The 72,089-nt window shown below is 35.6% G+C and overlaps 6 protein-coding genes across 7 annotated transcripts; 2 read left to right on the plus strand and 4 right to left on the minus strand.

Annotated features, from left to right (window-relative positions):
* Nucleotides 1-1,391: 1,391 nt before the first annotated feature.
* LOC140865813 (small ribosomal subunit protein uS9-like) lies at nt 1,392-2,118 on the plus strand. The gene has a single exon (XM_073270586.1). It carries the CDS (start codon nt 1,467-1,469, stop codon nt 1,902-1,904), a length of 438 nt encoding a protein of 145 aa, XP_073126687.1. The 5' UTR covers nt 1,392-1,466; the 3' UTR covers nt 1,905-2,118.
* Nucleotides 2,119-11,630: 9,512 nt separating this feature from the next.
* On the minus strand, nt 11,631-16,048 carry LOC140864841 (filament-like plant protein 7). The gene is made up of 5 exons (XM_073269223.1): nt 15,838-16,048; nt 15,592-15,718; nt 12,890-14,678; nt 12,754-12,811; nt 11,631-12,268 (listed from the first exon to the last, which is right to left on the minus strand). The coding sequence occupies exons 1-5, from the start codon at nt 15,904-15,906 to the stop codon at nt 11,825-11,827; spliced, it is 2,487 nt and encodes an 828-aa protein (XP_073125324.1). The 5' UTR covers nt 15,907-16,048; the 3' UTR covers nt 11,631-11,824.
* An 8,796-nt stretch (nt 16,049-24,844) lies between these two features.
* Nucleotides 24,845-30,786, plus strand: LOC140894417 (probable E3 ubiquitin ligase SUD1). 2 transcript variants are annotated; one of them, XM_073302924.1, is made up of 9 exons: nt 24,845-25,274; nt 25,800-26,489; nt 26,643-27,404; nt 27,500-27,711; nt 27,820-28,167; nt 29,280-29,440; nt 29,530-29,693; nt 29,776-29,922; nt 30,092-30,786. In XM_073302924.1, the coding sequence occupies exons 1-9, from the start codon at nt 24,948-24,950 to the stop codon at nt 30,605-30,607; spliced, it is 3,327 nt and encodes a 1,108-aa protein (XP_073159025.1). In that variant the 5' UTR covers nt 24,845-24,947; the 3' UTR covers nt 30,608-30,786. The 2 variants fall into 2 exon arrangements, with proteins under 2 accessions (XP_073159025.1, XP_073159026.1); XM_073302925.1 differs by having other exon boundaries at nt 29,283-29,440.
* Nucleotides 30,787-32,088: 1,302 nt separating this feature from the next.
* LOC140859780 (polyadenylate-binding protein 2-like) lies at nt 32,089-36,496 on the minus strand. The gene is made up of 9 exons (XM_073262333.1): nt 35,894-36,496; nt 35,313-35,431; nt 34,525-35,181; nt 34,341-34,418; nt 34,179-34,268; nt 33,760-33,897; nt 33,252-33,431; nt 32,978-33,181; nt 32,089-32,557 (listed from the first exon to the last, which is right to left on the minus strand). Exons 1-9 carry the CDS (start codon nt 36,129-36,131, stop codon nt 32,327-32,329), a joined length of 1,935 nt encoding a protein of 644 aa, XP_073118434.1. The 5' UTR covers nt 36,132-36,496; the 3' UTR covers nt 32,089-32,326.
* An 8,377-nt stretch (nt 36,497-44,873) lies between these two features.
* On the minus strand, nt 44,874-45,365 carry LOC140862664 (uncharacterized). Its single transcript, XM_073265695.1, has one exon. It carries the CDS (start codon nt 45,363-45,365, stop codon nt 44,874-44,876), a length of 492 nt encoding a protein of 163 aa, XP_073121796.1.
* A 1,484-nt stretch (nt 45,366-46,849) lies between these two features.
* On the minus strand, nt 46,850-51,148 carry LOC140863711 (methylthioribose kinase). Its single transcript, XM_073267325.1, has 6 exons — nt 50,738-51,148; nt 49,144-49,453; nt 48,623-48,797; nt 48,309-48,510; nt 47,412-47,626; nt 46,850-47,178 (listed from the first exon to the last, which is right to left on the minus strand). The coding sequence occupies exons 1-6, from the start codon at nt 50,921-50,923 to the stop codon at nt 47,004-47,006; spliced, it is 1,263 nt and encodes a 420-aa protein (XP_073123426.1). The 5' UTR covers nt 50,924-51,148; the 3' UTR covers nt 46,850-47,003.
* Nucleotides 51,149-72,089: the final 20,941 nt, after the last annotated feature.

A 72,089-nucleotide genomic window follows, 5' to 3' on the forward strand; every position in this document is an offset into this window, starting at 1 on the left:
CAATGCAAACTCGAATGAAGGACAAAGTGGACTACCTCAAGGTAATTGGGTCAGTATGCATGAGTTTCATGTACTTAAACGAGAAAAGGTTGATTGAATATCTTCTTGAAATTGACTTCAAATGAGGTAAGGTTGATAAAACCTTTTTTATTCAAAAGTCTAAAGGTGAAATACCTGTTTGCCAAGTTTTTGTGGATGACATCATTTTTTGTGCTTCTTCTCAAAAGCATGTTGATGATTTTGTTGAATGCATGTCTTTCATCTCTGAATTGAGCATGATAGTTGAGTTGAGTTGTTTTCTTGGTTTTCAAGTTATGAAAATTATATGATGATATTTTTTTGTCCCAAAGTAAATATGTTAAAATTTTGATGAAAAAGTTCTTTAATGAGAACACTAAAAGCATGAAAACACCAATGAGATCTAGTGAAAAGTTGGATAAGGATGATGTTGCGGCCGGTGTTGACAACACCTTGTACAGCAGCATGCTTGGAAGTAGAGATGTCAAAACGGGCTAGCGGGACGGGCCGGCCCACAACCCGTCGTAACCCACCATTAGGCGGGGCGGACCGGTCCACCTTTTAGGTGGGTTGAGAAAACACCAACCCAACCCACCTATTGTAGGTGACGGGGCGGGCCAACTCGGCGGGCTCATGTATAAATTTGCGGGTTTTTGCGGGCCAACCCGCAACCCATCAAAACCCACCATTAGGCGGGCCGGCCCATCTTTTAGGCAGGTTGAGAAATTGCTAACCCATCCCACTAATTTTGTATGGCGGGACGGGCCAACCCGACGGACCTAGCCCATTTTGACATCTCTACTTGGAAGTTTTTTGTGCTTAACTGCAATTCATGCTGATATCATGTTTAGTGTGTGTTTATATGCTAGATACCAATCTGATCCTAAAATCACACATTTAAAAGCAGTAAAACATATCTTAAGATAAATCTCCGACACCTTGGACTTAGGGTTGTAGTATACTAGGGAGACAAATATTAATCTTGTAAGACGCTATGTTTAGATCAACCTAAACATCTTGGTTCCATTTTCAACATGGCCCAATTATCTTACTCATAATATTTGATTGAAAAAATTAAAATAAACAAGAAAAAAAATATGTCAAAAATAGAAATATTTTTTAAATATATATATAATATTGTTATATAGTATATTTATATTCAAAACATCAGTTTCGAAAAATTCATGTAAGAATAAAAACAGAAAAATAAATTAACTTGGGGGTAAGTAAAGTAGTAAAACTTCATCAATAGGTTTCAATTTTAAGAGTTTAAAACAAACCCAACACTAATAGAAGAAATGGAAATTTTAGTAGGCCCATAAAGGCCCAACACCATTAGGGTTTTTTCATATATTCACTCCGCTCACCACAAATTATATTCTCACCCTTGCCGTCTCACTCCCTCCGCCGTAGGTTCAGAGATCAACGAAAGAAACACCACCTCAACCATGGCGGCGACGACGACAGAATCCGTTCAATGTTTCGGCCGTAAGAAAACGGCGGTAGCCGTGACCCACTGCAAGCGCGGCCGCGGTTTGATCAAGATCAACGGTGTCCCCATCGAGCTCGTGCAACCGGAAATCCTCCGCTACAAGGCGTTCGAGCCAATCCTCCTCCTTGGACGTAACCGTTTCGCCGGAGTTGACATGCGTATCCGCGTCAAAGGCGGAGGTCACACCTCTCAGATTTACGCCATCCGTCAATCCATCGCGAAAGCACTCGTCGCATTCTATCAGAAGTACGTCGACGAGCAGTCGAAGAAGGAGATAAAGGACATACTCGTGAGGTACGACAGGACTTTGCTCGTGGCTGATCCCAGGCGCTGCGAGCCGAAGAAGTTTGGTGGACGCGGCGCTCGCGCGAGGTTCCAGAAGTCATACCGTTAGAAATTTTGGCAGTGCTTTTTTCTATGCTTTTTTTGGGATTAAATCAAGATTAATGTCTGGTTATGTTTTTGGTATTCTGGTACTTGTTAAGTGGGATCTTATGAGAGGTTTTTTTTGACAGCTTTTATCTGATACCTTTTGCATTTCGCAGTATAATTAGCATGATAAATCGCATCATTTGTTGAATTTGTGGCATTTACTTTCTTTGTGTTTGTATCATCTTTGGTTACTGGTATTGGTTGAGTTTATTTGGGATTTGATGCCAGTATGATTTTTTTTGTCACATTACCAAAATTTGTTGGCAGATCAATAACAATTGCAAAGTGATGCATATCTATGAATTCATTTGTGCTTTTGGCGGCATTATACTATGGATTCGGAATTTGTATATTGTCTTAGTGCGCCCATTTCTATGTTTGGATCAATTTGGCTTCTGTGATTTTGTGGTTCTCTAGGTTTTCCATTGCTGTTGTTATTGTGCATTTATGGATTAATAAGTTTAGCTAAGCTTGTAAATTAGCATCATGGTGATGTATTATGCAATCAATTTATAGGCCGAGTCTGTGGTTGTCCGAAGTTTATTTGATGTTAGTGTGCATATAACGATAAATTAGTTAGGCGTCCATAATTGTGCCATGGGGCTGTATGTTTGAACAAACTTCGTGCCTGATTCAATGTGTTCTTGTCGTATTTAGTGATCATGTTCTCGTGCATCATGTGATCATTTAGCTGAGGTTTTGAGTTAGTAGCATAATGTTGGATGATTTCTTTTAGGACAGGTGAAGCCCAGTTCATACATGATATATATTGCAATGGGGCGGGAGGGTTTACCTTTTCATTTAGCGGGTACTTATGTGTTGACAAATTTGTTATCAAAGTCTTATGTCTAGATCTTGATACCAGTGGACATTTGGATGTTTTTTTGAGGAGAAATTATGTATGACAGTGCTGGTTTTAGGTTGCTGGCAATCACGGTTCAATCTGTGGTTTGTTTGAAATAATACAATTCTGGGGAACTAATGACATGTAGAACTCTTGAAAGCATGGTTCAAATGAGTCTCTATGTGAATTGCCAGGGAATTATCAAAACATACTGGATCAATATTCTTTCACCCAGTTACTTGAGCTGGCTTCCTCATCAAACGCAATTATTTCAGTATCTTTTTAAAAGAATCATACAAAAATTTGTGTTTTAATTATTAAGAGAATCGATCAGTTGCCCGGCACATGTTCCCCAGTTTTGGCTATCTGCCCGACCGACGAGCGAGCCACTTAGGGTAGGAGTGCCGGATACTGTCATTAAACCTCGAGGAAACTGCTTGATATAGCACGATATCTGCAAAAAAAAAAAAATTCGACTTGTACAGATGCATATTCAGGCGGATCAATAGGATACAAACTTTGCTGATTCCGCACAATTTCGAACTTGATTTTAATCTTCATAACACAAGCAATGCGACAGGTTGCAGGCACGCAAATCAGTCCAATCCGCAATATTTTGTGATACTTTGGGACTATAAGGTATGTTATTGCCGGATAACATACAACAGGTACCCGTAAAGTTTGATATGCGCTGAACGTGGTTTATGTGACATGTATTTGTCTATATGAATTATTTGTGACATTTCATAAACATCGATGCATTGAAATAAAATCTATTTTACACATATTTTTTGTATATATATAGCATCGATGTATGACACGACATTGCATTACATTTTGAGATTCTATCCTATTGATGACCGTATTGATATTGTGTGTATGATCGAGGTGAATGTCGGGATGGTACGGAGTTGCGACTAGCTAGCCCGAGACATGTTGTAGGCCGATAAGACGAAATATGTATGTAGTCTTCGGTGAGCTGACCAGCACTCGATAGTAGACTGGAAAAGGAGTGGTTGCTACGGCACTGTAGCCGAGCCTTGTCTGTTTCTCGAGCTGTTATGCGCTGCATTTACCGATTGTGCAGCTATCGTTATTCTGATTACCTGTGCATGTGGAATAACATGGCTTTGTCTTCCATTAATCACCAATTTCAGCAATAAACTACAATTTTCTTTATCAATCTGCCTAATTTTAGCTACAAATTCAAATTAAATTCATCTAAAGTTTTCTAACCAAAATCATGCAATTGTCTGCTATTAATCCCTCGAGCAGGCCATGTGTCATGTGATATAGATATACTTTGGGTTGTCTTTGGTTGCCTTAATAATCAAAGGATGAGACGATAATTCCAAGTATATCCCTTTTATCACAAAGGACAAATAATGTCAACAACAAAGTTAATTTAGTATAGAGGTATAAAATACAAGAATGCCATAAAAGGATAAATAATGTCAACAACCAAGATCTTTTTTTATCAGAAATAATCGGATTGGAAGAATTACACACAACTTTTGCATATATATCTATTATTACTATAAAAGTATGAATGATGGGCAAAGTTTTTATATTGTATATTTACTACATTGCCCAAAAACTATGAATTATATGTATTAATTGCATGGGAATTGTGTGAAAAAATCTATTACTACCATAAAAGTATGAATGATGGCAAAATTTTTACATTGTGCATTTACCACATTGCCCAAAAACTATGAATTATATGTATTAATTGCATAGGCATTGTGTGGAAAAATGGTCTAAAAATTAGGGTCAAATTTAGAATATTTAATTTGTGAAAAATCAATGTGTTGCTTATTCATTAAATTGGTGCATTAATTTTTTGAATCATTCAATACAACATTGTAATTAATTTTCATCATATTATTATAAAACGTTAGAAAAAAATTATAGATATAAAATATTTCTATCATCTATTTTTATATTATATTATATTATATTATATTACTACTATAAAAGTATGAATGGTGGACAAAGTTTTTACATTGCGTATTTACCACATTGCCCAAAAACTATGAATTATATGTATTAATTGCATAGGCATTGTGTGGAAAAATGGTGTACAAATTAGGGTCAAATTTGGGATATTTAATTTTTGAAGAATCAATGTGTTGCTTATTCATTAAATTGGTGCATTAATTTTTTGAATCATTCAATACAACATTGTAATTAATTTTCATCATATTATCATAAAACAATATTAGAAGAAAATTATAGATATAAAATATTTTTATCATCTATTTTTATTTTATATTATATTATATTATATTACTACTATAAAAGTATGAATGGTGGACAAAGTTTTTACATTGTGTATTTACCACATTGCCCAAAAACTATGAATTATATGTATTAATTGCATGGGCATTGTGTGGAAAAATGGTGTAAAAATTAGGGTCAAATTTGGAATATTTAATTTGTGAAGAATCAATGTGTTGCTTATTCATTAAATTGGTGCATTAATTTTTTGAATCATTCAATACAACATTGTAATTAATTTTCATCATATTATCATAAAAACATTAGAAGAAAATTATAGATATAAAATATTTCTATCATCTATTTTTATACATTGTGTATTTATTACATTGCTCAAAAACTATGAATTATATGTATTAATTGCATGAGCATTGTGTGGAAAAATGGTGTAAAAATTAGGGTCAAATTTGGGATATTTAATTTGTGAAGAATCAATGTGTTGCTTATTCATTAAATTGGTGCATTAATTTTTTGAATCATTCAATACAACATTGTAATTAATTTTCATCATATTATCATAAAACATTAGAAGAAAATTATAGATATAAAATATTTCTATCATCTATTTTTATATTATATTATATTATATTACTACTATAAAAGTATGAATGGTGTACAAAGTTTTTACATTATGTATTTACCACATTGCCCAAAAATTATGAATTATATGAATTAATTGCATGGACATTGTGTGGAAAAATGATGTAAAAATTAGGGTCAAATTTGGGATATTTAATTTGTGAAGAATCAATGTGTTGCTTATTCATTAAATTGGTGCATTAATTTTTTGAATCATTCAATACAACATTGTAATTAATTTTCATCATATTATCAGACTTCTACCTTTTTATCAGACTTCTACCTTTTTCATCCGTCCACCCATCTGTCATGATCGTGCACCCATACTTAGCATGATTTTCTTCGTGGGATTTGAGAAACAGGTTTGTATTTGTCAACTCACTCTTCAAATACTTAACCCTTACTTCATGATACGATGGAGGTTTCATTCCAACTCCAAAAGTGCCAATAGCATCAATACAAGGCTGCAAAGAATCATATTTAACATCATTGAAAGGAATTCCAGCATCATACATCCACGTAGCAAATTTTTGGACCGTATCTTCTCTTAAATTTTTTTTATTCTCATCATATTGGCCTTTATTTTTTCCACGCCTTTGTCTAACAATTTCTTCTACATCCTTTGCAAAATAAAGGTAAATAGGTCCTGTTTGTTTACTCTTTTTCCCCTGTGTCGTAGGCTGCCCACTTGAACCGGATATTGGTCGCTTCCCTTTCCTTTTAGTTTGAAGATCATCTTCATCATCCTCCAAATCAACAATATCATCCAAGTAAGGAATATCATCAATTTGATTCTTCAAAGTGCTCTTTTTTTTAATGAATTCTTTGATCTCTTCCTTAACATGCTCCGGCACTTTTGGACATTTTTTCACATTTTTATTGCCCCCAACTAAATGTAATTTGTGCCGATAAATTCCACCATTCGTTACTTTACCACAAAAAGAGCAACACACATTATTTGGATTTTTAGGATCCAGAAGAGTTGCATAATTCCAAGCAATATCTTTTCGACCCGACGTAATTGTTGTGTTTGATTGTGACATAGTTATAACAACTGAAAAATAAATAACCATAACAAATTTTTAATTAAAAAAAAACAAAACAAAACACAGTAACAAAATTTGTAAAAATTCACAAAATTAGGGTTCACGGTAACCTATTTGGACAGGAAAGAGAAGGGCAAGAAGCACGGCGAGGCGGCGAGGCGGCGACGGCAGAGGCGCAGAGTTGAAGGGCGAGACAGTGTGTCTTGATGTTTTGAGAGGGATTATTGGGTTTTCTGGGGTTTTTTATTTTTAAAATGATTGGGCTTTATAAATTAAAGGCCCGTCAGACTTAAAATTGCACTTTGAAGGTGCGATTTTAAGTCTGAAAAAGAAAAAAAAAATTAAAATATGACTGGGCTTCTATGAAGCGCAGAAGCGAGCGCCTCTCGCCTTGAAGCGATACGCACCAAGGCGCTCGCTTCTGCGACCTGCTGCGCTTCGGAGAACTCCGAAGCGCAGCTAGCGCGCCTCGCGTTGCTTTGCCCTTAAGCGACTGAGGCGCACGCTTTTGACAACTATGCTTCGGATACCCATATAACCATCGAAGGCTGTTGAAGTGATTCATTCCTAGAAATTAGGAGGCGTTGAAAACAAAGAAATTGTTGGAGTTCTCATTTCTATCTAGTCCCAACACGCTTAATGTTAAGAAAAGATCTCTTATAGGAAGGTTGGTTAGAGATTTCTTGTAAAAACACTAGCCCTACTCAGTCCATAATGAGAACATTTTCATCATGTATTATTCTCCTTATGCACATTAAGGGAGGAGCCGTATGAGATGAAAATCTCACGTACGGTTCTGGAACGGAGATTCTTTTAATTGAATGTCGACCGTAACGGATGTCAGCTCAATCTGAAGGAAAATGTTGCGATAATATTTTTTCAGGTGGATCGTGTAATAACATGTGATCTTGAACTTACATGAGGAGGGTTGCGATAACAGTTTCTGTCGTTACTATATAGAGAAGGTATAAATGCGAATTTATCATATCCTACATATGCTTACAGATCTATACTATATATAAAGCAAGTGCACCTTAATGGTCTCTTGGTATTACCTCCCTCATGATTTTACCTTTGGATGGTTATGTAATTACGAAAATGTTTTTTTATTATATTTTTTTTACCTTTTATGAATATTTATTTACAAAATTCTATTTTTTTATTTCACTATTTATTATTATTATTATTATTATTATTATTTAATATTTTATTTTTAGTTAAAAAAAATAGACAATGGAAAGCAAGCAACGCGTGCGTCCGAGTACTATTATCAACTATGTTAAAAAGTGAGGATAGCCCATTGTCACGGTTTGGAACTTAATATTGAGTGTAGCTCCATCTTAAACCGTTGTAGACCTTGATTTATAAACTTCATTTTTTCTGAGATACTAATCTGATTTCCATTGTTTTCAGACGTAGTACGTGGTCCAGAACCACGTCGAAGATTTGGGCATAAAAAAGGAGATGTGTTTAAATTTGAAAAATTTATGATTGTTATGGTAAAGGTTATACCACCTATTGTGCTAACAGGAAGAGGCGCTGAGATGATTGTCATTGAAAACTTTAGAGAAGAAGTGTTGAATTACCGGGAAACCAGAGATTGGGAAAATATCATGCATCCCAACTTATTAATCTCCGGTTGTTTAGAAGACACCGCGAAAATGATTTTGAGATTTGGCAATGGCTTGCATGAATTCAATAGTAGAAAGCAGACCAACTGGAAGATCTATCGTAGATCGGTTGATAGAAATTGAAGCGGCTGGCCAAGGGAGCGATCCGAGTTGCAAAAAAATTGAAGTTGTACAAGGTTCCAGAAGTCGTCTCCTTGAAATATTGGCGGTGCATAATGTTCTTCATATCATGATTATCAGTACTATACCTTTTTGGATAATCTGGGGTTGCTTCCTAATTTTGTGTTGAAGAATCTTATGATCGGAGTTTTTTGACAGCTTTTCTCTTATAGTTTTTGTGTAAATTTCGCAGTAGTGTTAGCACGATAATCGATTCATATGTCAAATCGATTCATATGTCAAATTTATCGATTAATTTCTTTGTGCTGATATCATTTGTTTCTATGGCTTGGATAATGTTATAATCTAGGATTTGATGTGATTTCTTTGGAACATCAATTACGATCACAAAGTGGTGCATATCTATGAACTCTTTTGTGCTCTTGGCAGATTTTTACTTTGGACTGGGAACACGTCCATTCTGTTAGTATTCCCGTTTGTATGTTTGAGTCAATTAGCACCATGGTACTGTATGTTTGAATCAATTTCTCAGCTGATTCTCCATGGTTTCCATTTCATTCATTAGTGTGCATTTATTGTTGGTCAAGCTTTCATATTAGTGCCCCATGGGGCTTTATGTTTGAATCAATTTATTGATTGATTCTATGTGATTCTTGTCGCTTTTAGTGATTAAGTTCTCGTGCATTATGTGATAATTTATATGAGGTTTTGAATTAGTACCACGATGTAGAGGAGTTTTTTTAGGACAGGCGAAGCCCAGTCGTTGCTTGATATGTAGATCAATGGGGTGGGAGAGTCTTGGAGTGAGTACATATGTGTCGACAAATTTGTTATCAAAGTTTTATTTCATGCGATCTTGAACTCAGTGGGATTGAATATGCTGAATATTTATCGCTCTGAATGAAAGAAGCACCGGATACTGACACTAGGCCTCGAGGAAAGTGTGTAATAGCATGATATTTACAAAATTCAACTTTTAAAGATGCATAATTGCATATTTAAGAGGGTCAACAGGATACAAATTATGCTGATTTCACACGTTTTTTTGAACTTAATTTTGTAAATAACAAGGTTTTATGTCTTTTAGACTTTTCACAGGGGTGTGGATGCAATTAGCCCGCGAAGCGATAGAAGAATAACGTAAAGATTTTGTTTTAAAAAAAAAAAACCATCCCTACAAAAAAAAAAATAGATGAATAATTATACTAATAGAAATCTTTACAAACTAATCATCTTATCACTAACACAAAAAAATTCTCATAAATCTACCGTTGCTATAAGGGTGGTTGCAATGGAAGCTTTTTTTCCAACTTTTAAGTTGGAAAGAAGCTGAACCTGCAGGCTGCAACGCAGCAGCCTGCAGGATCAATTCACGAAGTTGAAGCTGAAGCTGGCGTCCCAATTTGAACGCGAGCCTAAGCATCCATTTTTTATTAAAAAAAATATTTAAAATTTTATTTGTGGTCGGGACGCACCTTTTTAATCACAAAATCATGGGGCATGGCCCCCATACAATTGTTTATATATATATATATATATATATATAAAACATTTTATTAAAGAAAATGTTAGAAATAATTGATTTAGATATTCAAGACATAAAATACTAAAACATAATTAATCAAAGATTAATTAATTAGATAAAAAAATTAAAAATTTAATTTATTAATTTTTTTTACGTATTTAGCATTATTTAATTAAAATTAATTTTATTTTATTATAAAATTTAAATTTAAATGTAGCTAATAATAATAGTTATAGAATTGATTAGTGGAACCCTCAAAAAAGTTAGTTGTTGGGTTTAGGTTTGTGGAGAAAAGTTGTAAAAGTTTTGTTTTGAGATGAAAATGATGTGTCATAGTAGGTCTCACGATGAAGTTGTGTTTTTTGGTTTAGGACTGCAGGCATTGTTTGGTTTGATTTATTATTGATCTATGTATAACTTATCTCAATCAATTTCGCCTTATTTTCGTCATATTATTTATCTATTTATTAATTAATAATTTTACATCAATTAAATCAAATAAATTATAATCTATCCATCAAATCAATGTATTAACTATTTTTTCTTATTTATTTTTGATTTACATTATATTGCTTATCTATGGATTACTTATCCTATCACTCAAACTAAACGGTGCCTTAACCAAAAACTCAAATCAAACTATCCCAACATTTAAAGTTCATCAAAACTTGACTTATTGGGTCCAACATAGCCAGAATTAAATTTTTCAATCGAATTCAAATGAAATTCGATTCTTCGCATCACAAATTCCAAATGCTCAAATTCCAAATGCTCCAACACAAGAATTTCATACTCTTTATCTGGTGCCTCTGGGAAATGGGATTTTCGGATATTAATTAACACAGCAATCCATTCAATTCGTGTACGTAAACTAATAATTCGATCCTCTTTTTTTTTTGAAAGAAAATCCTTGACACCACTGACATCTCCAAACCAAAGCAACTTATTCTCCAAAGTTATCAAATTATTCATATTTCTTTTCACAATAGAGTAGGGAACATGGAGCATACTATGCAACCAAATATCATACTCAATTCTTAATTTCTTTTCTTTTTTCACTCACATCATCAAAACAAACACAAATATCACATTCCAATGGTGTCATTTTATGTTGGTTCATCTTGTACTCCAGTGCTTCTTTCCGATCTCTTTAACATCAACAACAATTGTCTCCCTCACAATACGCATATCAGCGCTTATGGCTCATTTATCGATATTGAACCAGTGAGAAAACGTAATTCCAAAGTTTCGATATAGCTTTCCTATCTGGTTGATAGGATGGACAATGTCATCTGAATCGTTGGTTTTTTTAAATTGGCCAATAATTTTTTTCAACCTAAGATAGATATATCAATAGAAATAAAAATTCATTTAGAATGAAGAAACACTTATAGTAGATTTAGAGCTCGTCATTTTTTAAAAAAAAAAAGTGTTTTTTTTAAGTTAGCTTTTAAAAGGGTTTTTTAAAGTAAAAGTTATGTTGATTTCAAGTTTGGATAAATTAATAAAAAAACACTTTTTTAATTAATGAAAAGCTAAAAAAAAGTTTTAAATTTGGGCTTCTCAAAAAGATCTATTTCTAGCTTAAAAAAGTATTTTTTTTAAGTACTAAAAGCCTACCCAAACACCTTGGTAATTACATATATACATGCACACACAATACACAGCAAGCCGTAGTTTATTGAAATCCCAATGCAACAAAGCATCCATCAATAGAAGAAAACAAAGCACCCCTCGAAACGAAAGGCAAAACAGAAACCTTACAAAAGTTGATATCCAAAATACACACATGCAGCAATCACAGATCTTTATTGTCAGAAAACACAGATCTTTGTTGTCACAACTGGGTGCCATCTATCATCCAAAGTAAAACGTTGCGTTCCTGTGGCTGGAATTATTCCTTCTAAGCATAAGCTTTCTAAGAAAACCAAGTCGCCCTCCCTTTCTTCTGCCTTGAAAAATCACCAAGGCCCCTTCATTTGAACTTCTATTTTCGTGCTTCGACCCCAGGTGTGCTTTATCCGGAAAGACAGATTGGACGTTTGATTTGGTCATTCTTATGATTTCTTTCGTCTTAGGGGACTCCAGGTGCTGCAATTTGGCACGATCTTCATGTAACATCTGATCACGCAAGGATGGACGTAGTTTAAACTTGTTATTGTTTATGTCTGTGATGGATAGAACCTTATCTACTACTGCCATTTCTTTGGCTGAACCTAGTGCTTTAAGCTGTTTTCCCAGCTTGAGTATGGTTTCTTCACACTCTGCCAACTTTGCTGATGCTCTGGTTATCTCCATTCCCTGCCAATTTCAACAGTCATTTGTCAGTAGTTTAAGGATGTCCGTATGATACACGAGAAGATAGAAAACTGAGTGGGAACGAAAAGAAAACAATCTAATGTTTTTAGGGGTGGATATTTATTTTCAGAGAAATGACACAAAATTTCTTTTTCATCTGATAGGAGCAGCGCCCCTGCAATGGGTATATCCCTGGAAGAGTATCGAATACTAAACGAGTCACGGGGATGACCTTTGCTACATTTGGACGAGATATACCTCGTGAGCTATTCACATCCGAATCATAATTAATGTGTAGCATGTATATTTTATGAGATCTTGGTAATCAGCAAACGTGTAGTTCACTCTTGATAACATAGAATCATGTATACAGAAACTACGTTGTTTCAATACATGAACGCCACCACAAAACTTCATTTTACCCATGAATGGTCAAATGATGAAAACGATCCATCAAAGTTATACGTGTATAAAGAATGAAAACTTACTGTTTGGAGGAGCTCTTCTGGATTCTCTTTGTCCGCTGATTGCTGATAGGTGGTATTGCTATTCATCAAAGGTTGGAGGAGTCAATTTTTTGAATGGTTTCTTCAAAATGTTGAAATAAAAAAAAACTAAAGGTACCTTTTAAGTTGTAGTTGAAGTTCAAGGCACATTCCTTCCAATTCTTCAAAACATTGAGTTCTATTATCCAATTCAACTTCAGCATTAGATAGTTTCTGCACAGCTTCATTTAGCTTAGCTTTGGTAACAGAAAGTTGGGTTTCAAGATCCTGAACTTGATCGTCTAAGATTTTCTTCGATTCTTTCAGAAGTTCCGTCTCATTTTGTAGCTCTCCAACTCTTTGCTGTGATTGTTGAAGTTCATGCAGCAGCGACTCGTTTTTCTGTTTGGTTGCCTCAAAATCTTTTTGTGAGGATTTTATGGAGTTTAACTCATTATTGAGTCTTGTGACTTCGATTTGAAAACTTGAGTGGATCTTCGCCATTTCGATCATGAGATTTTGTACAGATTCAAGATCAAATGCAGTTCCAGGCCCATCCCCACCTAAGTGCTTCTTGAATTCATCCCTAACTGTTGAATTTTTCATTTCAGACCGATAAATTTCGTTGCTCGATTCCTCAAGAGACGTGCCAGGGGAAGTTGGTGTTGAAGATTTCCATGTAAGGTAACCACTGATGGGACGTATCTGAGATGTCTCCGGATGCATCGCACTTTGCAAAACAAGCCTAATCTCTCCAAGAAGTTCATCGATGCTTCTTTTTGAAAACTCACTTTCCTTCAAAACCACATCAATTACATCTTGAAGCCAATCCCTTGGTTTTCTTGAAGACTGGTCTTCTATAAAGTTAGGTTGTTCTATTGGAACGAGTTCCATATTCGAGGAAATGAGAAGATTCTCAGATCTCTCCTTCAAGGAATCTGATAACGAGTGGCTCTTTTCAGAAGCAGAAAACGATTCGGTAAATGGGGTGTCAACAGAAACTATTGCTAGTTTCTCCATTTCGACAAAATCATCCATTAATCTCATATCCGAAGAAGCTCCAATCATTCTGCGTTCGAGTGCAGAAGAATCCCAAGAACTAGCGTCACTTGAATTCTTCGTTTTCAGCAGATATAAGATTTCCTCATCTTTCTTAGCCATACAATCTTTAAGAATATTGTTTTGTTTCTCCAAGTCCTTCACTTGATCAAGTAAAACGACCACCTTTTTACTTGCTGCTTCAGGGACTAAACCACAAGTGGTTGTACCTTTCTTCCTCCTAAAATCGATCTGATTTCTTCCATCTATTTCAACATCACTCTTTACATTCACCAAGAAATCTGGACCCGGGAGACGTTTACGTGTCAAAGCACGTAACCTCTGGCATTCGGCTTCCAACTTCTTAATTTTCCTAACAAGATCTAAGTTTTGCTTCTGTGAAGCCTCAACAGAGCGTCGCCCGAATTCCAAATCCTCATTTCGAATTTCAAGTTCCTTCTCAAGAACCCGAAACTCATACCTCAGAAACACATTTTCTTTCTCAACAGAATCCAATCTTGCCAGCAGAGCTTTGAACTCTGCTTCTGTTTGAAACTTGTAATTGCTCAGATCTTCATTCAACCTCTCTTTTACTGCCAAGGCCTTGTTTAGATAAGAACTCTCGACTGTCGAATCCGCAAGCCTTTTGCTTGTTTCCGCCAACTTCTCCCCAAGCCTTTTTTGCGATTTCTCGAATTCGAGGGCCGTTTTCATGACAGCATCACGAGTTCTTTTATCGTGCTGCTCTTGAATTCGTCTCAGTTGATCCATACTATCTTTCAATGCAGAGTTTGATTGGGATAATCTTTCATCTGCAAGCGCTTTTTCTTGCTTAGTTTCATCTAGCTCTTGTCTTAGACGCAGCAATTCTTCCTCTGCCTTCAGCTTGTCTGAAATTTGATTCAAACCAAAACAAACAAACAAGTCAAATCTGAATATTCCTTTTGAAAACATTTCAAATATCATATTATATATCAACCAATACATTATACTTTTCCAACTTTAAGTCATCACATGTTGCTAAAACATTGTTATAGTGTAAACAAATTTCTGCCCCGGAACACAGCCAAGTTATAACCAACCATGACATTGGACTTAAACGGTCAGATGCCGTAGTTCCCCTACAGGATCAGCTGCCTTGTCGACGGAGTGGCTGAACCAGCCGTTCCGAAAATGACTCGATAGTCTACCAAACAGAGTTTCGGGTAGTGAAGGGTGAAGTGCTGTCATAGCGTGTTTCCGAATGAATATTGCCAATTTAAGGCCATTATCGAACAGAACAGCTATCACGACCATAGCATGATGACCTCTTTTAAAAATTTCCAAATTTTCAGATTCTTTTGTAACATATATATTTTTCCTAAATTGTCCAAGTTTGTTTTCATCTTTTATGAAAAGAACAATTAGCTGCTAGAGTCAATTCGACCATTCCCTGAAATACAAATGCATCCTTGCGAAGTTCTTCACGGCCTTTTTAGCCAACCATGTACACTAGTACTTGTGGTACAATGTGTGTAAAATATCACATTTTTGCATAAAATTTTAGAAAACTTGTATTAAAAAAGAGAGAATAAAAATTTATGTTTTCTTCAGTTGTTTGATTTTGCAAGAAGTTGAAGTAAAAATTGATAAATATGAAAATTAAGAAAAAATGCAATATTTCAAAGAATGTGTATATCAGGCAAACCACATTTTATGATCAAAGAAGCTATTAAATGACATTCATTTACATGTAATAAAACGAAATAATAAAGAAATGTAAATGTGATGATCGATAATTAAGTACTACGTATATAATGTCACCTTGCACAGTATCTTCTGCAATTTCTTGATGCTTCTGCACAATACCATCTTTAGTAGAACACTCTTCAACCACAGAAGCCAATCTTTCACCCAAAGAATTCTCAACATCACTTGGATTTGATTGCACCTACTCCATTATACACAAAAATATATATATGTATCAAATTGATCTTGGTTAATTGGCATTTTAATTAAGCTTAAAAATTTCAAAAATATAAAATAAAAAAGAAAAGAAAATTTAATTACCTCCTCCCCATTTGCAAGTATGGTCTTCTCTGAAGATCTTTTCCTCCATAACCAAGTTTTCTGGTCCATTTTACCAGCTTTCTTAACTTCGATCAAGTATTAATTGAAAATGGTGGAAAATTATTTTATCATCTGTTTAATTTACAGAAATAACACACAGCCTGAGTACTGCAGACTTCAATTCTTGGATATATTTGGACTTAATTTAAAGTTTGTAGTTGGAGTTCATATTTATTTGTAAGGAATGAAGTATGAACAAGTGCTTTTATTCCAAGTTCCACCGACAAGAATTATAGTGGGTGGATTTTGGAAGTTAATTCAACAGTGAAAAATGTGAATCATTTGCATGGCGGAAGTAAAAGTAAAAGTAAAAATAAAAATAAAAATTATATCTGTAATGCAGGAATACGATTACACTTTACTTTCTTTTTTTCTTTTTACATCTTTTAGATAATCATGATTACATTTTTATTCGACTCTTATGATTTCTTAAAACAGTCATGTTATATTTCAAGAATGGGCTAGTTTCAACTGTGTTACAGCCGGAGCAATACTTTTCTTGGACGATTGATCATCTAAGACATTAGACATGCATGTTGTATTAAAATAATATATGAGAAGTATTATTTGAGGTGTAATAAGTTAAGTATTATTTGAGGTGTAAAATAAATTGATTCAGGATGCAATTTTTGATTTTGAAAATACCCCATAAATTATTTCAGCGTTTATAAGTAAATTTGCTTTAAATCCCAAATCCAAATTTACTTTTGATTCGATTTTTGTCAGAAAAAATATGTGCTTCTACTCTATGATGGCTACAAAAAAATATTTATGCACTCTCTAAACACACATATTTTAATTCATTATATGAAAGCTGATACAAAATATTGAAAATATGATATAAATTAAATATATGATATTTCGACATCAAATATTTCAAATCTGGTACTAATATATTATTTTTGAATATATAAGTATATATGTAAGTATTGCTATTAAAGACACATTTGTTTTTTTTTTATGTAAATCAATCCAAAAATTAAAAATATGATATTAATATCTAATTTTTTAGTCCCAATTTTTTAGATTTGGTAATGATATATTATTTTTGAGTACCCAAACATGTGTTTTAAGTGTTGATATTATCAAAGTTGTTCAAATTTTATATTAAAAAAATATTATCTTTTATATTAGATCTAAATCAATTAGTGCTAAAATATCATATATTAGTATTATATTTACGATGTTTTGTGTCGATTTTTACCCGTGAAAAGATATGTGTGTCCAAGGAGTACATAAACTTTTTTTTTTTTTGGATCAAAGAGTGCAAAGTGCAAACACATTTTTTTTCTAACAAAAACTAAATGTAAATTTAAGTTTGGATTTAAGGATTAAAAGTAAATTTGCCCTGTATATAATGGTGTTATCGAAATGTAACTTTCAAAAAAGTATATATATATATATATATATATATATATTATATATATATATATATGTATATATATATATATATATGTGTGTGTGTGTGTATATATATATATATGTATATATATATATGTATATATATATATATATATATAAACATGTGAATGTTGAATATGAAGTTTGTGATCTCACTTTTGAAAAATAAAAATACATTTGAAATTAATTAATCAAAAATTGCATATATAATTGTGTTATTGAAATGTAAATTTAAGTTTATATCCTTATGATATATTTTAAAAAAATTATTTTTTTATATATATTAATTCTGACAAAAATTTGAAAATCAAATAGTATTTTTAAATTAATCAATCAATGAGAATCTAAACAATTGCATATATAATTGTGTTACTGAAATGTAACTTTAAAAAAAGTATATATCCTTATGATATAGTTTCAAAAAAAAAATTTATATATATTTCTGAAAAAAATTTGAAAAGCAAATAGCATAGCCTGTATATGGTCTCTATTTCTGAAACAATTTTTATGTTTTAATTTTTTTTACTATACATGTTATGTTCCTAATGTTGGTCTGTAAGATCGTGGGAAAAATTCGAATGGGAGCAAAAAAAGTCAAGAAAGGGATGCAGTCATAATGAGTGGATGTAATTAAAATTAATGGGTAATGATATAATTATTTAATTTAAATGTTGATTGATGGGATTAGTGGATGAACACCAACCTGCATGATGGAACTAGTTGAGTGGATATGTGAAATGACATGCAAAATTACAATAACTTTATTAAGTACAATATTGTCCACAATTTGATGCTACTTATGTATTTGTAACTTAATTTATTTTATTTAATATTTAGTTGTATCGATCACACGTTCGAGGAACCAAGAGATCTAGAGCATTGATTATGCTTGTCGACTTGAAGAAAAAATGGAATTTAGGGCAGTTGGTGGAGGATATGATATGACCCATTTATTTTTATTTTTTTCCGATAAATTTATCTTTTTTTTTTGTCATACTAACAAAATAATCGAATTATAAAAAAATTTCACTAACGAAAATATAATTTTCAACAAAGGATATGTGAATTTTGAAAATCTATCTTGCAATTATTCTAGTTTCATGCTCTCAATTTTATCGATATAAAGTTTATATAAAAAAAATCAATGATAAAATTTATTTGTATTTAAGAGTTGATTGAAAATATAATATCGATATGCATGTATAAGCACATTAAATATTAATTTTTATATCAAAAATATTAATTTTTATGTCAATTATGAATCAAATCAACAGACCACTCGAATATTATTTCATAAGATCGTTTTATAAGAGATTTGTTTAATGTATAATATACAAAATTTGGTCCAAGAGTTGAAGCATGATGATTTTTCAATATTTCTTTTTTATTATATATATTCCAAAGCCAACACATTGTCCTACTTTGGTGCCTTAATTGTATTCGGGCTATAAGCTTTTACTCTGCAATGGTACCAAAAGGGTCCATTCTATTAATCTTTTCATTTTGTTTTTATTTACTTTTTCTCTTCAAAGAGATCTCTTTTGACTTTCTATCATAGTTTATTTGATCGAATATCACTTTGGTGTTATTGGATTCTAATTGAGTCCAGCTAGATAGAAAGTTGAAAAATTGTTGGTGACTCGTAATTTATCCGATAAATTGATCTCAAATTTGTGACTAGTTTTAATTTTTAAGTTCGAGATCTAATATATTTATAACGATATCTAATTCAAAAACTATATATTAAAAATTGCTACTTTATACAGGAAAATCTTCTTAAGGGCTTGTTTGGTATAAATATAAATAATACTTGTATAATTTATCATATCTAATCTTTCGTTCTTCTCGTCATACTATTTATCCATCTATTAATTATTTATTTTAAATCAATCAAATCATTAATCATTAATCATTTATCTTATATCAATCAAATCATTGAATTTAAATTACTATATTACCCTTATAAATAATATTATTTATATTTTATTTATTTTTAAAAAGAACAAAATAGTAAGTTATCATTTTTATATAAAATTCAATCAATCAAATCACATAAACTATAGTCTATCAATCAAATCAAATACTATATTAACTATCATTTTTTATTTATTTTATATTACATTATATTTTATTCAAGTACTATTTATCCTATCCTCGAACCAAACGGTATGAAGTCCAATTATTCCTACCTTTAAATATGGTGAGCTCACAAGTCACGTTTTGGGATTGGATCTATCGTTTTACGATTTACGAGCCACATCCATCTGAATAGGAAATAAATGCAATTAGTTCGTGTGTATATATAGCATCTATGTTTTCTTTTAACCGTATATATATAATATATTATTATATATATATAATAAAAAAATATTGATCCTGAAGAGTATCCAGACCCATTGACAAATGCAAAATTTAAATCGAGGAATGTGCACAAATAAACAAGACTCTGGGGAAAGGATTTTAACGATATATATAGCTTCTATTTTAGATGGAGAATGATATTTATACTTCATTATTTGATAAATGCACTTCAATTTTAATTTTTGTTGCATACGTACTTGCAATATTAACAACCTTTTGTCGTTTCTACTTTCTAGGTAATTTTGTTAATGACTCCCAATTCCGCCAAAAAAAAAAATTACTCAAAATGATTATTAAATTTGTTAATAAAATTTAAAACTAGTATAAATTAAATTGATTGCTACGTCTATTTCATCCCAATATACACACATTATTTCTAGTTTTTTTTCAAAAATGTTTCACACTTTTTTTAATAATAATCTATCATATGTTTTTTTTTTTATTTTTGGTAAGATAAAATATTTAATTTATTTCGATTGCTCATAATATCCACTAAAAACAAATATGGAGGTTAACAATCTTAGTATCTTGTTTATCAAATTTATCGTTACTATTTTTGTAAAATTATTCATTTAAAAAGGAGTTTACATTAATTAATTCCTTTTTACATCTAAGTGTATATCAAAATAAAATGTTCATATACTTACACCATTTTTCTATAATATATATATATATATATAATTTTCATGTTAATTAATTTTCATGTTATTTTCAAAGTTGTCACGATGAAACAAATTTAGAAATAATAGGCTATCTAATCTAAAATTTTAAAAAATATAAATAAAAATACGATTCAATTTTAAAATATAAACAAGATAGTACAAAGACAAAAAATAATAGGAAATAGAAAATTAAATTTTAAACACGCAATAAGAAATTACAGATAAGAATTAAATTTTTTAGGTAAAAAATAAAAAAATGTCTAAATCATTTTAGATTTCATCATTAATTTGAGTTTATATTTTTTTATTAAATAATAAGATTCTACATATATCTCAATATTTTCTCCCCACACACTAGGAAGTTGGCGCCAACTTGCAACATTTAAAAAAATAAAATAAAAATTTAGGTGTTTACATGAACATTTGAAAAACTTTTTTTTTTTTGGAGTAGCAAGTTGAGTGTCAACTGAATTGGCTTTCACCTTGCAGTTTATTTATATATATATATATATATATATATATATATATATATATATATATGTGTGTATATGTGTGTGTTTTTTTTTCAGATGTTGCAGCTTTTTATTTTTTTTTAAAAATTAAAATAAAAATCTACGGTGCGTTATGATTTTCTTGCACCCTAGAGTGCGTGAAAAATCTATATATACCTCAATAACCAAATCCGGTATCCAATATTCCTGAAAATCCGTAGAGACATTAGATTTTAAATATTGGTCCGTCGGTTAACTTCCCATGTTCAAAATAAATTATATTATAATTATAATTATAAATTATAAAATAATTAAACATGGTAAAAACTAGAGGATGTTGCCATGTTGGTAAAAAAAATATTGTTTAATGAGAAAACAAATACAAATTTCGCAGGTTCATAATACTCGAGTAATGTGTAAAAAAAAAATACTCGAGTACTTTAAAAATCATGTCGAATTTTGGTATCATAAAAATACTATATGAAAAATTAGACACTAAATAACCGAATGTGTTAATAAGAAAACAACCCACACCCGTCACCCACCCTCTTTATTGAAATTTTGCTTGTGGGTCAATATACTATTTATAATTTATATGTAGTTTCCTTATATATTAATTACTTTAATACGGCTGTCACATTTAATAGCGGGTGATGTTTTTTCAAAAATAAAAAATTAAAATTTGTTGTATATTGTTTATTACAGGGAATGTCCATCATTATTCTGTTTATTCATTAGTGCTATAAAGCCATTCAGCGAAATCAAAGGTTAAAAAACGAATACGGCTTCCTTGCCCTATATGTGTCAAAACGGATCAGCGGGTCGGTTGGTTCACAACCCATCGCAACTCATTATTATCCAGGGCGAGGTGGGCCGGCCTACCTTTTAGACGGGTTGGAAAAACATCAACCAACCCACCTATTTTAGGTGGCGGGGCGAGCCTACGTGTAATTTGGCGGATTTTGGCAGGTCAACCCGCAACCCACCACAATCCATCATTAGGTGGGTCGGGCCAGGTCGGCCCAATTTTAGGCGGGTTGAGAATCGTCAACACAACCCACCTATTTTGTATGGCGGGGCATGTCAACCCGACGAGTGTAAGCCCATTTTAACACATCTACCTGGCCACCAATCATATCTAGGATGGATAAATAATATGATGGACGGACGATGACCTATATATGTGAATCCAAAACTAACTAAGTATGTGACCTATATATGTGACCTATATATATATATATATATATCGTTCTCATCCTCACGAGAACTAACTAAGTACTCATCCCCATTTCCATCTCTAACCCAAATTTTTACTTTGGAAATTGTCATTATCGCACGGGATATATATTTCATCGACTCCGCCCAATACCAACTTCGAGGGATTTGAGTTTTTCCCGAATCTGAACTTGTGCCCGATAAATTACCTCAAACTTGTCCCCATTGGAGATAGCACATGCTTGTGAAATTGCTATCCCGAATCATATCTTAATATTTTAGTCATTAAAAACTGGGGAAAGAAATAGTATGGAATGGTTGTTGTTCACATAATTGAGCTCTGAGCTACAAATGAAGAGAAAGAGAGATAATTCGGGAATATTTCTCCAAGAAACCTTATTATTAGATTCCAATTTGTGTCTCTAAATTAAAAAAAAAAAATCCACATAATCTGGTACAACGAAAATGGAACAAGACCACAAGAGGAGAAGCACTGCAAATTCTTCTTCTCCTTTGGTTGAAAGATACTGGTCGTCAGTTAAAATCATTATTCGTTGGTTTACTTGGGTAAAATTATTTGATAATGGATTTTAAGTCTCAACTAACTCCTTTTTAGTCATTTTAGTAGATTTTAAATTCATCTCAAAATACAATAATTTCAAATATTTCATTCAAATCACTCAATATCGACAAGCAAACAGACTTTCAAAAAATATATATCGATAAGCAAGTAGCACAATAAAAGATTTTGAAAAAGATAATCCACAAAGGTGGGCAAATCCAATATTTGTCACTTTCTAGTTTGAAAAAGCCTGACCATTTTCACATAACATAGTCATTTTCATTCCAAAATTATAATATCGAAATCAATTGCCCGTCAAAAATGGCTAGGTGGACGTGTAATTGGTTTTTCTTTAAAAAAAATAAAATTTAAACACCCAATCGAAATGCCCAATGCTATCAGTTTTTTTAGCCCAATAAACATTAAAAACGAAGCCCAAATAGCAAATAAACCATACAAAACTCAGTCAGCCAAGATAGTTGGCAAAATCGATTTTTGGAGTTCTAGATTTTTAGCGAAACGACGTCTACGCTAAAATCATTTCAATTGACTCAGTATTATTTATTGAATTCTATTAAGTTGTAATAACTTTTTTTCTCTCCTCGGGTTGTGAAAAGTGAATCCAATCCATCGATTTGACACGAATCGATTGAAAAATATGAGGTTAGAATTGGGGGGTTTTGGGTTTGAATTGGACCCGAAAGTTAACCCAACAAAATTAATCGGGTTTGAATTGGATTCGGGTCAACCCAAGATGACCCCAAACTTTTTATTATTATTATTTTTGTAAAAAAATTAAGAAATATATTGAAACGGCTCGATCTAATAAAATACTAGAATTTTTTTAAATAATAATAATACATATATGCTCATACATATATGTATAAAAACTTAAAATTTAACATTAATTAAAAAAAATTGGTCGGTTTGGGTTGATCGAGTTAGTTGGGTTATATATGTTTGAATTCAAATTGGGTTCAGTTTGATGATTTTCGGATTGGTTGAGGTTCGGGTTGATGAATTTTTTATTAATATATTACGTCAACCCAACCTAAACACATACAAATTGAGACCCTACTTTTAGTTATGTCATTGTTATTATTGAACCAAAAGTCATTGTTCGAAGAAAGTTGGTCTTTGCTTAATCGCAAGCTCTGACTTAACTAACATCGAAATATATTTTTGTTGTGCCTTTTCATTTTAATTTTCATCATTATCTTTCATTTTAAAAATATTTAAAAACACATCTCGTTTGTTTTTTAAAAACTACATATGGAGAGAATTTTAAAAAAATATTTTCAAAAATTTTGTCAAACATTTTTAGATTTTTATAAGTGAAAAAACATAAAGTTTTTTCACTTATAAAAATCTAAAAATGTTTTAAAATGCATGTTGAAACAAAACCTCATTAATTAGTTAGTAACAAAAATGGGAGTTTTTAATTATGTAACAACAATATAATTGTATTACTACTCACTAGACGACAAATACATTATTTATATTGCATCAAGTGTTTCTACATTTTAAACATAATCAAATCGTGGTAGTTGATTATTCAAATATGAGTGGAGCTTCTCATGAAATATAAAAGAACAACATAATAGAATGAGCTGATTGATGAAAAACGAAGTTTTGAGCGTAATATAATCTTGTTCAATGATAGAAGCAAATGAAATATTACATACGACTTTTGATGAATTTAATTATTGATATCTCGCATGACAATGAAAATTAAATGACGATGTAGTTTGATGTATATTAACTGCAATAAAAAAAATGACCTTATTTTAATTTAACGAAAAAAATGTCTTTCAACAACATAACGAAAGAAAAGATGCACAATAATTTCTATTTAGCCTCCTCCAACTCCAGACTTATCTTCTCCTCAAAAAAATGATTTACATTATGGTCTCCGACAAACAAAAACAAAAAGTTTCGATTATGTCAAAGACCGAAGTTAGGTCAGGTCCGCTAAACCTTTCGGATATAAGTACAAAAAAAAAAAGTCATGATATACGCACATCCACGCTACATATTACATTTCACAATTCCTTCTCAAAAACGAAATTACGGAGGGCAATATCAACTAGAAGCTTCCATTGAAGCCCCACACTAGGAATTTGACCAGCAGCCACCGGCCAGGCCATCCCACGAATATAAATATTTATTTACATACGCGTTTCCCAAAACAACCTCCACGTCAGGGGCAAAACCGCCATCTCAGTTATTATCAACTAATAAATAGCCTCCTCCTCTATCTAAGATGAAATTATCCCAAATCTTAACCCCACCTCCATTCCCCAACACACGAATTTAACATTTACCCTAGGGGTTCACCTGTTTCCTCCCGCCGGCTGGATGGAGATCGGATCGGCAACGGAGGCGGCGTCGCTTGGATCGCCGTCCTCGTCTCACGCGGTGGCGGAGCCGTCGTCGGTTGATTCTTTTCCCGGCGCGAGTAGTTACGGCAGCAGTAACAACACGAAAAATATTGATATTAACGGGGCAAGCAAGTACGATTTGTTGGATGATGAGGAGGAGGAGGATGTTTGCCGGATCTGCCGGAATCCTGGGGACATTGATAATCCGCTGCAGTACCCCTGCGCGTGCAGCGGAAGCATCAAGTTTGTGCACCAGGAATGTCTTCTTCAGTGGCTTAATCACAGTAACGCTCGCCAATGCGAGGTTCGTAGTATTTGATTGTTGTGGTTTTGACTTGTGAGTGTTCAATTTTTTTTTAAAATTTCGAATTGTAGTTTGGTTGCTGTGATTTCTTTTGGCATGATTTTATTTCATTTCCAAATGGATTGATGAGAGTTTTGGTGAGTCAAGATTTCCCGGGTACTTTATTTGGTGATTAGGCGGCAGGTAATTAGTTGTTTTGGTTTAGTTTGTACCCAAATGAAAGTGAGAAGAGACAGGAAAATAAATCCCTGACTCTCTTTTGTTTTCCCTTGTGCGAGGTGGAATTGAATTCGATTGTCTGATTGTTCTCTTTATCTTAATTGTCGGTGTACTTTTGTCAACATTATGAACCTGAATTTGTGAGTCAACACATATTTAGTAAGACTTTCATTGTTCAGCATTCTGCTATGAAATATTAATCCCTGTTTTTGAAGAAACGTATAAAAAAGGATATTTATGTACTTGGTGCTTACCTCTTAATTCCGGGACATTCTAAGCCTCACTTGCTGATTTCATTGAGTGTAGGTTTGCAAACACCCATTTTCATTTTCTCCGGTTTATGCGGAAAATGCCCCGACTAGACTTCCATTTCTGGAATTCATTGCTGGGATTACCATGAAAGCTTACCATGTTCTACAATTCTTTCTACGCCTCAGCTTTGTGCTTTGCGTCTGGCTTCTCATAATTCCATTTATCACGTTTTGGATATGGCGGTTGGCCTTTGTTAGAAGTTTTGGTGAAGCTCAAAGACTATTTTTGAGTCATTTGGGTACGACAGTCATTCTTACAGATTGTTTACATGGATTTCTGCTCTCGGCAAGCATTGTGTTCATTTTCCTTGGAGCTACTTCACTGAGAGATTACTTCAGACATTTACGCGAACTTGGGGGACATGATGCTGATAGAGAAGATGAAGGAGATAGAAATGGAGTTCGAGGTGCAAGAAGGCAGGCTGCTCAAGCCAATAGAAATGTTGCAGCCGATGGGAATGCTGAGGATGGTGGAGCACAGGGAATTGGTGGGGCCGGTCAGATGATCCGAAGGAATGCAGAAAATGTTGCAGCTAGGTGGGAGATGCAGGCAGCTCGCCTTGAGGCCCATGTTGAGCAGATGTTTGATGGTCTGGATGATGCCGATGGCGCAGAGGATGTACCTTTTGATGAACTGGTTGGCATGCAGGGACCTGTATTTCATCTTGTGGAAAATGCATTCACTGTGAGTTGTCCTCGAATCTTAATTTCTTTGTGAAAATCGTGATTAGATTGTGTTTATTTTTAAATCATGTTTGAGATTAACTCTGTCTAATTTTTTCTTTTCCAAAATATGCTGCATGGTTGGTTCATTCTATTTCCTTCTCTTTTTCATCAGGTTCTTGCAAGCAACATGATATTCCTCGGCGTTGTGATCTTCATCCCCTTTTCATTAGGACGAATTATACTCTTCTATATGTCATGGTTTTTATCTTCTGCTGCTAGTCCTTTGCTATCCGCAGTTGTACCTCTTACTGAGTCAGCGCTTTCATTGGCCAATCTTACACTGAAGACTGCATTGACGGCTTCTGTAAATTTGACATCTGATAGCAATGAAAATAGTTTGCTTGGTCAGGTTGTCGATGCTCTGAAAGTAAATGCAACAGGACAAACTGAGGTCAACATTAGCTCTGCCATTGCAGCGGACCTTTTGAAAGTTCAGCCTACTGGGGCGTCACGCCTTTCTGATGTCACCACCCTCGCTGTTGGATACATGTTTATATTTGCATTTATTATCTTCTACGTTGGGATTATTACCTTAATTAGGTATTCCAGAGGAGAGCCTTTGACCATGGGGAGGTTCTATGGTTTTACGTCCATTGCAGAAACTATTCCATCCCTCTTCAGGCAGTTTGTGGCAGCCATGAGACACTTAATGACTATGATTAAGGTTGCCTTCCTCCTGGTTATTGAACTTGGGGTTTTTCCTCTCATGTGCGGTTGGTGGCTTGATCTTTGCACTATTAGGATGTTCGGGAAGACAATATCACAGAGGGTTGAGTTCTTCTCAATCTCACCTTTGGCGAGTGCCTTGGTTCATTGGGTTGTAGGAATTGTTTACATGCTGCAAATAAGCATCTTTGTCAGCCTTCTTCGAGGGGTACTTATTGTTCCAAATTAATAATTTCCTATTGTATGTGGATAAAGTAAGGCATTATTTTACATACCCTTGAATCATTTTATATGTCCATGTAGGTATTGCGTAATGGTGTGCTCTATTTTCTCCGGGATCCTGCTGATCCAAATTACAACCCTTTCCGTGATCTGATTGATGATCCTGTCCACAAACATGCTCGTAGGGTTCTGTTGTCTGTCGTTGTCTATGGTAGTTTGATAGTGATGCTTGTATTTTTGCCAGTTAAGCTTGCAATGAGGATGGCTCCTTCCATTTTCCCTCTTGATATTACGTAAGATTGCTTTCCCCGCTTGCAAATGTTAATGTTAATTCGACCTTGCTTAGTCCTGTTAACGGACCAGGTCCTTTCAATTCTTAAGATGACTCTTGTTATTTGCAGGGTATCCGACCCGTTTACTGAAATTCCTGCAGACATGCTTCTCTTTCAAATATGCATTCCTTTCGCTGTCCAACATTTTAAGCTAAGGCATACTCTCAAATCCATTCTCCGGTGTTGGTTTACTGCTGTTGGGTGGGCGCTTGGTTTAACAGATTTTCTACTACCAAAGCCAGAGGATAATGGTGGACAGGAAAATGGAAATGGGGATCTGGGTCGGCAGGATAGAGGACAAGCCCATGCTGCTTTGCAGGAACGTGCTGTGCCCCTTGGACTTGTAAACAGTCCCAGACGTGTAGCAAGAAATACTAATGTTGGAGAGAATGAAGTTGATGAAACAACCGACCCAGAGTAAGTTTGATGGTAACCTATCGTCTGACGTCATGTGTGAGAAAGGGTCAGGCTGCCTTAATTTTACTCATGATTTAAACAGTTAATTTAATATTCCTGTTCTTGCACCTGCCAAATTTTCACTTTGATATGCATCATTTGACCATGGTGTTGGCTGAGTGTCCAATAGAAATTGAGGTGAAATTATATCTATATTGATAACTTGAGTGACCGTATGGCAAAAGTAGTGGTAGAGTCTAATTTTGGAGAAAATAAAATATTTTTCAGCCTAGGGGTGACATCAAATTCATGCCTATTCATGGAAAATGGCCTAAAGAATTTACATGATACCCTAAGATTAAAACATCTTGTCACTTCTATTCATCAGCAAATATTGAAGGTTCAAAATTTTCTAAGTGTGAGGTTTTAGATGATGTGACTGTTAAGTATGGTGTTGAAAGCAAGACAAAAAGGAGATTTACTGGTTCAATTCTCTCACCTTTTCCATTTTGTGAACGAATTTTAAGTGCTAGGCTTCCTTAAAGGAAATTTAAATTCTCTATGGCTTGAGTTTTGGATGAGTTTTTTATTTAACGGCTTGTATGATTCAGCTGTTATTCTATGAAGCTGCCTGTGTTTTCATAAGCATTTTATGTTCTTGCTATGAAGGTGTAGCAAGAATGGGATTGCCGGCTAACTAACATCACACTCAGTTGTTTGATAGTTTTTGCTTGGTTGAGCTTTTCATCAAACTATCTGATTGTTGTTTGAGGGGGTGCTTCAATTATATGTTTGTGTCGCATCAATATATTGAGTTTGGGTGAGGTATTGCAGTACTCAGATGCTTCTGGTGAAACCCTTGGAATTGGTTTTCTCATTAATTTCTTCACCATCTGTTTTAATTTATAGGTTGCAATTAACTGTCAAGTTTACCAATTGATGAATTTGGTGAATCTTAATATGTTATTATCAATTTTATGATTTTTTAAAAAAAAATTATTTAGCCAAATCTTAGCTATGCCTTGTGTATAGCTTATAATTGTATTGACATTATGCGGAAGTTTTGAATCTCATTGTAAAATAATTGTCAACTTTGGCTTTATTCCTTTATACCATCTAATTTAATCTTTTAGAAGGTGGGCCTTTGTGCTCCGAATCGTGCTGCTGTTGGTGGTGGCTTGGATGACCCTGCTGGTCCTCAACTCTGCATTGATAATTGTACCCATTTCAATTGGACGATTACTCTTCAATGCAATCCCACTTCTCCCGATTACTCATGGCATTAAATGCAATGGTATTTTATTGAATGAGTCGATTAATGATCCCCTTTTTATTCCTTTGTTATGAGGCTATGTTAAAATTACTCTCCTTTTCTTTCATTAGATTTGTATGCTTTTGTGATCGGAAGCTATGTTATTTGGACTGCTTTGGCTGGAACGAGGTATTGTATCGAGCTTGTAAGAACCAGAAGAACTCGAGTTTTGCTCAAACAGATTACAAAATGGTGCGGCATTATTCTCAAGAGTTCTTTTCTCTTGTCAATATGGGTAAGAATGTGTTGGTCGGTGATTAAATATTGTCATATGGATTTGTTGTTCTGCTAACATGTGGATCGCTTTAATATTCCAGATTTTCGTCATTCCTGTGTTGATTGGACTGCTCTTTGAACTTCTCGTGATCGTGCCTATGCGGGTGCCAGTGGATGAAAGTCCAGTTTTTCTTCTGTACCAGGATTGGGCTCTAGGACTAATCTTTTTGAAGATCTGGACTAGACTGGTAAGCAGTAGACTTCTTTGTCCATATCTTATCAGGAAAACCTCCTATTTTACTGTGACGAAATTGGTTACCACTTGTCCGCAAATTTATGTTTTATCCAAGTCTTTTGAGTGTAGAAGGGATATTAGATGGTTTGATGCAGGTTGAACTTGTGATTTCATTTTAACAGGTTATGCTGGATCACATGATGCCACTAATGGACGAGAGCTGGCGTATTAAATTTGAAAGGGTAAGAGACGATGGTTTCTCGCGGCTCCAAGGTGTTTGGGTGATGCGTGAGATAGTCCTCCCAATCATTATGAAGCTGCTTACGGCCTTATGTGTTCCCTACGTTTTAGCAAGAGGCGTCTTTCCCATACTAGGGTACCCATTAATAGTGAACTCTGCTGTCTATCGATTCGCCTGGGTGGGATGTCTCATCCTCAGTTTGCTATTTTTCTGCGCCAAACGCTTTCATGTTTGGTTCACCAATCTCCACAATTCTATACGCGACGACCGATATTTGATTGGTCGTAGACTCCATAATTTTGGGGAGAAGTTGGAGAATCAACAATCTGATTCCCATCCTACCCTCGAGAACCAAGATTCCACTGCTAATGGCACCGACGATAATGACAATGAAGACAATCCGGCAGCTGCTGTGGTTGGAATGAGACAAAGGCAAGTTACTCGCTTGGATACTTAAATTTGAAGGTGTGATGTGCTTGTGTATTAACGGAGTAACTGTTTTGAGGCCCAAATGTGACTAATTGATGCCTTTCCGAAGAGTGAAGAGAGGGTCGCGGGTCGAGCACGAGGTTTGGCGAGTTTTGTAAATACTGTACTAATTAGGTCCTCTAGTTCGTATAAAGCTTGTTTATTTAACAGTTTGATTATGACCATAGATATACACGATCTTGGTAGTCAGTTCCATAATCGATCCTGAATTCGTAAGGTTTAAATTGCCTAAAATTCTATTTCATACTAAACATCAAGTCAAATATGATCCTTAAATAACGTCTCGCCGACATTTGGAAGTCGAGTTTTGTTTAGCCAGATAAACTTTTTCACAGTCGTGTTTCTGCACAATGTTTTAAAAAGCTCGCTTAAGCGACGCTTAATCTTGCTTAAAGCTTAATTTTTAAGCTCGATTAAGCGACCGCTTTTTAGAACGGAAGCTTTTATTTATTTTTTAAAATGAAAACATTTTTATAAATATGTATATTTATAGTTTAAAACTTGAATTATCTATTAAATTATATATTTATGGTTAATCTAACATTTTATTTAATGTTTGTCATAAAATAATTAAAATTATAGTAAAAATTAAAAACGTTTTTTTACGCTTAAGCTCGTTTTAAGCTCGCTTAAGCTTGAAGCTTGATCTTCACGCTTCGACGCGCTTCACGCTTTTTAGAACCTTGGCTGACTATTAGCAACTTCAACAACATTTTAGATAAATTGTATTCTAAAAATTAACTCATTTGGAATTATGAATGTAATATCAGATGCATTACAAGTCCATTTTAAAATACTCCAATAAGGGAGGATTTGGAAGACATTGATGATTAGGTTAAATTGACAATGAATCTGAAAAACTATCCAGAACATACATTGGTACCACCAAGATTCCACCCTTCATTCGCACAAGTATTTATAAGACATTTTATAAAAATATTTTTTTTAGTTTTTTTATAATTTTTTTTAAAAATTATTTTATTTTAAGAATAAATGTGTTTAAACTACTACTCTATAAAAATAATATTTTGATTTTAATCAATTATCTTCTATTCTAAAAATATTTTAAAAAACATTTTTAAAAAAAACTATACACAAGATATTTTTCAAAAACATTTTACATAAATCTTATTCAATCACATTCTTTAAATATATATATAATATAAAAACTAAAAACGTAGAACCTAAACTGTAGGATATTAAAAATTAAAAACATTTTAAATATAACTCTTCAAGGAGAGAATATATCTTTTAAGTTTAGCATTTTTTGTCGAATATTGTTCGAAGTTCTAGGATTATATTATTGATGCCAGTTCGATCTTTGTGTTATCTTAGCTCCCCACAACGGAACTAAGTAAACGCATGAATTGTGTCAATAGATACCATATGCTAGTATGCTACCAATCAATCGGACTCAACCTACGACGACAATCAATGAACATCAGGAGGAAATCCAAACATCAACCAAATCAATCCAAAAGAAAGGTTAAAATATTGGAAAAAGAGCACATAAATAAAGGTTCCACACGTCCACACATTCAATATTCAAGTTGCCAAAAAAAAAAATGGATCCAAGGGGGCATAGAAAATCCCAAACTTTGAAGTCTCAAGCATCAAAAGTATAAAACTAAAACCAGCTGCCATTAACTGATGAGACATTGGCACGACAATGTTTCCTCAAACCAAGTCAATCATTCAAAGACAGAGAAGCCAATTGGTCAGCAGGGTTGCCAGCTTGCTGCTGAGACACGTTCCGCAGAACATCCATGGCCTCCGCAACCTTAGCCTTAAGAGCCTCTGGTGACTCCAACAAGTGCAAAACCTCAGTCTGATCCATCTCCAATAGCATGCCTGTCACCTTGGCTGCCATCTCTGGCTCCAATTGTTCCACAAGTGGATACAAATTTTCACCCAGCATCTATGTATGTACCAAAAAACAAACTCATCCGTATCAGAAGACATCACAAGAAAACTATAGGGCCAAAGCCAAGCTGCTTGTGAAGGGTTGAACAACTAAATGACACTAGTTGTGTCCAGCATCTTAACTTAGAAATCAAATACAATCTAACATGCAGTCTATGAAATAAAGGCATACCAAACTTAAAATAGACTCAAATTTGACAAGAATAAATGATGACTTGGACAATTCAATTCAATATTTACTATGTTCGTAGACGCCATATATCCAGAATAGCTTAAAGGGAAAAGAAAATAATTTTTTGGTCATTTGGTGCACTAACTTCTTTGATGGGAAAAGACTAAAAAGAAAAATGACTTAAATTCACATTTAGCCGCAACAATGAGAACATATAAATGAGAGAGACGTGACCATACTCACCGTCCGCTGTTCTGTGGGCGATGCATTTGCAAGTGCAGATGCCAACGCGCCAATTGGTATGGGCTGTGATATTCCCGATTCACGCAACGGCATGCCACCCATTTCATAAGGGACAGGAATCATGCTTCCAGCCATCCCTTGCAAAGAGACATCAGGAATGCTGCGCACAGGGGGGTAGCGATAGCCGCGACCCCTCGGAAGCATCTGCATAAAAGAAACAAATGAAAAAAGCAAGAATTCAAGGGAAAAAAGCAAGAGTAATAGGGCCACAAACCGGCTGCTGCATTACAGGAACAGGCTGTGGGCCTTGTTGCATAGGAACACCGTTGGCACGCCTACCACCAGGACGTGGACCTTGAGGCCCTTGTTGGACCATAGGCACAAACATATTTGGCATGAGAGGCCCACCAGGCCTCATACCAGGAACAAGCTGCTGCTGATACCCAAATCCAGGCTGAAGAGAAAGACAAGGCATTACATGCATCATAAAGATCTCAAACATATTGTCTAATCCGAAGCTGTGCCAGTCGAAATATTTCAAAAACAAATCTACAATTCAAATTCAGTTGCAAGATAATTCTCAGTGACAAACAATGTACCAGTAAAATTAACACTCCCCTCCTATCTCCAAGAACATAAAGTATTTGCAATATTTGTTTCAAACATTGTGTGTCATCCACAACTTCTTTTCCAACATGATCCACTGAACATCGGACTTCGTAAACTAGTATCATGCAAAAATGTAATTACTTGAACCAAGTATCATGTGAAAATATACTTACTTGGGGTGGGAGCATGGCAGGCGGAGGTTGTCCATAAAATATTTGCTGCCCTAGGCCTGGGCCACCAGGGGAGTACATAGGCATGCGAGGAGTGGCAGTAGGCATGACAGAAATTGGACGCATTTGAGCAAATTGGGCCTGAATAAAATGATTGGAAAAATCAATATTTACATCCAATCGTTCAAAAGGTAACAGAAAATTGAGAAGTATAAAACTGAACAACATATAAATGGAGAAACAAAAATAAACTGCTCAGGGGAGACCTAAAAAAGCTTTGCAAAAATGGTGAATGAAAATAGCAGCAGTACAGAACCACAATCATTCTATCAGGTCAACAAGGTTATAATTGACACTTCAGATTTTCAGTTTCAATGTTCCTAGACAATATGTAGTAAGTTTGAAAAACAACCAACAAATACCTGCAACCGTGCTCTTCTATCCTCCTTCCTTTGAGCAAGCGCAACATAAAGAGGTTTGCTAGCAATCATCTTGCCATTCATTTCAGAAAGCTAAAAAAATTTGAAATGAGATCATTAAGTGAGAAGGCAACAAATGAAGAGAATTCACACAAATAAACTCACAGCTCTAGAGGCCTCGTCAGGAGAGGAGAATGCAACAAATCCTGACCCCCTGCTTATTCCTTTGGGATCTCGCATCACCTGAATAAGAATTGGAGCAAATTCAGTAAGCCACAGAATACCAGAGGATTAAATATCAACAAAAACGGTGACACTTTCCAACCAAATTCAAGAATTTTCCACCAACCTTGCATGATGTTATCGATCCAAATGAAGAGAACAATTCCTTGAGTTTCTCATCACTGATGCTATCATCAAGATTTTTGATATACAGATTTAGTCCCTGGGATTTGTCTACTGTTTCCTTCACAGTCTGCTCAAAACGATGTTTCAATTCAGTTTCCCTCTCAGATTTCTTCTGAGCTCTTCCAACATACCATTCCTTATTATCAAATTTCAGGCCATTAAGAGAGTCAACAGCTCTAGAAGCATCCTCGGCATTGTCAAAGTTAACAAATCCAAAGCATCTTGATGTTCCATCTTCATTTCTCATCACCACTGCACTAGTTATTGATCCAAATTCACCAAATGTCTTCTTAAGATCTTCTTCAGTTGTTGATTCAGATAAATTCTTCACAAACACATTGTTAAACACTGTTCTGTCTACCGACATCTCTCTTTCTTGCTTGCGCAGGAATGGTCCCACATAAACTTGTTTTCCATTCAATAGCATGCCATTGAGCTTCTCAATAGCTTTCTGGCCAGATTCCTCACCAGCATATTGCACGAAGCCATAGCCCATTGACTGACCAGAAGAATTTGTAACCACTTTGCAAGAGAGAATGTTCCCAAATGCAGAAAACGTATCATGAAGCCCTTTATGATCGATGTCCTTGTCCAAATTCTGCTCAAACCAATTAAATCATAACAGGTGTTAGCGGTAAGAATTACAGAATGGACCTCACGGTCTGTAACACCATGATGTGCTATGCATGCATGCAAAGGAATATTGCGCGGAAATGTTGGAAGACAAACCTTAATAAAGATATTTCCTGCACCACTTCTACGTATACTAGGGTCACGATGAGAATACATAACCCTAACCGGCTTTCCATTGAGAGGAGTGAAGTTCAGCTCCTCCAATGCTCTCTCAGCTGTCATCAAGAAAAAAAAATTTACAGAAAAAGAAGATAAGAAAGGGATTCTCTGGTGCTGAATGAATAAATTGACATGAAAACGAGTTTACCATTAAGATTAATGGTATGTTGTAACATCATATCTAAAGGATAGGAGTACATTAGTATTTGACAACTTAAACACGATGTGAAATATACCTATCACATGAACCAACGCAAATTAAATGGGAAAATCAAATAAATTTGCTCGTCATTCACAACATAGCACAATATATAGCAGATTAGAAAAGATCCTGAGTCCAAATAATTATCGACACAGACAGCAAAAAAATGACAACTTTGAAGCACTTTCACTCTCCAGAAACAACATGACAATCAAAGACAAAGATACAAGATAGAATGCGCCCATATTATACAAGATAGAATGCGCCCATATTAAATCAAAAATCGAATTATAATAATGGTGCGCAATATTCGAACCATCTTGAGGGTTGCCGTAGTTGACGTAGCCATATCCAAGCGAACGACGGCTTGTCAAATCCCTACAAACCCTAACAGAAACCACATCTCCCATCTGGCTGAACAAATCGTACAATTGCGAATCCGTCACGTTCGCGTCGAGATCACCGACGTAAAGCGATGTGACAAACGGCGCACCGCCGGAGGGAACCGCATTCACAACTTGCACTGGAGTCTGCATCTGAACAGGCGCCGCCATCTCAAAACCCTAAGAGAAAATGATTTTTTTCCTTTTCGGAGAATTTTCTATTTTTTTTTGATTTTTTTTTCCAAATGACTTCCCTCTCCTCTTTCTTATTACCAAAATCAGAGAAAAAAATTCAAAACAGGATTGAAAACGCTTGACCAAAAGTAGAAAGACAATGGTGTAAGAATTTTGGTTTTTTCGCGAGATTTTTTGATTTTTTTGGGTTTTCAGTAATGGGAGGAGAGGGAAGGATGCATAGGTCGGATATCCGACGGAGGGGGGAAGATATCGCCGCCGGACAGACGGGCGGCGACGCCTGAGAGAAGCGGAGAGGAGAGGGGTAAATAGAAGGGCAGTTTGAAACTGCGCACTGCTAAATTTTAGGGTTAATTATTACTGCTTGGAGTGATTTATGAGTCAAGGGTTTCGGATTACGTGTGTAAATTTTGACCGTCGATATTAGAAACTACGATGTCATCCGTCGATTGAGAAAGTGGGTCCCACATTGAGCGTGTTGTTTGATTCTTACATTATCTACGTGTGTTTGAAGTATGAATAATAATATTTTTTTTAGTTTTTCTTTATACTTTTATAGGTTCATCATTTAATTTAATTTATCATTTATTAATTAATATTAATATAAATATATATTAAAATTAATTAATTAAATATTTATTTTTTATTTATTTTAATATATTTATTTCATCTTCCACAAAATGTGTTCATGTGCAATTTCTAGATCATTAATCTATTCTCCAATCCACATCAAACAAACTTATCTTAGCAATTTTGGTAGTTTGTTTTGCAATTTTAGTTTTTATTTTTTTTTATCATCCTATCAATGAGTTGGTAACGACTAATCAGAGGTAGATCAACGGTTAATGAGATCCTAACATATGGGTAATACCTAAATCATATATCCAGTGGTTCCTATTTTTACACATAGACGTAATTAATGATATATTGTTGACGTGAAAAATAATGGAACATTAGATCTATCATTGGGGTAATACACATATGCTAAAAAAAAATAATAAAAATTTTAAATACTATGTAATTAATATTCCTTTTCTCGTCTTTTGAGTTTTATTTTATTTTTTACCTCTTATTCTATTCTCTTTTTTATTTTTTGCCATTTTTCCTTCTTCTCTCACATCCATACATTCTTATTTTCCTCTTATTATTTATTGTCATCAAATATCTAAATTGGTATCTAATGATAAATTTTTATTTACCGAAAATTTTAAAATTTATTTTTATATAACATAAAATGAAATTATAATAACAAATAAAATAAAAAAGCTATCATACTAATTGAAGAAACAACTTCAAAGATCTAAAATATTTATACATTTATTGATTATTGATATTTTTAAAATTTATCATTTAAAATTACATACTCTCTTAGTTTCATATATAATCATTTTTTCATTTATTTCCAAAATATATAGACTTATGCGATAATTAATAATATTTTTCACTTTTTTTATTTATATGTCCATAATCTATTAGGTTTTTTATTAAATACATAAACTACTTTCAATAATTTTTTACACCATATAAGTATTCATTAAATAAAGATAAAAAATTATTTACCAATTGACATTTTCGAAAAAAAAATTGTTAATATGTGTGAAAAATAAGTATATATATATGCGACGAATTGAGTATAAAATAAATTGATATATATATATATATATATATATATATATAATTTTGATCTCCTGCACCCTAGGGTGCAGAAAAACTGTGTGCGACCACTAAAACCCGGTAGTGGGTTTTTGTGGTACAAAAAAACAAACTACCGGGTTTTAGTGGTCGCACACAGTTTTTCTGTACCCTAGGGTGCAGGGGATCGGAGCTATATATATATATATATATATATATATATATATATATATATATTGTATTTGAAGATAGACACACATATATTTTTAAAGTAATAAAATAACATATTTGAAATAAATAAAAGAGAATGAGAAACAACAAAGATATATTATCTTATTTTTATAGTGATTGTGTTTGTGATTATTCTTTCAACTTCTACAACTGTCATAAAAAACCAGTCTCGATGATGGATATTAACCAAACTAGGCTTCAGAGGAAATTAATTGAGGGTGATTTTCTTTTGAATGAATTGATGATATGTATTGAAAGAAAAATTACTAAAAATCTTTGTATTGATGTTATCAGAAAAATTTAAAAACTCTAATGAATGTCGAATTCCTTTAATGTAATTTTTTTTTTCGAAACATACAATTGATGCTTAATTAGATGAATATAAATGATACCATAACTTGTCTTTTTTCTCGTGTCTAGCTTGTAGGCGGCCCCCCATAATTGAAATCCTGGATCCGTCCATGTGACAAATCAACGTCACGTAGAAAAATGACTAACTTTGTTGAAAGAAAAAAAGAAATAAATGTGACAGAGAGTGACATGGAATGAAATTTGTGAAAATTTATGGGTAGGGGTTATAAGAAAATGTTTTGAGGATATGATTTTTCGAGAATGAAAACTTTGGGATTAGAAAAAGGAAATTCATAAAAACGAAGAAATTGAAATTGAAAGGAAAAAAGATCCCAAAGTTACCTTACCATCATTGTTGAGCTTACGGTTGGATTATCGGGCTGCAAAATAAATTGATTTTACTTAGGTTCGAATTAAGTATATTCGAATTCGAACTCGATTCGAAGTTCGAAAATTTCAAATATTTTGGCTCGAACTCAAATTAAAATGAAGTTCGATTTCGGCTCGAAATATTCGAACTAATTCGTGAACTATTCCTTGAATACTAAGGTTCAAGAACTTCGTTCGAAAGCTCGGAATGTCCGAAAGGTTCAAAATATGTATATATGTTTTATATCATTATATTATATTGATAAAATATTAACATTTTGTGAGCGGCTCGCAAACTATCGAACAAAATAATTTTAGCTTGAGTTTGACTTGAAACAAATTAGAACATTTTCGGGTTCGGCACGATTTCGATACGTTCGAATACGAATGAAATATTTATCGAACCTACTCGAAAAACTCGCGAACCGACTCGATTCGTTACACCTAGCGTGAGCTATCAAACAAAATAGTTTTAACTTGAGTTTGTCTCGAAAAAAGTTCAAAGATGTTTGGGTTACACTCGAGTTCGATAAGTTCGAACACGAATCAAATATTTATCAAATCGATTTCAAACGCTCGCGAATCAATGCGGTTATGATATAGCGTTAAAACGGAGTTGGAGGATCACGTGAGAGTAACAAGTTCGAATCATAGTAAGAGATAAATTTTAAAGGTTTTTTTGTACAAATAATATAAAAATATAAAAAAATTTATAAAAATAAAACATTTGTGAAATGTTGACAAATCTATAACAATCCGGTCTTTTTGTCTCGGATTCATCAGACTTTCCGGATTCTGTTTTTTTTTTCTAAAAAAATTGTTTTATTTCACCTAAATAAAATTATTTCATTGGATTGAAAAAAATCGATTGGATCGAGATCTGAATTGAAAATAAAAAAATAATGCGGTTGATAATTTCTAATTATATTCTACTTTGAGTTATTTAATTTAAAATTGACATCTATATCATTTTTATAAATATTTTGATATTTGAATTAAAATATATAAGATGGAATATCTTAAAACAATTTTTCATTAAATACACAACTTTTAATAATTTTTCATAATATTATTGATATTTAATATAGTAAAATCTATTGAAATTTATTTTAAATCAATTGATTTTGTTTTATGTTTCTTGTCTTTTTAAACTAATACCATGAATGATAAAAGTTTATGATTTAAAAGTATATTAGATATATATTTAAATTATTTTAGCGATAAAAAGTTCTAAAAAAATAAAAAAAATCGGAATCCCATGATGAATCCGGCCAGAAAGTCCCGGATTGTTATAGATTTGTAAACATTTCACAAATGTTTTATTTTTATAAAAATTTTATATTATTTTAAAAAAAGCCAAAATTTAAATGAAAGTCACATTCCAAATATATGTAGTAAGACCAAATACCAAGATTCTAAAAAACGTGAAACGTGTCGAAGGGTGAATGTCAAGCTTCAAACTTTTCAAACTTAAGCGAGCTTAGAACGAGCTTAAGCGTGAAAAAACGTTTTTAATTTTTACTATAATTTTAATTTTTTTAAGACAAACATTAAATAAAATGTTAGATTAACCATAAATATATGATTTAATAGATAATTCAAACGGAAATTTGAGGATAGATATGTAAAAGCAAACTTGAGTTTGTGTTCAGTACCTAGGGTAGAATAAAATAGACTGCACTTCCTTATGCCTCAAACTTCTTTTTATTAGCTTCCTATTTCATCTTTCCACTCATTTATCATTTTTATTTTTTAAAAAATCATTAATAATAATAATAATACAACCTCAACCCGAAATCATCATTTCACCTTCTTCACGCTCAACAGAAAACTTCACCAGATAAATCCCTAAGCCCCAAATCATCAACCGGCGACTGGGCCCATCACCGGCCGACTGTGCCAACGACCGGCTAAGTTGGCTCTATATGACTGTCTTTCCGTCGCTTCAACCTCAGGATCGCTTCGCCCCATCTCTTCTCCTCCCTCCACTTCTATGCGCTCCTTGATGCGACCGTAGCTCACCGCCGTCGTAGTCACTCGCCATTAACAAGCATACACACCCTTCTCCACGTTATAGTATTTGTTCCTATTCAATTTTTTAGAATTTTCTCTTGTTCGAAATTGTCATCATCGCTGGGGCCTTCCGCTGATCCGAGAAGCTTTAATCGGTTTGCGCTCTTTCTTAATTCTTATGTTGTTATGTGCTTAAAGTAGGATTTTGGATTGAAATTTGGTGAAGAAAATGTGATCTAATGTTACGATATTTGCATTTGAGCGCTTAGGCTACGGGGTTTTTTTTAAAATTGTAAATCTTCATTGGCTCATTGCAATTTTTCAATAACTCATTTGCTCACGTGATATGTATATGCATTCTATGTTTAAGCAGCATGCTTAGGCTGTGGGTTTTTTTATTTAATTGTAAATCTTCATTGGCTTAAAAAAATTTTAATATCATTTATATGTGAAATTTTAAAAATTTTATTTGTAGTCTTGACAGTTGAAACTAGATTTATCAATGATTTGTATACTCAAAAATTATGTAGACAGTTCAAATAGTTCAAAAATAAAAATCTTCCTTTCGGTTTATTTGTATGTTTTCTGCTTTGTTACCGTGAAATTTGTTTATTAAACTCTTTTAGTTATGAATTATGACAGAAAGTTATTTTTTGATTTAAAAATGGTTCGGAAACGAGTAGGATCTGAGGTGAAAGGCAGTACCCATAGGCCATATGAGACACCAAATCGTTGCTCTGCTACAGTATTTTGAAGTACAATAGAAGAACTTTCATCTGTAATCGGGAGAAGACAACTACAGTGGATAAATGATTCTCCATTCTCGAAATGGTTAAAGATGCCAAAGCTTAGCTTTAGTTGTTTGAAGGTTGAGACAGTGTTGAAAAGGTTTGATGTTCAGTCTCTGTCCTTCAAATTTGGCGATGGTAGTGTATTGGTTCCTTTTAAATCGTTAGAGTTTTCCATTGTGATGGGGTTAAAGTATGTTGGACAACCGATAAATATCGATTTGAAAATAGAATCTTCCTTTATAACTCGTTATTTTGGGGGTAATGTAAGCAAGGTGATTCGGTCAAGTATGCTCGTGATGACCCTTTTATATGGAATTATCAGACTGATTGCAACATAGATGGTACAAGGGCACACATTGCTGCAGCCATCCTAAGTGACAAATATGGTTTGATGAAATGAGTTCAAGGAAATTAGAATGGAGTGAACAATTATTTTTGGTATATTTTGTACTGTATTTTGATCAGATGGATAACTGTGTTGGTGTAGTTGGTAGTGTATTTGGTAGTGTTGATGAAGTCGGTACTGTATCAGAGAAATAAGAACGTTTTATACTTCATTTTCTACACAATGTACTACTGATCAATATAACTGATACTGTGTTTCTGACCATGCACCAACAATGTAGCATACCACAACAAGACATTATTATACTTATTTTTCAAGCTCAAGTACCATGTAGCAATATAATTGGTACCGCGTTTCTGACCACTCACCAACACTACCATGGAAAACATGTACGGAAGATGTATAAAATTTAACAAAACCTCATACCACAATAAGACAATATTATACTTAATTTTTAAGCTCAAGTACTATGGAGCAATATAATTGGTACCGCGTTTCTGATCATGCACCAACACCATCATAAAAAACATGTATGAAAGATGTACTAAATTCAACAAAGTATCATACGATGATAAGATTGTATTATACTTAAATTGCAAGCTCCAGTACTACAGATCAATGCAATTGGTACCACGTTTCTGACCATGCACCAACACCACCATGAAAAACATGAATGAAAGATGTACCAAATTTAGCAAAGTAGAATACGACAATAAGGTATTATTATACTTAATTTTCAAGCTCAAGTACTACGAAGCAATGTAATTGATACCACGTTTCTGACCATGCACCAACACCACCATGAAAAACATATATGGAAGATGTACCAAATATAACAAAGTAGCATACGACAATAAGGTTGTATTATACTTAATTTGCAAGCTCAAGTACTACGAAACAATGTAATTGGTACCACGTTTCTGACCATGCACCAACACCACCATGAAAAACATGAATGAATGATGTACCAAATTTAACAAAGTAGAATACGACAATAAGGTATTATTGTACTTAATTTGCAAGCTTAAGTACTACAGAGCAATATAAGTTGTACCGCGTTTTTGACTATGCACCAACACCACCATAAAAAATATATATGAAAGATGTACTAAATATAACAAAGTAGCATACGACAATAAGGTATAATTATACTTACTTTGCAATCCTAAGTACTATAGAGCAATATAATTTTTACCGCGTTTTTTATCATGCACCAACACCACCATGGAAAACATGAATGAAAGATGTTTAACAAGTAGAATACCACAACAAGGTATTGTTATACTTAATTTGCAAGCTCAAGTACTACGCATCAATATAATTGGTACCGCGTTTTTGACCATGCACCAAAACATGTGATATTCATGGTTGATACTACTATATTAGACATTTGATGCGTAAACATATGTTAATCACCATTGATATTACAAAATTAGGACATTGGATGCATAGATAAGATTGTTTTATCTATATGTTGTTGCAAATGAAGTACAATATGATCGTACTGTGGTATGCTAGTTTGTTAAATTTGGTACATCTTCTATTCATGTATTTCATGGTGGTGTTGGTGCATGGTCAGAAACGTGGTATCAATTATATTGCTCCGTAGTACTTGAGCTTGCAAATTAAGTATTATACAACCTTATTGTCGTATTCTACTTTGTTAAATTTGGTACATCTTTCATTCATGTTTTTCATGGTGGTGTTGGTGCATGATCAGAAACGTGGTACCAATTACATTGCTTCGTAGTACTTGAGCTTGCAAATTAAGTATAATAATACCTTATTGTCGTATGCTACTTTGTTATATTTGGTACATCTTCCATATATATTTTCCATGGTGGTGTTGGTGCATGGTAAAAAATGAGGTACAAATTATATTGCTCCGTAGTACTTCAGCTTGCAAATTAAGTATAATAATACCTTATTGTCGTATTCTATTTTTTAAATTTGGTACATCTTTCATTCATGTTTTTCATGGTGGTGTTGGTGCATGATAAAAAACGTGGTACCAATTACATTGCTTTGTAGTACTTGAGCTTGCAAATTAAGTATAAGACAATCTTATTGTCGTATGCTATTTTGTTATATTTGGTACATCTTTCATATATATTTTTCATGGTAGTGTTGGTGCATGGTCAAAAACGCGGTACAAATTATATTGCTTCGTAGTATTTAAGTTTGCAAATTAAGTATAATAATACCTTATTGTCGTATTCTACTTTGTTAAATTTGGTACATCTTCCATTCATGTTTTTCATGTGGTGTTGGTGCATGGTCAGAAACGTGATACCAATTATATTAATCTGTAGTACTGGAGCTTGCAAATTAAGTATAAGACAACCTTATTGTCGTATGATATTTTTTTGAATTTAGTACATCTTCCATACATGTTTTTCATGATGGTGTTGGTGCACGATCAGAAACGCGGTACCAATTATATTGCTCTGTAGTACATGAGTTCAAAAAATAAGTATAATATTGTCTTGTTGTGGTATGCTACTTTGTTAAATTTGGTACATCTTCCATACATGTTACAAACACACACAATGAATACATATGCATGTGTTTGTTAATCACCATATATGCTACTAAATTATATATTATAAGTATCATTGATATCCATTCTTGTAAGTTGGTATAAAATCCACATGAATTTGTAGTGCTATTTCATACAATATGTAGTATAATGTAACCAAATATTTGGTACAATAAAAGCTGTGTTGTGGTACAATAAACACCATAATGTGCTATATATTCATTGTATCTAACATGCAAACTACAAAAAGTATCTCAAGACATATGGTTATCCAAAATATATAATTTATAGCGTAATGAGTACCGACAAAAATAGCCCCATCTAGCAACTATATGTCTTCCTTGCATGTTTTGTGATTGTAACCGACAAAAACAACCCATCTACATACTATATTGCTTCTTTTCAGTTTTTGCGATTATGACCAACAAAAATAGCCCATCCACATACTATATTACTTCCTTGAATTTTCTATGATTATGCCCCGGGTTGTGACACCATGCACACTTGATAACACGTTTCTTTACTTGAGACCGGAATCTTTGTGTCCTTTTACGTCCTGGCTGCGATCGGACATCCGGCGGTCTAATTATATCGCCATTAGAATGTGGTAAATCAGTATCGATGTCGAATGTAGGGATTGAATTGACAACTACCGCATAAGCTCTCCGATAATTTTTAACTTTGTTGTAAGAGTCACAAAAGTCATATATTGACAAACCCTTTGATTCAATCGCAGCACGAGCATGATTACAAGGGATCCCATTAATTTTCCAGATTCTACATGAGCAACTCCAGTTTCCCAAATCCACTGCACAACTTTTATCACCATCAAAAACCTCAAAAAGCCATGAACTAGACCTATCAACCTTCAAATTCAAAGATTTAGTGTAGTTTTGTAACAAATTATTTTTTGGCTTAGGACATAGGTTTCCAACCATTAGTAGAGATGACTCTCATCATGTTCATAATTTGTAACTGTATGGTATCAATAATGGATACAATTGGCAAATGTCTTGCGGGTTCAACCCGACTATTCCAATATTCTACTTTATTGTTGTTGATTATGCCCCAACTATTCTCACATCCTCTTGTATTGTGAAGATAAACAAATGCTTATTGTATGAACAACTTCCTAGCAACATCATACCACCTTCAATATTGACTTCAATATCTTCACACAGAAAAAAGAGTGTTATTGTTACAATATTAATGAAGATAAATATTAGAACTTCTGGGCAGTTTCTTGTAAATACGCATAGAAAACATTGCTGTTATTGGTTCCATTGTTCAACTTTTCCTTATAAACAAATCCTTATAACTAAAATATATCATGAAACACAACCAATCCATAACATATAAACACAAAATAGACCTTTTGGGATGACTTTCACCTCGACAATACTATTTGTTTTTTTAAGTAAACTCAACCACTGCTAGTTAAAAAAAAAAAGTTTACTTTGGGAATTTTCCCAAATTTACTGAAAAATAAACAATGACAACCATCCATTTACCATAGTTCAAAATCGATAACATAACCAAATTCAAAACAATAATGAACACAAAAATGCAAAATGTACAAATAAAAGCAAGATAAAAAAAATCTAACACAAATTGTATAAAAAGTGGGACAAACAGAACAAACAGATCAGAAAAAACTCACTCCCTCATTTTCTTTGCTTTAGCTCGTTGTCCCTCTTCGTCGCCCCTTCCAAATCTTTTTCAGTAGGTGTCGCAGGCCAAAGGGTTCCTACTGCCCATGGGTTTTGCGTAGGTTCTCTACATTGAGGAGAATATGGAAATCTGTCGAGAGAAATTGAGGGAGGAGATAATAGATGGAAATGGGTGGAGAGAAATTGAGGGAGGAGAGAAAGATGAAAATCGGCAGAAAAGGATGGATACAAAGTGGGAAGAAAAGATGGCTTGTATGAAAGAGATGAATCAAATTACATTGCCTAATAAAATAATAAAATTAAGAAAAATATTAAATAAAATATGAACTAGGGAGTGAAAAGAAAGTTTTTGATGTATTAGGTAGTGCATAATACAATATTATGACATAGGGACTGAACATGAAAACCAATTTGTGATTGGGTATTTATCTCAAGTTGCCCCTAATTCAAATTCTAAACTATAAATATACATATTTATAAAATGTTTTCATTTTAAAAAATAAATAAAATTTTCCGTTTTAAAAAGCAGTCGCTTAATCGAACTTAAACGTATTAAAGCTTAAGCGAGATTAAACGTGCTTAAGCAAACTTTTTAGAACACTGCCAAAATACCATATAATACCGACAAGTACGAATTTGATGTTTGCTGTTAGGTTCGAAATAAGGGAAGTAAACTAATGGAATCGAGTCGAATACTACCCAACACCACCATACAAAAGGAAACACAACACCATACAAAAAGAAACAGATCGAGTCATCAAAATTCACCTCTAAATATATGTAGTAAGAACATGTAATTATCTTCGATGTATATCAAACTACATCCTCTTCGCAAGCTTCAACACTCAAAACCAACAATTACACCAAAACTTCCAGGGAAGTTAATCAATTATTGGATGAAAGATCTTAGCTTGCGTCAAGTAGCTCAATAGCCGAAACAACTTCCTCTATATTTTGGAATTGTCTCCTGTCCTTGAGCAGGGTCTTGGTGAAATTTAGAGCTTTACGTTCACAATCTGCTCGTTTGCCAGCCTCTATGATCGATTCGAAATCTTCAACGTGAGCTACGCCAACAATTCTCCTGTAAATCAACCAGAAAACTCTCAGGTTAATTTGACTCTGAAAAATCAGGCATACAGAGGAAATGGTAACTATCTGTACAGTCTCATTAGACTGCTCAAATATTTCAATATAACTTCAAGACATGTCCCGTTTAACACAAAGGTTATTTGTATTTTTCTGACAGATTAATAAGTCTGAAAGCTCAAAAACAAAGAAAGACTACAGTTCAACAAAAAGAAATGTTTTACTAACCGGATCATCTTGGCAGCACCGAATCCCAGAGTGTCATGGAAAAGATTGTCCATATATTTTTTCTTTATCAGAATCTGGAGGTCTAGATTACTATAAATTTCTGGGAGATATGCTTCACCAGGACCATCCTTGTGTTTATCCCAAAGAGCGGTGAACTTCGTGTAGAAGAGGTTCCAAGTCTCCGAGATTGTCTTCAAAATCCACACTTTGTACAGCTGATTTAAATTATCAATTATGTAGACCAGGTTCACAAGCCATTAAGCTAGAGAATATGTAATGCTCAAGAAATAATCTGATGAACATCATAGTTTTCTGAAGGGTGTGTTTGTGCATTCAACAAGAAGTTCTTTGCAGTAAAAAAAATGGCAAAAAAAATAAAAAAATAACAACACCTACATTTTTCAACAGAAGCAACCTCACACTTATTTTAGATCAAAAGTGTGACTAGCAAGAATCAATGCCATATCCTAAAGTTGTATTCAGGATTTTAATATTAATATCACCAGCATAAAAGTGTGACTAGCAAGAATCAAAGCCATCTTAAAGTTGTATTCAGGATTTTAATATTAATAATTACCCGCATGATACCAATCTTCCATGAATCAGTACTGTAACCATGGGCCATCTGTAGCTACCAATGCTTGATTGAAAATCATTATTAAAAATAACATTCATCTGGGAAAAAGAGTTGAACAATACTAAAACCCAGGATGAAAATTGTGTTTTCAGGAGCTCAAGACACAGAGAAAGGGTCAGGAGAATAAATTTGTAGATTAAAGAATGAGAAAACAATGTATATACATAATACTATAAAACTGGCATAATAGACCGAACAAAATTAATATGTTAAATTACGACTGAAATATTTGTATATAAGACCATAGGGACAAAACCTACTTTTCGATCAGCTCCCTCATTTGAGTGTCCATCTTGTGCAAAATAAGCCAAAATCAGGTTTCCAATAAAAGCTCCTACATCAAATCCCATAGGCCCATAGAAAGAAAACTCGGGATCTATAACTTGAGTAGATTCAGTAGTAACCATGACAGAACCCGTATGTAGATCACCATGTATAAGTGCTTGGGTTCTTTCACAGAATCTGAACAGGAAAGATGCCAAACAAAAAGCAAACATTTTGTGTCACATCATACAGCAAAAGGTAGAAGAATTACATAAAATATGAAGAACCGGCATCCAAATATGCATTTTACTTGGATTTTAGCTCAGCGATTTCAAGTTTCAAAATGTTATCCCCCCGAACTGCCTCAGCATCAGCATCAAGGTAAGGGGTTGTCCATCGGTTGTACTCAGACACTTTATAGGGGTCAGAAAAAATGACCTGTTCAGTGAGTCTACATAACTCCACATTTCCACAATACTTTGCAACTGCCAATAAAAGGTAAGAAAATGGTTGCATCAGTTGAAACATTCAACAACGGTTAAAAATGAATTCTTAGGACAAACTCCAAATCTATTGAAACAATGACAAAGAGTACTCCACATGTTCAAAACTCTCGCACCATGAAACCTTACATATTTTGTAAAGTTGGTCTTAGTTGTTAGTAGCATAACTTTTTATTTTTCTTGTAGTGATAATTTTTATGACAGTCCTACCATGATTACACAAGATGGTCATCAAAAGGAGTAATGCCAAATACAAATTATGCATTAAGATGCATGCTTAAACATAACCATAAAATAAAAATCAGTTTCACGTGGTTCAATAGCTTACCTGCACTTTTATGGTCGGTGGTGGTCAGATAAAGTAAGGAAGTATAAAACAGCGTTTTGGCCATATATTCGGACATGTGTTCAGCAAGTAATGGGTACTCAATCCCAGCTATCAATCCTTTTCTTAAGATTATATGTGGTGGCTTTAGGTATCGCATGCCAATCAAACACATTGTCCGGTCGAAATGGTACACTTCAGGAACATGTTCAGGACACAAACGACCATGTTCTTGCAAAGTTGATGCTTCAAAATAGGCACGCTCCTTTGTCATAGGCCATGACTCCCCTATACAACGAATATATGGAAGAGCCTGTACAGATTTTTAGCCAGTTTAAAAAAGATGAAAATAGAAGTTCTCAAAAAGCAGTGTTGTAAATGGCGGGAGGCGGTGGCGGGGCGGTCCGTGACCGCCTACCGCCTAGGCACCACCTAGGTACCGCCTAGGCAGTTGAATTTTTTTAGCATTTTTTTATATGTAATCACATATATTAATCATCTTTATTATACTAACACCCCATAATATCAAATAATATCATTAGACTTTGGTTTAAATTATGTAAAAGTATGTTAAATATACAAAACCTAACCTAAAGAGGCTTGCTGGCGGCGGCGGGCGGGCGGGCAGCGGGCCTAGTGGCTGATGGTGAGAAGACTTGAAGCAAAAGTGAAAAACAAAAGAAAGTGGGTAGTGTTTTCAAGTAACTAAGGTGTTAAAATTGGTAGACTTTGACTAGGTTTTTAAATTTAGTTGACTCTGAACTTTGACTGAAATTTAAAATTTGTTGATTGCCTTGACCGCCTCACCCGCCTGAGCGCCCGCCTCGCCCGCCGGACAGCTTGGGGCTGCCTGAAGAGGCCGCCTAATGCCAAGGCGGGGCGGTTGAGGGCTGCCTACTGCCTAGGCACCGCCTAGGCGGCCGCCTCAACCGCCATTTAGAACACTGCAAAAAAGCCACTGACATAAAATTTGACAGTATACACAAGATTCCAAGGCACTTGCACCTCGGCCACTGAAGATAGAGAGAGTAGATAGAATTCTACTAGGAAAAGTGGACGACACCCAAAGTGCAAGAAGTGCTTCTAGTATAAGATAACTAACAAACTAGCACCCAAAAAAATAAAAATAAAAATGAAATAGAAGGTACTTCTTTCCGGGTAAAAAAATTACCATCATTTTCTTTTCCCTCAATTTATCACTAATTTTAGTATCAGAACACATTAGATTGATATGATGAAAGGAAGAGCAAAACATCATTACAAAAGCACGCTCATACCAACATGCTGCCAAGTTCTTGAGGAGTCTAATAAATAAATAAATTTCGGACATTGTAATATTTGAACATAATAATAGTTGTTTCGCCAAGTTTCCACCTTTTCTGTGATTGTCATGATCACAAACCACAGTAAGACCAAAAAATTGGGGCAATAGATCCTAGAAATGTGAAAAATTCTACCAGCAAACATAGAAAATTACATCCACAAATCAAATCCTACGAGTAATAAAAAAAAAAAAACTAAGCAAAACCCACTTCAAGATCATGAAATCATCCCACCAAAAACAAAAAAAACTCGACGCACAACAAACATTTCCTACCTGCTTGATGACCAAAGAGCCCGCTGGAGCAATAACAATGTAGACGAAGTTAAGATTTCCATCGCCCACTTCTTTGATTTCCAAATCATCGAACTGGTTTCCCAGCTTCGCTGCCAGAGAAGGGGTGGCCTTCAAGTACTCCACCAATATCTTCTCGTCCAGCGGCCGAAACCCGTCGAAAGCCATGCCTTTAACTGCGGTGACGACAGCTCAAAGACTTTGTGGAGTGGCGGAAGGGCGTGTATTGAGCATTTTGAATGGGGAAAGCAACGGAGGCGTGGATTGCGAGGAATTTGCAAATGAATAATGATAATTTGACTCGATTATTAGTGGTAAAGGAATGAGATTCTTGGTTAATCTATCGCGCACAGCTAAATGCATTGAATCTGGTCATTGTTTTAGAGCCAAAACGTAAAGACAAGTCAATCCCAAGTCCAGTCCAGATGAGATATGCGAGGAAATTCAATTCAATTATGTCATGAGTTTGTATTTCATGTAATTTGAAAAAAAAATTCTGTAAGGGTGAATTATTATTTTTAATCTTTTTAATGACATGAGTTCCAATATAATAATAATTAATACATGATTAAAAGAGTTATTAATACCAAAATGAGTTCGAAACATCTATCTCAGATAAGACCTTCTGAAGGTTGTATGTACAATCATATCAATAAATGTAGAAAGTGCACGGATATGTGGTAGATCGGAACCTCCGAAGTCTAGTTCGAACTTTTTGAACCCAAGTGTCCACTGAATTATCAAAACATTGTTGATCTGTCGATGTATGCAACAATTGAATCTTTCGATCGATGTATCTAAATAACTCATGCGGATTTCATATTCAAGCGTGAACTTGTATGTTTTTCTCTCGAATTCAGTCCATATATCGAGTGTTTTTTAACCATATAATCGAGGGTCTTGTTAGAAATTGACTTGAACCTAGCTCACCTCAAAAACTAGCTTAAGAAGGAGGTTTGTCCTTGTTTATATAAAGTGCTCCCAGGTTATTTATCCAACCGGTGTGAGTGAGACAAACTTAACACATCAACACACCCCTCATACGTCCAAAATGAAACGAATGGAGCGTAGAGACATTAACGGGTGTAAGGCCCGGGATGATTTAATTTTAATCCAAGAATATTTAATTTGGGAATATTTAGAGTTTAGAATTAAATTCTAATATTCTTAAATTGAAAAGGATTGAAATTGAATTAAATCGCTTTTTCGGGGACTGAATTGCAAATAATTGAAAATTCAAGGACTAAACTGCAAAATAGCTTATATATATCTTATTCATCAGATTTTAAACGGCAAAAAGGCAGAGAAGAATAGAGAAAATCGTTCAAACCCTTCCCCAACTCCATTTTCAGATTTTCGCTCCGTAAAAGCTTCGATAACTTGCGTTCCGGTTATCAGAAATTCAAAAGAAATATATATCCGCGATCACAGCTCCGAGACCTTCGATTTGGTACAAGTTTGATTCACATATCTCAGATTTTATTTTTATGTGAAAGATGGAAATTTATGATTTTATCATATATGCGTATATCACCTGTATCGATCGTATATTCGCAGACGGTTCGGAAAAAGACTGTCGTTTGGATTTTATATGAATTTAGCAAGCATAATTCGAAACCTACTTGATCTGAATATGATGTTCTTGGCTGGTTTGAGTTGATATAAGGGATTTTCTTGATTGATATATTGAGTTGATTATGGTTTGGATTGCCGGTTTGTAGCCGTTACGCCGTCGATTCGAGAAATGTCAAGACTTTGATATGATTGATTCAACGAAGCATGTTTGAGTTGTATCTGATCTTGTTAGCTCTTTGACATATTATTTCTCAGCTTTCAATCAAGAAATTGACGACTCGAGATTGCCGGAATCGAATCGGAAGGGAAGTCAAAAAGGTTTGAAGTTGTTTAGTTGAAACTTTGACATACTTTAGAACAGATTTTGATAGATGCTTTTCCTATGATCTTTGTAGACTTGAAGTATTATCAGACACGAATTTGAAAGGTATAAATGACAGCGAATCCAGATGGGATAGAACGCTTGAAATAGCTTTCATTTCAAGTATTCCCATGTTAATCACATACTTGCTTCTTTATGTTTCTTATGTGATTACTTGTTTGTATTGCTTTGCTTGCTTATATGCTTAGTTGTTCAAGATGTGTTTTATAGCTTTTAATGCATACAGCTTATGTTACATTCATCTTGAATTCCAGCCTAAAAGCACAGAGGGTTAAAAGCCTAGAGTGCATTGACGTTTGGTGAATTATAGTTGAGTGGCATGGATTGCAGCCTTCGCTTTCAGAGCCAGAAGACTCTCTATAATCGTACCAAAGTCAGAGGACTAAAATACTTGATGCCGCCTCGAATGGGAGTGTCGGTGGTTTGATAGTTATTTTATTCCTCGGGATCCCAAAGAACTAAGTTTTATTGATATCAGCTTGATAGCATTCCTTTGCCATTTGCATTGCATTCACGTTTATTATCTCGCGCTTTATGTTGTTTATACTGGGATTTTATTCTCACAGGAGTTATCCGGCTATTGCTTTGTTTTGTATGTGTGCATGACAATAGGTGGGGCAGGAGCTAGTCAGAAGAGACAAGGATAACTCAAGCTAGACGTGTAGCAAGTGAGGACACGGGTTTAGCAGCAAGTCTTGTCGTTTGTGTTGTTGAACAATGCTAGAAAGATACAAGAGCTTTGTATATTATGGCTTGAACACATGCTAGTTGATGTATATCATGTTTAGCAGTTTCTAACAGCTTATAAGATGGCATGTAGTGGTTGTTGTAGCATATATGCATGTTTATATTAAATTTGTACAAGGCTTGACAGCAGAATTTGACAGCAGAAGTTGCTGAAACCTGTGCTCGCTCGATCGGTAGAAATGCACCGATCGAGCGAGGCCATATTTTGGCAAAACAGAGGAATCGAGCAATGTGCTCGCTCGATCGGTAAAAATATACCGATCGAGCGAGGCATGGAATTCTGAAATAGAGAGCTTGAGCACTTGTGCTCGCTCGATCGGCAAAGTTTTACCGATCGAGCGAGACCTCCTATCTTTTTAAATTTTTTTTTTAGCTCTTGTTTCTTTAATTCTTTTAAGTACTTGTTTAATTATTAATTACAATAAATTGCGCCCTAAGATAAGATTAGCAACCCGGGTCCCCACAACAGGTGGTATCAGAGCATAAGTTTCTGGAATTAGATAGAAGTTGATGAGCGGGGTAGATTGAGTCTGTCTGATTGTTTGATAGTGCATGAGATTACATGTTGTATCTGATTATGTGCATTATTTGCTAGCATGCTTGATATTGCAATAATTATGTGATTGCATGATTATGTGTTTTTATTGCTACTGCATGCTATCAGTCAGAACCTGAATTCTCATGAAAATGCATGAGAATGCTTATCAGAGAAGGATGGAATAAATTGCTGCATATTATATCGTTTATGCACTAATCTGTTTGACAATCAGATATGCCTCCCCGTAAAGCACCGGCCATTAGACAGCCATTAGTGGTTCCTCCAGCTGAACCAGCACAAGTACCACCGCCAATTGTTGAAACCCAGAATGCACAGGGTAGTACATCTACTGACCCGTTGGATCCTACTGCTACTCCAATGGAGACTTTATTGAAGCGATTTCAGTTTTTCAAACAGCCAAAATTGAAAGGAACGGAAAATTCAGTTGATTGTGAAAGTTGGCTCGAAGATATAGAACAGTTGTTTGAGTCCCTAGACTATACAGATGATCGTCGTATCCGATTGGTGATACATCAACTACACGATGTTGCTAAAATTTGGTGGATTACAACAAAACGGGCATTAGAACAAAGAGGTACGATTATCACCTGGCCTGTCTTTAAAACTGAGTTCTATCAACGTTTCTTTCCAGTCTCCTACAGGAAGGATAAAGGTGCTGAGTTTGCCAATCTAAGGCAAGGAAATTTGAATATCGAGGAATATATGGCCAAATTTTCAAGTCTGTTGAAGTTTGCTCCACATATAGCTGCGAATGACGAAGCAATGGCGGATCAATTTATCAATGGCCTTAATCCAGACGTGTTTACCTTGGTGAATAGTGGAAGACCAAATACTTTTGCTGACGCCTTGAACAAAGCTAAGGGAGCAGAAGCAGGTATATTGCGACAAAGAGGAACACCGTTCATTCCCCAGCCAGTACCACAGCCTGTATCAGCATCACTTCCACAGAATCCGCCACAGTTTCAGCAACCATCTCTCAGATTTGAGGGAGGAAGCAGTGGCAGAAAGGATTCTTGTTTACTGGCTTCATATAATTCAGAAAACACTAGTTTTCTCGTCCTTCCCTATTACCAACAAGAATATACGCCTCAAACCCAAGGTCATTCCGTATGGAGACTCAATCAATCGAGAGCTAGCATTAGAGAAAGTAATATAGATTCAGGCCGAAAGGGAAACAGTTTAAGCGGGCAGGTAGTAGTTCTTCCAGTTCTAGTGGACAGAGACAGTTTGCTACAGGTCAGAGAACTGGTGAAACAGGAGTCTTTTGCAGTAAGTGTGGTGGAAGACATTCAAGTGATCAGTGCTAGGGTGTGACAGGTAATTGCAATATTTGTCGTCAACCAGGTCATTATGCCAAGGTATGTCCTCAAAGAGCTATAGGTGAAAGTTCTTCTCGACCAGTACCTCAGGCAGAAAGGCAATCAGTGCATTCCTTCCAGCATCAGCAACCTCAGCAACAGACCAGAGCAGGAGGAAGTCAAACTGTGACTCAACCTACTAGACAACAGGCTCGAGTTTTTGCACTACTGAGGAACAAGCTCAGGCGGCACCTGATGATGTCATAGCAGGTAACTGCTTTATTTCTGGTTATCCTGCCTATGTTTTGATAGATACAGGTGCATCACATACATTCATCTCTGAACAATTTGTTATGATGCATTCGTTATCTTCTAAGCCATTGCCTGCTGTTGTTTCTATTTCTTCACCTTTGGGTGAAAGTATTATATCTGTTCGAATGATTCGAGATTGTGCTTTGCAATATGATGGGAATGTGATTGATATCGATTGTATAGTACTTGGATTATCAGATTTTGATTGTATTGTCGGTATAGACATGTTAACCAAGTACAGGGCGACTGTGGATTGTTTCCAGAAAGTGGTTAGATTTAGACCAGAAATGGCATCAGAATGGAAATTTTACGGTAAGGGTTCCCGAGCCAAGATCCCTTTGATATCTGTGCTATCTATGACCCGTTTATTCCAGAAAGGTGCAGAAGGATTTCTGATTTATGCAGTCGATGTATTGAAATCCAGTCCAGCAGTAACAGATATTCTAGTTGTGCATGAATTTGCTGATGTATTTTCTGATGAAATTCCTGGTTTACCTCCAGTACGATATATAGATTTCAACATTGATTTAATGCCAGGTACAAAACCAATATCCAAAGCTCCTTACAGAATGGCACCTATTGAATTGAAGGAGTTGAAGAATCAATTGGAAGATTTGTTAGCCAAGGGGTACATTAGACCGAGTGTTTCACCTTGGGGCACTCCGGTACTGTTTGTACGAAAGAAAGATGGTTCCATGCGCTTATGCATTGATTATCGGCAACTGAATAAGGTAACCATCAAGAATAAATATCCACTGCCTATAATAGATGATTTGTTTGATCAGCTACAGGGTTCAGCTATCTATTCGAAGATTGATTTGCGATCTGGATATCATCAGCTGAGAGTACGAGATGAAGATATTTCTAAAACTGCTTTCAGAACAAGGTATGGACATTATGAATTCATTGTCATGCCTTTTGGTTTAACCAATGCTCCTGCAGTATTTATGGGATTGATGAATCAGGTATTTCAGAAATATTTGGATGACTTTGTCATTATTTTTATCGATGATATCTTGATCTATTCCAAGAATGTACATGAGCATGCTGAACATCTCCGACTCATTTTACAGACTTTGAGAAATGAGAAATTATATGCCAAGTTATCGAAATGTGAATTTTGGTTGCAAAAAGTGGTGTTTCTTGGGCATATTATTTCAGGTGATGGGATTTCAGTGGATCCAAGCAAGGTAGAGGCTGTTCTGAATTGGCCTAGACCTACATCAGTGCCAGAAATACGAAGTTTTATGGGCTTGGCAGGTTATTATAGACGCTTTATCAGAGATTTCTCCAGCATTGCAAAGCCTATTACGCAATTGACTCAGAAAAATAAGCCGTATGTCTGGACTGAAGCATGTGAAATGAGTTTCTTGGAGTTGAAGAAAAGGCTTACAAGTGCACCTGTCTTGACAATTCCTTCAGGTACAAGTGATTTTGTAGTATATTGTGATGCTTCTCACAAGGGTCTGGGTTGTGTGCTTATGCAGAGAGGGCATGTTGTTGCTTATGCTTCGAGACAGTTAAAGCCACACGAGACTCGATATCCTATCCATGATCTGGAGCTTGCCGCTATTGTCTTTGCATTGAAGATATGGCGACATTATCTTTATGGTGAGAAGTTTGAAATCTTTTCGGATCACAAAAGTTTGAAATATCTGTTTTCGCAATCAGAATTGAATATGAGACAGCGTAGATGGCTTGATTTATTGAAAGATTTCGATTGCGAGATTAAATATTATCCAGGAAAATCTAATGCAGCTGCAGACGCCTTAAGTAGAAAGGTATGTTCTTTATCCTTGTCTACGATAGGTGTATCTCAAATGGTGGAAGATTGTTGTATTTTTAGATTAATATTTGAAACAGATATGCAACCTATCCGTGTTTGTGCTATACAAGCTGAGCCAGAACTTTTGATACGAATCAAAGAAGCACAGAAAGAGGATCAGAATATTCAGAATTCTATTGCTATGGTCAAAACTGGACATAAATCTGAATATCAGGTCAGTGCTGATGATGTTTTATATGTGAATAACAGATTGGTTGTTCCAGATGTTTCAGACTTGAAACAGCAGATATTGAAAGAGGCTCACAGCAGTCGATTTAGTATTCATCCTTGTGGCTGGAAAATGTATAATGATCTGAAGACACAGTATTGGTGGAAACAGATGAAAGCAAATGTCACAGATTTTGTGTCTAAATGCTTGAATTGCCAACAGGTAAAAGCAGAAAGAAAGAAACCAGGTGGTCTATTGAAGAGTCTATCAGTTCCAGAATGGAAATGGGATCACATTTCTATGGATTTCGTTACACAGTTACCACGTTCATCCAGAGGGTGCGATGCCATTTGGGTGATTATTGATCGTTTGACGAAATCAACATGTTTTATTCCGTACAGAATGACGTACAGACATGATCAGATGACAGAAATCTACGTCAGAGAAGTGGTAAGATTACATGGTGTGCCTAAATCTATTGTTTCAGATCGAGACCCTAGATTTACATCACACTTTTGGTATAGCTTGCAACAAGCTCTTGGTACTCAATTGCATCTGAGTACAGCTTATCATCCTCAAACAGACGGACAGTCAGAGCGGACTATCCAGACACTTGAGGATATGTTGAGAGCTGTAGTACTAGATTTTGGTACTAGTTGACAAGATTCATTACCACTTGCAGAATTCTCTTATAATAACAGCTATCAGACGAGCATTGAGATGGCTCCTTTTGAAGCACTGTACAGAAAGAAATGCCGATCAGTGTTGTACTGGGATGATATCTCAGATGTTCCTGATGTTGGGCCAGATATGATCCAAGAAATGACAGAAAAAGTGAAGCTTATACAGAAAATAATGAAAACAGCTCAAGACAGACAAGCAAAGTATGCAAATATCAGACGACGACCTCTATCTTTTGATCAGGGAGACAGAGTTTTCTTGAAGATATCTCCGTTTAGAGGTACGGTCAGATTTGGCAAGAGAGGAAAGTTATCTCAACGTTTTATTGGTCCTTATGAGATTATTGAGAAGATAGGCGATCTTGCTTATCGACTTGCTCTTCCTCCATCTTTGTCTGGTATTCATGGCGTATTCCATGTCTCTATGCTGCGGAAGTATCAGCCTGATCCTTCCCATATTCTTCAGCCTGATGAAGCTGAACTTGAAGAGACTCTCAGTTATTTTGAGCAGCCTATTCAGATTCTTGATCACAAAGATAAACAGCTCAGAAACAAGACAATTCAGCTAGTCAAGATTCAGTGGAGTCGGCATGGCACTGAAGAAGCGACTTGGGAGACTGAGTCAGATATGAGACAGAGATTTCCAGAGTTGTTTCATTTATGTGAGTTCTTATTCTGTTTTATGTTATTTCTTTCTCTTATGTGTATACAGATTGTCTATACAGCTTGCTTATGATTTCGAGGACGAACTCATGTCTTAGTGGGGGAGAAATGTAAGGCCCGGGATGATTTAATTTTAATCCAAGAATATTTAATTTGGGAATATTTAGAGTTTAGAATTAAATTCTAATATTCTTAAATTGAAAAGGATTGAAATTGAATTAAATCGCTTTTCCGGGGACTGAATTGCAAATAGCTGAAAATTCAGGGACTAAACTGCAAAATAGCTTATATATATCTTATTCATCAAATTTTAAACGACAAAAAGGCAGAGAAGAAGAGAGAAAATCGTTCAAACCCTTCCCCAACTCCATTTTCAGATTTTTGCTCCGTAAAAGCTTCGATAACTTGCGTTCCGGTTATCAGAAATTCAAAATAAATATATATCTGCGATCACAGCTCCGAGACCTTCGATTTGGTACAAGTTTGATTCACATATCTCAGATTTTATTTTTATGTGAAAGATGGAAATTTATGATTTTATCATATATGCGTATATCAGCTGTATCGATCGTATATTCGCAGACGGTTCGGAAAAAGACTGTCGTTTGGATTTTATATGAATTTAGCAAGCATAATTCGAAACCTACTTGATCTGAATATGATGTTCTTGGCTGGTTTGAGTTGATATAAGGGATTGTCTTGATTGATATATTGATTTGATTATGGTTTGGATTGCCGGTTTGTAGCCGTTACGCCGTCGATTCGAGAAATGTCAAGACTTTGATATGATTGATTCAACGAAGCATGTTTGAGTTGTATCTGATCTTGTTAGCTCTTTGACATATTATTTCTCAGCTTTCAATCAAGAAATTGACGACTCGAGATTGTCGGAATCGAATCGGAAAGGAAGTTAAAAAGGTTTGAAGTTGTTTAGTTGAAACTTTGACATACTTTAGAACAGATTTTGATAGATGCTTTTCCTATGATCTTTGTAGACTTGAAGTATTATCAGACACGAATTTGAAAGGTATAAATGACAGCGAATCCAGAAGGGATAGAACGCTTGATCACATACTTGCTTCTTTATGTTTCTTATGTGATTACTTGTTTGTATTGCTTTGCTTGCTTATATGCTTAGTTGTTCAAGATGTGTTTTATAGCTTTTAATGCATACAGCTTATGTTACATTCATCTTGAACTCCAGCCTAAAAGCACAGAGGGTTAAAAGCCTAGAGTGCATTGACGTTTGGTGGATTATAGTTGAGTGACATGGATTGCAGCCTTGGCTTTCAGAGCCAGAAGACTCTCTATAATCATACCAAAGTCAGAGGACTAAAATACTTGATGCCGCCTCGAATTGGAGTGTCGGTGGTTTGATAGTTATTTTATTTCTCGGGATCCCAAAGAACTAAGTTTTATTGATATCAGCTTGATAGCCTTCCTTTGCCATTTGCATTGCATTTACGTTTATTATCTCGCGCTTTATGTTGTTTATACTGGGATTTTATTCTCACCGGAGTTATCCGGCTATTGCTTTGTTTTGTATGTATGCATGACAATAGGTGGGGCAGGAGCTAGTCAGAAGAGACAAGGATAACTCAAGCTAGACGTGTAGCAAGTGAGGACACGGGTTTAGCAGCAAGTCTTGTCGTTTGTGTGACGCCCGGGGCTGAGGAGGCAGGGAGTGATCGCCGGTGCCAAGAGGTTGCACGGACAATGAGCGGCTCCTAGTAGGCTTCTAGGCGGAGGGAGACATGAATGAACCGATCTCGTGCCGGAATGAGAGGGGATTCTGAGACTGTGTAGGTATGGGACTACATGGTTGAGGAGGGCTTAAAAGATTTCATATGTACTATTCATATCAAGAAGGTGCATCTTCTTTTCGGGAGCTCATCACATAAGAACTCTAAAGTTAAGCGTGCTTGACTTGGGGCAATTATAGGATGGGTGACCCCCTGGGAAGTTTCTCAGGGTGCGTGTGAGTGAGGACATAAGCACGCTGAAAAGAACCGTCTTGATACAGTGGGACGTTACAAATGGTATCAAAGCCGACCTCTCTTAGTACGGTATGGTTCGGGGACGAACCAAGCGAAAGCTGGTGGGCATGTGACGCCCGGGGCTGAGGAGGCAGGGAGTGATCGCCGGTGCCAAGAGGTTGCACGGACAATGAGCGGCTCCTAGTAGGCTTCTAGGCGGAGGGAGACATGAATGAACCGATCTCGTGCCGGAATGAGAGGGGATTCTGAGACTGTGTAGGTATGGGACTACATGGTTGAGGAGGGCTTAAAAGATTTCATATGTACTATTCATATCAAGAAGGTGCATCTTCTTTTCGGGAGCTCATCACATAAGAACTCTAAAGTTAAGCGTGCTTGACTTGGGGCAATTATAGGATGGGTGACCCCCTGGGAAGTTTCTCAGGGTGCGTGTGAGTGAGGACATAAGCACGCTGAAAAGAACCGTCTTGATACAGTGGGACGTTACAGTTTGTGTTGTTGAACAATGCTAGAAATGCTAGAAAGATACAAGAGCTTTGTATATTATGGCTTGAACACATGCTAGTTGATGTATATCATGTTTAGCAGTTTCTAACAGCTTATAAGATGGCATGTAGTGGTTGTTGTAGCATATATGCATGTTTATATTAAATTTGTACAAGGCTTGACAGCAGAATTTGACAGCAGAAGTTGCTGAAACCTGTGATGGCATGTAGTGTTTGTTGTAGCATATATGCATGTTTATATTAAATTTGTACAAGGCTTGACAGCAGAATTTGACAGCAGAAGTTGCTGAAACCTGTGGTCGCTCGATCGGTAGAAATGCACCGATCGAGCGAGGCCATATTTTGGCAAAACAGAGGAATCGAGCAATGTGCTCGCTCGATCGGTAAAAATATACCGATCGAGCGAGGCATGGAATTCTGAAACAGAGAGCTTGAGCACTTGTGCTCGCTCGATCGGCAAAGTTTTACCGATCGAGCGAGACCTCCTATCTTTTAATTTTTTTTTTTAGCTCTTGTTTCTTTAATTCTTTTAAGTACTTGTTTAATTGTTAATTACAATAAATTGCCCGAAGATAAGATTAGCAACCCGGGTCCCCACAACGGGTGACCCAACTATGAGACAAGTGACCCAATTATGGCATGTCCAATACATAATGGTGAAATCTGGGCTCTGATACCATGTTAGAAAATGATTTGGACCTAACTCACCTCAAAAGCTAGTTCAAGAGGGGAGGTTTGCCCTTCACTATATAAAAGGCTCTCAGGTTATTTATCCAACCGATGTGGGACAAACTTAACACACCAACATGTTTGGCTATAGCTAAACACTTACGAGATCGTAGCAAATCTGTGCTTGAGTTTAGAGCTTTCGACATTAAATGACTGACAACAGATACATGTATAGTTTTGGACAGTAAATAGTTATTAGAAGTAGCCATTGACTTAGTTAGCCTTTTAGACAAGTAATAATGACATTGTGTTCGCTTGATCGTTAGTCCTGGACTGTAGATCCTGTTTACTCAACCTGTCTACTAGAGATATGAGTATGCATGATTATATGTTGTATTTTTATGTGTCATGTTATCCATGTTTTACGATATACATATGTTGCATGTGCATATATCACACTGAGATCGTATCTCCTTCAAGATAATCAGTCTAGTAAGGTCACTCAGCACTATTCATTTCGATATACGATTAGACACCGGAAGCTACCGTGATGCTGGGGATCAACACTATGGCTATCTAGACAAGTGTATGAGATACCTATCGAATATGATCCCAGAAAATACTACTCACTCATGACTCTTAGTTTGAACAAGATTTATCTAGTTGACCCAGTTACCCGTCATGTAATTTTTCATGCGCATATATGTTTGTATACTCATACTTTACGTATTGGACGTTAGTTTCTCACGTCCTTGATATTATCTTGGACATCTCATTCAATGGGAGAGGTCACAGGTTAGACGAGGCAAGATGCTCGAAGCAGGGTTAGGGGCAATGTAGTAACCCGAATCCAAAAAATACTAATTAATTGGGAAATCATGATTATAATGGTTAAAACATGATTAAGGAATCTCCAATTGGGATTAAAGAGTTGAAAATTGGATTCAAGACGTCCGAAAATGGCCCGAAGGGTTCCAAGTAATCGGGTGGATTGGATGATCTGAACCCTAGGATCGAACCATCCGAACTAGTGGTGTTCAAAAGCCCCGAACAAGTTTGGAAAGGGGCAAGATCGGACGATCCGATCAAACATTCGGACGATCCGAACTGCTAAAGTTTGGATGCATTGTTTGAGATCGGAGGGTCCGAGGAGATCGGACGATCCGAAGCTAGGATCGGACGATCTGATCTCCATTGGATCAAATAATATAAGAATCGAAATTTTATTGGTCAGCTGCAGGAGTTCGGACGATCCAGACTTATTATGTAAGCAGTGACATCATAGCAAGGACACGTGTTCGGAGGGGGTTGACTGGGGAGATCGGACGATCCGAACTCCGTCTATAAAAAAGAGCCGAGAGCCTCATTTTAACTCGCACCATTTCCTCTACTCTCTCATTATAGCTCGGTTTTAGGGCTTTCTAGGCATCTTACTGGAGGCCAAGGGGCAACGGAGCATTTTCGGAGTTATAACAAAGTTGTGCTCAATTTTTGGGGTTATCGCCATCAGTGGACTGACGACGGACGCACGTATGGTCCGAGTTCCCTAAAAATATTAGGGAGTATCTGTTAGCTTAGTTAAGACTTTTATAGCATGATTAGTGATGTCTGGGTATTTTGCATTATAGTGTTGGACTGTGGATACGGGGCATATATGAGTATATTATCGAGGTACGGACGTATTATCCGAGATAGCCTGATTGAATATACATGTATTATGTTTGCATGTATTCCGTGAAATTTTATATATGCATTGATATTATGCTGCATGCATGAACATGTTGAGATTTATGCCTTGATTGCATAGCCTTAGTAGGGGTCGCTCAACCTCGTATTTCTAGTGGATGGATTCCATGGATTTGAATCCGGATATATCCACGATTTTATGATATGGGAGCCACCTCCTGATGCGACGGCTCAGCATGCTACATACCATGACACCTTGATTGAGCAGTCTTCTGGATAGGTTTTCCAGTACCCGTCATAATGCATGTGTACTGAGTCTTAATGCTCACGTCCAGTATTTTTTGTGTTTTCTGGGCACCCCATTCGACGGGGCAGTTGCAGGTGTTTCCACCAAGACTTGGGTTTAGGCGGTGACCAAACAAGAGCTGCAGGAGTAATAGCTAGGTTATTGGATTATTTCGATTGTGTTGTATATTGTTTTTGAGGATTTGCACTGGTTCTATTCTGTCGGATTGTTTGATTTGTAAATTTTAAGTTTCCGCACTTTATATCTGTTTTATTGTTAATTTCATGCTTATTTAAGTTTTAATCTCTTATTAGTAGTGAATCCGAGATGAGTAATTACATTTATTGTTATCAGAGCATGTAATATGAATTTTTGGGACATAGTGTTTGTGTAGTGACCTGCACCGTGATCATCTACTAATCAAGAGCTTAAGTATTCAATTAACTTAATAAAACATAATATAAAATATACGCTGCGGAAACCATATAAAATATTACAAACCCAAGGAAAAAAAATCCGATATCATACAATCATATCGAAATAACTGAGTTAAAACATTTCAACTAAAAACCGACACCAGAACCTATCTCCACCACTGCTGCAAACCCACAACTATGGTCTCCCTGAGCCTCTAGCTCCATCAAGTTTGAGACCTGCCCCGTGGAATAGGGTGTCCAAAATAGTACGAGGATGTGAGCATAAAATTCTCAGCACGAGAGTATAAGTATACAAATATTATATGTGTATGTATGCAAGTGTACGGGTACCAAGACTCAGGGTCAAGAAATATTGCCCACTGACTCGGGCCCAGGTATATAACACTATGTGCCTTCACACCGGGAGGTGACTCATATACCTAATGTGGATATAGGTGACCTGATCACGAGTCTACGTGTCCAACCATCCACTACATGTATGGTGAGCACCCTACTACTGACTATCTCAAGGATATATGCTCAATATGATCATGAATGCAACATAATATCATGACAAGTAATATGTAGATAAAATCATGTCATATAACAATGCAACACACAATACATGCATACTCAATCAGGGTATCTCGAATAGTACTTTCGTACCTCAAATGACCAACAGATAAGCAATTTTCGCTCTACTGTCCAAGACTATAATAATAAGTTTACTATATCACTAAACCATATCTAAAAGTCATTATTAAGCTAATAGATACTCCCAAAATATTTATGAACTCGAGATTATACCTCCGTCCGAAGTCAGCCTGTTGATGTCAAATACTTCGAAACTTGGGTGCAACTCCGCTACGACCCCCGGACACCTTGCCAAGCTCCGCCCTCGATAACTAAGGCTATGAAGCCCCTAAACCACCTAATAACCGAGAGAGAAAGTGTGTGAATCGGCAAGAAAATCTGATTCTCAGACCCTATATTGGAAATTGGATGATCCGAACTCCACTTCGGACGTTCCGATCTTGGCATGCAAGCCACGTCGCTGCATGCACAGTTCGGACGCTCCAAACTCCACTTCGAACGTTTTGAACTCCCATGTGTTTGAACCCCTTGACATGTCGATAATGTGCATGGCCTAACTGAGATCGGAAGTTTCGATCCTGGTTCGAACGATCCGAACTCACCCTGAGCTTCCGAACTGCATCGCATCTTCCAAACTCATCGGACCATCCGATCTTTGGGTTCGAACCTTCCGAACTATCCTTAGCAAAAAATCCATAAATTTTCCAATTAAATCCAAATTAAGTCTATAATACATGCCAACCATTTTTAATCACTTAATCTTGTAAAATAGGACCGGGCTACTACAGTTTGGAAATTTGGGTTATCCTTATATAATGAAGATTAGAACATCAGATGTTGGAATGTCAGAGTATTTGGGTTTTCCCAAGACTATCATCATTTGGATGATTTTCAAAGATTTGATCTATGGGAGTTCCAGCAGAATTGGACAAGAGAGAAGGATCGTATCCGAGATAGTAGGATTTCGATTCATGTGGATCCTAGATTTGGATTGAGTACCAAATGCCAGTGGCATTTGCAGAGGATTGGTTAGGTCACGTGTGATGCTTGCGTCCATTTTGCTTCTACTAGATAGCACTTCTCTGAAGATTCTTCACAAGAAGTTGGAGAGATTGTAATAAAGATCTTATCTCATTCACTGGGGAATATACCATATAACAGTGAAGGACCCGATATATTAGTAAGATATTTTGGAGATCGTGTGAAAATAGGTCTTTTGAGCATGCTCGTATTGATGCTTTGAGACGACAGATGGGAAACTAAAAGTCCAAGATCAGTAGATGGAATGAAAGATTTCCGCATGTACTTGGGTTTTAAATTCTTTATTAAGAATTTTTGTAAACAATATTTCAGTTGTAAACAAATGAATCATTGTATTATCGATTCCAGGATGTTGGAATTTCTTAGTAATTATAACTAAGAAATTGTAATAAGAATTGCATTAAATTCGGTTCAGTGGTTTAATGATTTTCAGTATTGGGATATATAAATAATTCAAATGATTGTGTTAGTTGCTTAATGTTCAACTATTGTTGTAACACCCGGTGTTTTTAATACGTAAATTCGCATGCATAATTAGGGAATTTATTTATTTAAAATTTTAGATTATGGGTTAAATATTTATGTGAATTATTTGTGCATGATTTAAATGATTTTCAAGCATTTAACCCATAATTAGATATTTTTCATGATTTATGGAAATTTAATTATTTTATCGCGTAGACGGGGCTGTGGACGGACGAGATGACAACTTTCTACCCAAATTATTTTATGAGTCTTTTAGGAGCCCGAAAATATTATTCGAAGTTTTTATTCCTCAAAATTATCAGTATTTAATTTTATATATTTTTAGGAGTCCGTTTTTATCCAAATTTAGCCAAAATATTGACTTTTAATTACCTTTAAAATTCCCTAAAAATTTTATTTCGGGATTTTAAGTTAGTTATCAGATTTTTACTTATTATGTAGAGTTTTAAGTTATATATTTTATATTTAAAAACCCTTATTAATATTTTAATTATCCTAAACCTTATTTTATTCTAATTACCCTAAACCTACCCCCAAAATCCTACGCTTAAAGCTCCCAGCCGCCAACCCTACCTCTCCTTCATTTTCTTCAGTCGGTTTTAGCTCCAAGCCTCCATTGTTGAACGGTTTTTCAAGCTCCAAGTTGGTTGTCATCGCCCCGTCGTCCCGGAATCATCATCTACGTCTTCTTCTTTTCATTCCACGGTGCAAGACATGTTTCTTTCTCTTATTTTTACACCATATCAGTGATTATACGTGTGAGTGTGTAGACATCAGATTTTTCAATGAGACTTTCAAGAGAGGATCGGTTTTTACGATTATTTGCTCATGGTTCTTTGGTTTCTTAACATACTCACGTTTTTCTTGTTATGGGTGTGCATGGCTGCTGGTCAGAGGTTTCAGGGGGTGCCTTAGGGTCCCTAGGTTCATGTGTGATGGCTAGGTTGAGGCATGAATGGGCTGAGGGGAGGCTGGTTCAGACTTGGGATTGAGGGAGTGCAGTTTAGGCTTCAGTGGAAGAGGGCTTCAGGTTTGAGGTAGGGACCATGGCTCGGGCTGAGCCATGGTGGGTTAGGACCGCCCAGACATGGGCTACGTCCGGGCAGCGGCGCTCTAGCTAGGGGTGGCTGGAGCTGGCCGGCAGCAGGCCATGAAGGCCTGCTGCTCACGGCCGAGGGGAAGACGGGTAAGGGGGGGATCGGGTTAGTGTTTAGGGTGGATCCGGGTCGGGTTGTTGGGTCCAGGTCGGGTCTGGAAAGTCATGGGTTATGTTAGTTGGGTTCGGGTCCGGGTTAAGTGAGTCGGGCTCGGGTATTTTTATTTTTAAGTTTTAAGTTTAATTATGTGTTAAATGGGCCTAATTAAATCCAAAAATTTAATTGGGTTTCATTTAATTATTTGAGTTGAATTTAATTGTTATTGGGCTTAATTAAATTAAATTAAGTTAGCCCGATAATTTTTATGGGCTTGGGAGCCCATGGAAGTTATTGGGTCAGTCTTTGGGTTTTTGGGCCCATTGGGCCAGATTGAGTTGTTATTGGGCCAAGTATGTGCTAATGGGCTTTAATTGATTTATTGGGCTTAGAAATGTGATAATGGGCTTAGGTATGTAAATGGGCCAGTCTCAGTGTTAATGGGCCAGAATGTAAGAAAATGGGCTTGAGTGTTAGGGCCAGCAGTTCAGTTCAAACCATGAGAAATTGCATGTATCCTAATTATATATTTAATTATTTTATGCATGAAAGTTATTTTAGTATTTATATGTTAGTATAAAAATTAAATTAAATATATATGAAGGACACATATTTTTATTTAAGTACATGCATTCATGAAATAATTTTTATGGCATGATTTAATGTTTAAGGTTGAGCAAGAAAATAATTTTATGTTGGAAGTTGAAGTAGTGTGACAATTTAAGGGGGCAAGCCCCCACATGTTAAGGGCAGTTTACTGTCAATTTAAGGGTAGTTTACTACCAGCAAGAGGTGATTCGTCACTGCCGCGTACATTGGTTTTAAGAGACTGATCAGTCGAACCTTTTAAGTTTAAGGTTACACTATGGATATGACCATGCGATGTTAAAAAAATGTTATGCTCAACAATGTTTATGTATGTATTATATGATTATATTTAAGATCAAGTTTAAGTAAGATTTTAAGTTATGATTCATGATTTTTAAGCATGCCCATTCATGTATATGTTATGTATTAGTATTTCAGTGATTTAAATTATTTTAAATCCTTGTTATGTTAGCATGTTGGGCCTCTAGGCTCACTACACTTATATGGTGCAGGTGAGTACGTAGAGGAAGATGTAATACCTACCGACGGCGAGGACGTATGAGCAGACAGACAGTGATCCCCCGCAGCCATCGTTTGAGTCAATATTTATTTCTTTTAAGTCATTTCAGTGGCAAATTTTAATACTATTTTTATTAAGTAATTTATTGCATGCAAACTTTTAAGTTAATTGTTTTGACAATATTTTATTTAAGTTTGACTCAGATATTTAAGTATAAAATGTTGCATGTTATTTAAGTTATTTTTAAATCTGTTTATTGTTGTGCATATATGTATGGGCATGTATGTACATTTATTTTACTTAGGATAAAAAAAAAAAAATTTTCCGCATATATTATTTTAGAATGTTTGGGTCGTTTCAATTGGTATCAGAGACGCGTTCTTGGTGGGGTCATCACTGCTATGCGAGCTCAGAAATCAACGCTACCGGTCTGTAAGTTTTAATTGCTTTTAGTATGATTTAGTAGTAGTATGTTTAAGACCTAAGTATTTATGTTAGCAGAAATTTTTTTTTTAGTACTTAGTTATGCATGGCGATTTACGTAAAGAAATATGTGGTAGTGCAGAATGCCTCCGAGACCAGCTAACAGGCGTGAGGGATCCCCACCACCGCAGAACCCTCTTTCAGCATTGGAGCAAGCCAATGCAAACATGATGGCTGGGATTACTGCTCTGTTGGAGCAGCGGCGGCGCGTCCGAGACTTTCCCATGATGAGGACGTGGCTGAGAGGTTCCAGAAGAAGGGACCGAAGGAGTTCACAGGTGCCACAGATCCACTCGTTGCTGAGGGGTGGATCCGTTCTTTGGAGAGTATCTTTGCTTATATGGGGTTGACTGATGCGGACAAGGTGAGGTGCACAGTGTACATGCTGAAGGGTGATGCAGACTTATGGTGGGAGAGTGCATCACGAGGAGTGAATCTGACTACTATGCTTTGGGCAGACTTCCGGAGGATGTTTTACTCCAAGTATTTCACTGAGGACGTGCGCAGCCGCATGATCCGAGAGTTCATGAGTCTCCGACAGGGGGAAAAGACCGTTGTGGAGTACATCCGACAGTTCGAGAGGGGCTGTCACCTTGTGCCATTGATTGCTAACAGTGCACCTGAGAAGATGAGACAGTTTATTGAGGGGCTCAGGGCAGAAATCAATCATGACGTTCGCATGGCGGACGTCCCCACTTATGAGACTGCAGTCAGTAGAGCCTTGCGTTCTGAGGAGGGTAGGAGAGAGATCCAGAGGGAGCAACAGAGTAAGAGGCAATTTCAGTCTGGGTATCAGCGACCATCTTCGCAGCCTCCTGCGAAGAAGCAGTTTACTGGGCCGTCTAAGGGCCCGAATCAGCAGAAGCCACAGCAGCAAAGACAGCAGCCTAGGGGCGGGGCCCCTAATACTGGAGGATATCCTGCTTGCCCGAAGTGCCAAAAGATGCATCCGGGACCATGTCTTCTAGGAGCAGGCATCTGTTTTCATTGTAAAGAGCCAGGGCACCAGATGGCCAATTGCCCGAGGAAGAAGAACACTACAGGGAGAGTGTTCGTGATGCAGGCTGAGGAGGCAGACCCAGATACCTCCTTGATCACCGATATATCTTAACCCTAGAATTTTATGATTTCTTCTTTTGGGTAATATTTTTTTCGATTTTTGTTGTGGAATAATTTGTTATTTGGGTTACCTATCTGCATGTTAGAATAAAAAGCATGTTTTACTTGTGATTAGAATTAAGGGTTATTAGTGACTCATCTTTGGGGAAAAGTTTAGTAGTGGTATGAAATTGTTGGGATTCTTCTGCGTGCAGGGAGAATTCTAGTTGGAGGCAACTCCACGTTTGCGTTGCTAGATTCAGGGGCTACGCATTCATTTATCTCCCTGGAGTTTATCAGGCAGATAGGCATTACCCCTGAGATTACCGACAATGGTTATGATGTCACTATGCCATCAGGACAGATTATTACTACCTCTAGTGTCATCCGAGAGCTGGAGTTGGAGATGCAGGGGCACTCCATTCGCGCAGATGTAGTGGTTTTGCCGTTGAGCGGATTTGATTTGATATTGGGTATGGACTGGTTGACAGTCAATGGAGCTTCGATTGATTTTCGTCGGAGGACAGTGTCAGTGAAACCGTTGGAAGGCGACCCGTTTACTTTCCATGCATCTCAGAGCAGTGATATTCCTCAGGTGATATCTTATATTCAGGCAAGGAAGCTGTTGAGATGGGGTTGCCGAGGTTTTTTAGCAAGTATTGTCACGGCCTCAGAACCATCTAGCAGATCATTATCAGAGATAGAAGTGGTTCGTGATTTTCCGGACGTCTTTTCGGAGGATGTTGCAGGAATTCCACCAGTGAGAGATGTGGAGTTCAGTATCGACTTAGTTCCAGACACCGTTCCTATCTCAAAGGCACCGTACCGACTTGCTCCTACCGAGATGAAAGAGTTGAAGGAGCAGATTCAGGAGTTATTAGAGAAAGACTTTGTTCGTCCTAGCTTTTCTCCATGGGGAGCTCCAGTGTTATTTGTGAAGAAGAAGGATGACAATATGAGACTGTGCATCGATTATCGAGAGCTCAACAGGGTCACAGTGAAGAATAAGTACCCACTGCCGAGGATAGAGGACTTATTTGATCAGTTGCAGGGAGCTTCGGTGTTCTCCAAGATCGACCTGCGATCTGGATATCATCATCTGCGAGTTAGGGATGCAGATGTGTCCAAGACTGCTTTTCGGACATGTTATGGGCATTACGAGTTCTTAGTAATGCCATTTGGGCTGACCAATGCTCCAGCGGTTTTTATGGATCTCATGAACCGGGTATTTCAGCCGTATCTTGATCAGTTCATCATAGTATTCATTGATGATATCTTGATCTACTCTAGGAGCATTGAGGAGCATAGGCAGCATCTACAGACAGCCTTGCAGACTTTGAGGGAGCAGCGTTTGTATGCCAAGTTCAGAAAGTGCAAGTTTTGGCTTGAGCAAGTGGCATTTCTTGGCTACATTATTTCGAGAGATGGGATTGCAGTGGATCAGTCGAAGGTTGAGGCAGTGCAGAAATGGGGTATTCCGAGGAATGCTTCGGAGATTCGCAGTTTCTTGGGTTTGGCAGGATATTATAGGAAGTTCATCAAGAGTTTTTCCTCTATTGCA

The sequence above is a fragment of the Henckelia pumila genome, chromosome 4 (assembly GCF_033568475.1).
Source record: "Henckelia pumila isolate YLH828 chromosome 4, ASM3356847v2, whole genome shotgun sequence".
NCBI classification, from domain to species: domain Eukaryota; kingdom Viridiplantae; phylum Streptophyta; class Magnoliopsida; order Lamiales; family Gesneriaceae; genus Henckelia; species Henckelia pumila.

Bases quoted from the DNA above. Each gene is read 5' to 3' on its own strand.
- LOC140865813 (XM_073270586.1), top strand. From the start codon at position 1,467: ATGGCGGCGACGACGACAGAATCCGTTCAATGTTTCGGCCGTAAGAAA.
- LOC140864841 (XM_073269223.1), bottom strand. From the start codon at position 15,906: ATGGACCAGAAAACTTGGTTATGGAGGAAAAGATCTTCAGAGAAGACC. The intron at 15,719-15,837 runs GTAATTAAATTT...ATAATGGAGTAG, and splicing joins TACTTGCAAATGGGGAGGAG to GTGCAATCAAATCCAAGTGA. The intron at 12,812-12,889 runs GTACCTTTAGTT...TTTGATGAATAG, and splicing joins CTTCAACTACAACTTAAAAG to CAATACCACCTATCAGCAAT.
- LOC140859780 (XM_073262333.1), bottom strand. From the start codon at position 36,131: ATGGCGGCGCCTGTTCAGATGCAGACTCCAGTGCAAGTTGTGAATGCG. The intron at 35,182-35,312 runs GTTTGTCTTCCA...TGGTTTGAGCAG, and splicing joins CAGGAAATATCTTTATTAAG to AATTTGGACAAGGACATCGA. The intron at 33,432-33,759 runs GTAAGTATATTT...CTTTCTCTTCAG, and splicing joins CTGCCATGCTCCCACCCCAA to CCTGGATTTGGGTATCAGCA.
- LOC140894417 (XM_073302924.1), top strand. From the start codon at position 24,948: ATGGAGATCGGATCGGCAACGGAGGCGGCGTCGCTTGGATCGCCGTCC. The intron at 27,405-27,499 runs GTACTTATTGTT...ATGTCCATGTAG, and splicing joins TTGTCAGCCTTCTTCGAGGG to GTATTGCGTAATGGTGTGCT. The intron at 29,923-30,091 runs GTAAGCAGTAGA...TCATTTTAACAG, and splicing joins TGAAGATCTGGACTAGACTG to GTTATGCTGGATCACATGAT.
- LOC140863711 (XM_073267325.1), bottom strand. From the start codon at position 50,923: ATGGCTTTCGACGGGTTTCGGCCGCTGGACGAGAAGATATTGGTGGAG. The intron at 49,454-50,737 runs GTAGGAAATGTT...AAATCTGTACAG, and splicing joins GCTCTTTGGTCATCAAGCAG to GCTCTTCCATATATTCGTTG. The intron at 48,798-49,143 runs GTAAGCTATTGA...TTTTATTGGCAG, and splicing joins CACCGACCATAAAAGTGCAG to TTGCAAAGTATTGTGGAAAT.
- LOC140862664 (XM_073265695.1), bottom strand. From the start codon at position 45,365: ATGGTTGGAAACCTATGTCCTAAGCCAAAAAATAATTTGTTACAAAAC.